Below are 70,458 nucleotides of genomic sequence, written 5' to 3'. Positions count from 1 at the left end.
CATCAATTCCTCAGCATCTTGTTAATGCGGCGCTGACGAAGTGTAGGCTCAAACGCAAAGTTGGAACACATCCAATACCTCTGCCTATACGTGTCCTCTTCATCGGACTTGGCTACCTTGCAAGGATCGCCGCAAAAGCACATGGGCACTGGAACACCACTAGACAGAGGCAAACGGTCGAACGCATTTCCGGTCAACGGAACACCACTCCACCTTTACCATTTTCGTTGTAAGAATAAGAAGCAACTAAGATTAAATCATACGACTACCGGTTAACGTACGGTTGAATAACGTGCACTGAGATTACCTTGCTTTACCAGCTTTTCCACGCCTTGGCATCCTACGTTTGTATAATAAAAATATTAAAAATTCATGAAATTATACTAGCAAATACTTCTAGATCTAAATACTAAACTATGAACTAAAAACCGAATGTAATACTACACTAACGAAGCTACATTTTTAACATCTAAAAATACACAACATATCCGTAGATCTAAATACTAAACTACAAAATAAATACCGAATCTACTATACATACTAAGCTAGATTTTTACCATCTAAAAGCATAATGTATTTTTAGATTTACTATACTAGGACATTGAAAAACTTACCTAAATCCTAGGAGATTTCTTCCCCTTCTTTCCTCTCTTTCTTTCCTCCTTCCCTTCTTACTCTCCCTCTCTGTTTCTCCCCTCAAAAACATCTGAACGAGGAGAGGTGGGTGGCTCGGAGGCCTGGCTGCGCGGGAGGGGAGGGGGGGGGGGGCTGACCACGCTGTACCGTGGCGGAGCAGGGCGACGGGTCCTTACCGCCGGCCCAGGCGGCGGAAGGACGTTACCGCCGGCTACGTCATGGGCCGACGGGGTCGGGCCTTTACCGCCGGCTGAGGCGGCGGTAACGGGCTTCCACCGCCTGGGCCGGCGGCGATAGACCCAAGTTTTCCATCCGACTATATATTTCTGCAAAAATGAAAAAAAAATATAAAAAAAATTCAAGAAATCAACCAGCTCTCAAACAATGTGCGTTCCCTGAATCTTGTAAGCTGGACAGGTGAGAGAGGACAGAGGTTATCCAGATGTGCATCAATCCAAAGAAAGCTTCCACAAATATGTTATTTGAACTGGAACGTAGGGATTCCAGTAATAACCAGTAAAAAGGAAGTAAATTGACCACACTGATGTTCCTCAAACTACCAACTTGCAAGTTAATTACAAACTACATATAGTTTCAATATGTCCATCTAATTTTTATTTTGTGCAGTAGTAGTATGTATGTCCCACCCCCATCCAGCAAGGTGTGTACTACGGAAAACATATGATGCAATGTAATGATCTGTTCATTTAGCAACTCTTGATGGTATCGTTTTGGGTATAAGTTGCCCAAATTTGAACCTTTGAGCTTTTCAAATGGCAAGCAAGTCTCTCGCTTTTGAGTCACTCAAGAAGACAATCTCTTTGTTCCTTAAAAAAGAAGACAATAATCTCTTTGAGCTGATGAGGTCCAAGGATATGTACATGTATCCATTGTAAATTTGTAATTGTAATGTGCATGTGACTTGTATCTTCACCATTAGAGCTCTATTCAGTGTTCTCATCGTCTTAGCCCCCATTGGAATATGTCACCATCTTCCCTACTATATTCATCGCAATGATAGACACAAATATCTTGTAAGGCTAAACCCGAAGAAAATGTTGTCTAATTTTCTGAATATAAGGACACCCACGGTGGAAACCACCTATATCTTTCATGGTTAATGCTACAGTGTATCCTCAGTGATATTATTGTTATCTACTCCTTCGTCCCAAATTACCATTTGTTTTAGCTTTTCTAGATACGTACCTTTTGATGTACACCTAGAAATATACGTATGACTAAAACGAATAGAAATTCTACTTGGACTCATACCCTGTAATTCTAATAGAATGCCTACATTGTAACCGAGAATATAAAGTAGGGCAGGGGTATCTAGATCGGCAGAACCACAGCAGAGGACCAAATCCTCAATACCAAACAACACCCAAGCGCAGAGCGCAATATACTCCACCAAATAGGATGTAGGGTATTACGCTACTCTGGCGGTCCGAACCTGTATAAATCTGTGTCTTGTGTCCTCGCTTTACCTTTGAGTTCCAGGTCCGGCGATCCCCTATCAACCAATCTACTATATCGGGATACCCCTTGGTAAGGTTGCCAGGTATAAAACACCGACACCTGATGCGCCAGGTAGAGGTGATCGTCGAGATCATCGAGCGAGATTGAAGGACCTCATCATCAAGACCAATCTAGTCGAAGCAGTGCGTTCGTTGTCCTATGCTGACTAGCAAGCAAGATCAACGAGTTGATCTGCCTCAAACCAGTGGATTTTGCATCGTGGGCAGCATCAAGTCCAAGATGGAGTTTGATCTGATCAGAGCTCTAAGTACAAATTGTGGTAACCGGCCAACAGTTCAAGGTCGAGCTGATTACCGTGCCGAGTCCAAAAAGGAATAAATCTCATGGAGTATTGTAGCAACTCCGAGTTAGTATCGATCAACATACAAGGATCAGGTGGAATAGCCTCTTCACGTTTCTGCTAGCTCTTGTGCCAGGGAAGGAAACCCGTGGAATTATGCTACACGCACACATGGGAGGCGACCAGAAGACTTCAAGTGCTTCGCGGCAACACCAACAATTGGCAACACCGACTCGTCGACGATAACTTCGACTACTTGTCTCGACTAGAAAATTAGTTGGGCAGACTTCACACCGTCGACAATTAGTTGGAGTCGACTTAGACTAGTCGGCTTCATCAACAACCATCGCGGCTTCACACGACTACCACGGCTTCGTCGACAATCGTTCACGAATCAAGCTAAGTCACTTTTTTAATTATTTTACATAATTTTTCCGACTTATTTTCCGCATGCAGGGCAACGCGCGGACCACTTATTTGTGTATGCCTCTCGACGGAAATTACCCTTCAGAGCTACAGTTTGCCAATTATTCCTGGGGCATGTTAACTGACAGCCATGGGCTTGGTACACCGAATTACGAAGTCTATCGCTATGGATTTGGTGCAGTGAGTTATGGAAGCTTCGCCACATGCTTGGTACACCGAATTAGTAGGCTTTGCCACGAAGTTTGGTGCACTGAGTGCTGGAGGCTCGCAGCGGCTACACCCTAAGGAGGCACAAATCCTATGCGCGGCAACACGCACTCTCGTCGTCAAAAAGGCAGAAAAGTCTCAATGACTACTTTACACGCAATCGCACAGTCTTTTTGTTGCAATGATGACTACTTATTTTAAATATCTTCTTTTAGCAGTTGTTAATCTACTCGAACAGAACACGCCTCAATTCGTGAAAGCCTCGGATCTTTAGTCATGCCTAAATGCTAGGACACGTACACGAGACAAAGATCTCCGACGCGTAGCAGCAGTGCCAGTACGCGTACACGAGACAAAGATCTCCCACGCAGTGGCAATAGCTAAATAGGGACTTAACAGGCTAACTACTCGAGAAAAATATGGCCGAAACAAGAGCATGACACACAACATTTATATTATATTCATCACTGAATAAATTTCAGTAGTTCCGAAATTCTACAATACGCTACATAATGTATGCATCTATTTTTGCAGGTCAAGCTTCGGCGACGATTCTCCAGGATGCTCAGCGTACCTCTAATAGCTCTGTTAGCTCCCAGGCTCGGGGGTTAAGCGCCAATTACTACTCGGAACATCTCCAATGACTCAGCTAGCTTCCAAGCTCGGGGGCTAAACACCAATAACTACTCGACGTGGCTCCTATGGCTCACCTGGCCTATAAGCTCGGGGGTTGGACATCACAAAACTGCTCAGACGATGATTGGCTTGAAGACTAAATCTCGCTACACCCTTGAATTGATTATTTAATCATTCCAAGGCTCGGAGGCTGATAAGTTACATCCAACAGTTGATTTTTTTAAAGATAAAAGAAAAGGATTCAAGATTTTGACCCTTAGCCTGATTTTTGGATTCAACCTAAGGCTCGGGCACTACTCCATATGGAGTGCGACTTCCACCACCCTCCATATCACATTCCAAAGATGAAGATTACAAAATCTAGACGACCAAGGGCTTGAGCACACCATAGCCTCATGGCAGCTTTGAAAAACTTTGAAAATTCAGCCAGACAAAGTACTCGAGGAGCACTAATACTACTCGGCGAGGATCTGAAAAGTACTCAAAGACTGCTACATTCGACTATGAAGCGCTCGGGGGCTTCTTAGGGATAGATCCCCAATACCCGCAAGAAAGGAAGAAGACGGACTCCTACTAGAATTCCCCTATAATCCTACTAGGACTCATACCCTGTAATTCTAATAGGACTCCTACCTTGTAACCGACTAGTGAGAGTATATAAAGGAGGGCAGGGGTACCTAGATCGGCAGAACCACAACAGAGGACCAAATTCTCAATACCAAACAACACTCAAGCGTAGGGCGCAATATACTCCACCAAACAGAACGTAGGATATTACGCTACTCTGGTGGTTTGAACCTGTATAAATCTGTGTCTTGTGTCCTCGCTTTTACCTTCAAGTTCCAGGTTCGACGATCCCCTACCAACCAATCTACTACCTCAGGATCCCCTTGATAGGTTGCCGGGTATAAAACACCAACAACGTGTACAACGGGGAGTGGTGGCGTGCGGCAAAGCAACTCTTCCAATGGCGAGGAACCGCAGCCCGTGGCGAGCATGCCATCAGGCACAACGGGGATCGACAAGCAGCGCTAGCTGAGGCTAGGGCCAGACAGGACGAGCTTGGCTGGCAAAGAGAAACGGAAAGAGAAGGAGATAAGATAGGTTGACCCTACATGTCAGGTGATCAGGTCCATATCAACCTACAATCATCATGCCACGCATGCAGTCTAACGTAGGTTATGGAGATTTGGACGTCACGTGAACTAATTAGCAAATTTAGGGAATGCAATATGCATTTTGAGAGTTCAGAGACCTAGAGTAATAGTGTGGTTGTAAGTGTCTCTAGATGTAGTAAGTCGAGTGTTGGTTGACGATGCTAGAAGCATGAAAACCGTATTAGCATTTGGATACATCATGAAGCTTTTGGCTTAATTTCTTCAGATAAGTCGGTGTCATGCATCGAATGAAACCGCATTCTCGTACTTAGCCAGTAGTGCGCAAGAAACCAACTCTCTTTCATTGTTTTAGCATATGGCTCGCTTATAAACAAACAGAGAAATACGTATTGGTAGGGCTCACGGGACAAAATAGCTCATACAACAAATCACTACTACTTGAAGATTGAAGGTACTTACAACATCACATCACAATTAGAAAAGGAAAGGGGAAAAAATTGTTGTACGGTTGAATCACCTTTTATGCAAAACAACCAACACATATGCTAACTTTTGATATAGCCTTCCCATCCAAATCATTTTTCTCTACTAGGCCCCATGATCCAGGAGGGTGCGTATGGAATGCATTGCTCTATGAACTCCTCATTAAGTAGTTCTCCATCATATCTTGTTGGGTACAAGTTACCCAAATCTTGAACCTTAGTGCCATTTAAATGACATGCTAATCCCCTCCTTGTTTTTTCGTACAAGAAGATAATCTCTTTGCATGGGTGAAATCCTAGGATATTATCCATGGTAATACCTCTGGACTGCATCTTCAATCTTAGCGTAGGATTCAAGATTCTCGTCTTCCGAGTCCCATTGAAAGATTTCTTCTACCGGTGCTTCTACGGCATCATCTTTTTTATAATTCTGTCTCAACGCTCCATTAGAGTCATAGTTAATATCGTGCAAGGTCCATGGCCCATGAACTTGTTGCTCAATGCCGTGCTTCAATACCCATCCAGTGAGATCAGCTTCATGCATCAACACCCACTCCATCCCAGCGCATCATGATTCATCAAGGAACCATACTTTGAGCTTGCATCGTTCATGGACTAATGCAAAATACACCGCTCTTTCTAACTTTCCAAGATGAAGTCCTAAACGTCCATCCTCTTGAATCGGAGGTTTGATCACTTGGAGCTTATTATTTGATATGGATATTCTAGAAAATAAAGTTTTTTTGATGAAAGAAAGATTAGTAAAATGTCAAATTGAATAATCTTGCTATGGAGAGAAAAAATAAATCGAAATTACAAACAACGTTGCTTAAGGAGAGGGAGAATTTACATCATAACGAAATCAGTTTGACAACGCACGTAAAGTGCTTCTCACCAGTAGACTGCATTGCGATCCTGAGGTCCACCTGATCTCATGTTAGCAATGGTCCCTGTAGCTTCCCCCTCTCTGATGAATGACCTCTCTTCCCACTGCCCGATCTTCAAAGAAAAAACACGAAGAACACATGGCGACAGTGGCCATTCAGATTGTTGTACCATGGGATCGTATCCAGCCCAAGGACTTGGAGGGAAGCCCTCGAACTTGGATTGCTCCACTACCATGGGATCGTATTCAGCCCAAGAATGTCGAGGGAAGCTCTCAAAATCGGATTGCTCTACCATTGGATTGTATCTAGGCCAAGGACTTGAAGAGAAGCCATCAAAATCAGATTGCTCTACCATGCGTTCGTCATCCCAATAATTTGTAGAGAAGTTCCCGGATTGGGGTCGTATCTAGCCTAAGAATTTGGAGATAAGCCCTCAGATTGCTCTACCATGGGATCATCTTCAGCCCAATAATAACTTCTTGGAGAGAAGACCTTGGGATCTCTCTTGTAACGAAAACGCGGGAACAAGAACACCTTGAATGTGGGGAGACAACGGGATCATAGACAAGGTGCCGGACGTCAAATGAGTCCACGTCCACAGGCGGCGGCGGGCTCGGGGGCAGGTGAGCGCACAACCGCATGGCAGGGTTGACTACTAGGTGTTAGTGTTGATCTCCACTGACTCAGTCCAACGACCGAGTTGGACCCTGATCCCGCACCCTGATCGAGGGCGCACAACCTACTCATGGTTGTGGGCCCCGTCGTGCAGCACTATAAAGAGAAGGTAGGGCTGAGGGCATGCACGCCAAGGTTCTTCGTGCCCACCAGACCCACCAACAAAACCCTAGACCTGATCATCCTAAGTGCTGTAAGCAGCGGGAAGCACTGCCGCCACCTCGCCGTCAACGCCGCCGTCATCGCCATGGCGAGCTCGTCCTCCAAGCCTGATGGTCGGTGACTCTCTCACTCCTTCTCCTTCTCTCCCCCCCTCGGTTACTCTCGGTCATTCCTGTTTAGACCTAAGACATTGATTTTACCCTAAGAATCAAGTTGTTAATCTGCTAGACGCACACCTAGTGGTCCTAGAAATCTATCAATGGCATCAGAGCCGTGCTTTTGGTGTTCATCTAGTTGGGGTCAGTAGTAGACTTGTGTTCATGTTTTGCACTGAAGCAATTAGAAGGAGGGGATTTTCGATTTTGAGTCAAAAACAAAAGAAAATTTTGTAAGACGGTGGCCTCCGAATCCACCCGACGACCGTCGGTGGCGCTCCGCCGCAAGACCTGAGGTGACGGTCGCTGGATCTCGACCCGACGACCGCTGCAACCCTAAGCAGAAGGGGAAGAGAGAAGAGAAGGGGAATCGAAACCCTAACCCTAACTAAGAAGAATCAGAGAGAAGAAAAGGGATCGGTAACTTACCTTTAGTCCATCCCTCACCGGATCCGCTCCAGGAAGAAGCATTGGGGTCGCCGACGTTTCTCGCTGGCGCAGCCTAGAGCACCTCAAGGGAAGCCCCCCCCCCCCCCCCGCAGTGCTGCTCGATGACGGCGCGCTCACCCTTGGGTGAACATGTGCGCATGCGATGGGGCCTGCGGAGGGGCCACCGAGCGCTGGACTCCGGTCCGCTGCACCGCCGCCTTGCCGCTCCGCTCAGCGCTGGCGCTTGCTCACACTCCGCACCGTCGCTTTTGCTCGGTTGCGGTGGAGGAAGGGAAGAATGAGTCTAGGGTTTGAAGAGGCAGCCGCACGTGACATTTTTGTTATGGCCAAATCGTTGGACAGCCGTCGATCTTGATCGAATGGCGGAGAACCGCTGGACCGCCTTTTGGCCCAGGTGGGCGCGATCTTTGCCAGCCCAGGCCCAGGTTGTGGCCTCAGAGAGCGACGCACACGTCAAGGCAAGCACGACGGGCCGTTTCCTCGTGCGGGCTGGTAGCACAGTGAGTTTTAAGGCCCAGGCAGGCGCTGGATAGCTGGGCCGCTGTTTTCCCCCTCACACGCGGAAGCCAAGCAGGCCATTAGTTGGCCGCTTCCTCGCGTGGGCCAGAAGATAGTGTAGATTGAACCTGTTTCATTTTTCTTTTCCGACGAATTTTGTATTTTTCCAGGAAATTGATTTAAGGCTCAAATAAAATTAGTTTTGAGGAGTTTTTCCTATGGGTAAAATCCACAAATTAAGTTTAAGGCTCAGTAAGCTTCTGCTATGTTAAGTTGAATTTTTGGTATTATTTTGCAAATTTATGCATTAAGTTAAAGTTTTTAGTCTATTTTTCTAATTGAATTGGAACCATTGGGTAAATTTAATTAGAAAATAAGTAATTTTTAAGTATACTAATTTTATCTACGAACCAACGTTGTTGATAAGATTATTATGCTAGCAAGTTTTATTTTATCATTATTGATTATATTTCTGCCCAACGGTGACATATAATTAATATTGAGAAGTTTCATGTTTTAATTTGACCAACGTTGAATTAACTAAATTTTTTTCTGAATTTTTGTTTTCATGGAAATCCTTTGAGTTATATCTCATCCATAGAGCCCCTCAATGGAGGGAATTATAGCTCATGGTGAGAGAAGATTGAGATAGCACTTGTGTCGTCGGATATTGATCTAGCACCGACTGATCCTTGTCCTATTACTCCTGAGGACCCCGTGAAGGGTGAGAATGAGAGCGAAGAAAATTTCAACGCTCAAGTGCGTGATCATGCACCAATTAGAATGAAGTACGATCTTGATCGTGCGCAGTGGGATCAGTCGAACCGAAAGTGCATGTGGTGATTAAGAGCTCCATTGTGAAGGCAATAAAGGGAGCAATCCCAGAGTGTAACACCGCTAGAGAGTACCTCAGGAAGGTGGAGAGTCAGTTTACTGGCTCTTCAAAGGCTTATACAAGCACTCTCATTAAGAGACTTGTTACTGAGAAGTACATTAATGGTGGAATAATGGAGCACATATTGAGGATGAGTAACATGGCATCCAAGCTCAAGCCTATGGACATGGAGCTTAAAGATGAGTTTGTAGTCCATTTGATCTTTGCCTCCCTACCCAAGGAGTTAGAGGCCTTTGTTGTTAACTACAACTCACAGCCAGACAAGTGGGGCATTGAAAAGCTCATTGCCATGTGTGTGCACGAAGAGGAAAGAATTAAAGGCTCATGTGGTGATTCTATCAACTACGTGAGGCAAAATAAGAAGAGGAGTTATCATAACAATAATTCTAAGTCACAAGGGAAACCTTAGTGGGACAACACCTCCTCTTCTAAGGCACATGGAAAGGCTCCACTAAATGATCACCATCAGATATCAAACCATGAAGAGGTGGTAGATAAGGACACTTGCAAGTGGTGCAAAAAGAAGGGACACTACTAGAAGGATTGTGTGGATTTCCTGAAGTATATGTGTAAGAAAGGTGAGGATCTTATTATATTCGTAGATGAGTCCTTGTATTTAAGTTATGCAAAATCTACTTGGTGGATTGATTCAGGTGTAACTGTTCATGTTGCAAATTCATTACAGGGATTCCATACGAAGAGAACCCTGCAAAGAGAAGAAAGAATCATTAAAGTAGCAAATGACATCGAAGCTGAAGTCAAAGCCATTGAAGAACTCCCATTAGAATTAGTTGATGGTTTTGTACTTCATCTAAGAGATGTTCTCTATGTACCCCTTTTGCGTAGAAATTTAATAAGTGTCTCACGCTTAGACAGTGATGGATTTGCTTGTCACTTTGGTGATGGACAATGTAAGATTAAGTTTAATAACAAGTGTGTTGGTCTTGCCTTCAGACAAGACGAGCTTTATTTGTTATCACTTTGTGAGAATGTGAATGTTGTAAACGCTGAGAATGTGAATGCCTCCGCGTCTATGAATGTACGAAATAAGCAGAAAAGAATTGATGATGTATCTTGAAAATTATGGTACTATCATTTATGCCATATTTGAGGGGAGAGAATTGAACGATTAATTAGGGAATCAATTCTTCCTCCCTTAGAATTTTCAGATTTAGAGCAATGCATCGATTGTATTAAGGGAAAGTATGGTAAAAAAATTAAAAAAGACGCCAAACGAAGCATAGAAATTTTAGAAATAATTCACACAGACATCTGTCCGTTTCCTGTGACATATGTGGATGGTTATGATTCATTTAAAACATTCACATCTGATTATTCATGCTATGGCTATATTTATCCAATTAAGGAACGATCAGAAGCATTGGATAAATTTAAGATATGTAAGACTGAAGTACAAAATCAGCATAATTGAAAGATCAAGATAGTAAGATCCGTCTGTGGGTGGGGGGGGTAGTACTACGGTCGACATACCCCATATGATCAAGTTCCTGGACCTTTTGCAAGGTTTCTACAGGAAAATAGCATAGCTGCCCAGTACTCCACACCGGGCGAGCCTCAGCAGAATGGAGTAGCTGAAAGACGCAACTGTACCTTAATATATGTGGTGAGAAGTATGATTAAGTTACTCCACTTTACCGATTAATTTGTGGATGGAGGTGTTAAAAACCGCCATTCACATTCTTAATCGAGTTCCTAGTAAGTCGGTGTCTAAAACACCATATGAGTTATGTACAGGACGACAGCCCTCACTAAATTATTTGCATGTGTGGGGCTGTCCGGCTGAGGCAAAGTATTTAACCCAAATATTTAGAAACTAAATCCTAAGACAGTCAGTTGTCATTTCATTGGCTATCCAGATAAGTCAAAAGGTTATCATTTCTACTGTCTTGACAAACATACTAAGTTTGTAGAAACGAGACACGCTGTCTTTTTGGAGGATGAGATGATCAGGGGGAGCACGGTACCCTGAGAAATTGCATTGAGGAGAAGCGGGTATACGTACCCACTCCGATGATTCAAGAATCATTTTTCTCGATACCTGTTGCTGCTGCACTGACAGTGCAGGACACTGTGATAATAGCACCTGTTGTTAGTTCTCCTGTGGCAACAACGAATGAAGATGAGGAACCTATCCTTTAGGATGCTATAGAACCTGTGGTCACACATGATGAAGAGCTGCAACAGCCCCATATGGAAGATGCGCCAAATGTTGAGGCCCCCAGAAGGTCTCAAAGAGTTAGAAAACTAGCTATTCCTGATGACTACGAAGTCTATGTTAGCGAAGAAGTTCAAATAGAGGGAGATCCCACCTTATTTGAAGAAGCCATGAGAAGTGCTCACTCATCGAAATGGCTTCAAGCTACGGAAGATGAAATAATATCTATAAGTAGCAATAAAGTATGGGATTTAGAAGAAAATTCCTAAAGAAGCCAAGACAGTAGGCTGTAAATGGATCTACAAAACAAAATGTGACTCCAAAGGGAATACGGAAAGATATAAAGCGCGACTTTTAGCAAAAGGCTTCACGCAAAGAGAAGGAATAGATTATAATGAGATATTTTCTCTAGTCTCATGTAAAAATTCTTTTAAATCATAATGGCTTTAGTGGTGCACTATGACTTAGAATTACATTAGATGGATGTAAAGACAACATTTCTTAATGGAGATTTATATGAAGATGTTTACATGGCACAACCCAAAGGTTTTATCGTGGAAGGAAAAGAACGTATGGGATGCTGCCTGAAGAAATCCATTTACGGATTAAAACAAGCCTCTTGAAGTTTGATGAAACAATAAGTTATTTGGGTTTAATGAGAATAAGGAGGACAATTGCGTTTATGCAGAGTTCAAGAATGTCATGTATGTAGATGACACCTTACTCGCTAGTAGTGATGTTAATCTGCTATCAGAGACGAATAAGTTTTTATCCTTGAATTTTGATATGAAAGATCTCGGTGAAGTTTCATTCATTTTAGGAATTGAAATTCACCAAGATAGAAGAAAATGGGTTTTAGGATTATCGCAAAAGGCATACTTGGAAAAGATTCTAAAGAAGTATAGTATGCATGCGAGTAAACCTACGCCTGCTCCCATAGTCAAGGATGATAGATTTGGAAAATTTTAGTATCCCAGGAACCAAGATGAGATCGATCAGATGAAAGCGGTTCCATATACTTCAGCTGTCAAAAGCTTAATGTATGCTCAAGTATGTACACGTCTTGACTTAGCTTTTGTGACCGAGATACTTGGCAGATATCAGGATAATCCAGGAATGGATCACTGGAGAATGATAAAGAAGGCATTGCGTTATACGCAAGGCACGAAAGGCCTCATGTTAACGTATAGAAGAACTTATTCCCTAGAAATAGAAGGGTACTCAGATTCAGATTTTGTGGGAGATGTAGACAATAAAAAGTCCACATCAAGTTATGTATTCACTCTCACAAGTGGAGCCATATCGTGGAAAAGCTCCAAGCAAACCGTCATTGCATCGTCCACGATGTATGCAAAGTTTGTAGCATTTTATGAGGCCATGGGACAGGCAAAATAGCTTAAGAAATTTGTACCCGGGTTGAGAATGGTAGACAACATTCAAAGACCACTCAAGATGTACTGCGACAATGAGCCAGCAGTGTTTTATGCTCACAATAATAAGTCAATTGGTGCTGCCAAACACATTAACATCAAGTTTTATGTTGTGAAAAAAAAATCTAGTATCATACCATCAGTCTAGAGCATTTAAGAACAAAGGAAATGCTTGCGGATCCGCTCATGAAAGGCTTACCGCCTAATGTGTTCAGAGAACACTTAGTTGGCATGGGTTTACGGGAAATCCTATGATCCCTGGATGCTAAGAGCCTAGAATAAGAATCTGTTTCAAAATAGAAAGATGTATTGTAGCTGTTGAATCTGCTAGTACGTAACCGACTATTATGATGAGGCATGCTCTCTACACTAATCTATGATGAAATGGGTGCTAAGTTAAGTATTCCAAGTTTAAGACTAAGCTTAAGTATAAGGTGAGATTAAGGGGGAGAATGTTAGTGTTGATCTCCACCGACTTGGTCCAACAACTGAGTCGGACCCTGATGCGCACAACCAACTCATGGTTGCGGGTCCTGTCGTGCAGTGCTATAAAGAGAAGGTGGGGGCGGGGGCATGCACGCCAAGGTTTGTCATGCCCACCAGACCCACCGACAAAATCCTAAACCCGATCATCCTAAGCGTTGTAAGCGGTAGGAAGCACCGCCACCACCTCGCCGCCCTCGCCGTCGTCACCACTATGGCGAGCTCATCCTTCAAGTGGCTGGTGGTGAGGTCGTCACCAGGTGCTCGTCGATCAGGACTAGGCCGTTGCAATGGTCCTTGACGACGGCGGACGGCGGGTACGGATGTCCGTCGTGGCTGGTGGTGAGGTCGTCATGCTTGACGAAGACGTAGGAGTCCGTCGAGGGGCGGGAGAAGAACTCCGTGACGTACAGGTCGTGGAAGTTGACGAGGACGCCGGCGAGGGAGCACGGGAGGAGCTCCCCGCGCAGCGAGGGGTGGGCGTCGACGAGGGCGCGCCACGCCTTGCAGACGCACCGGGACGTGACGATGCCGCGCGCGGCGGGAGGCGCCGGAGGACGTCAGCGAGCACGTCCGCCGGCAGCTGCGCCGGCAGGTCCGTCGTCTCCTCCATGGCGTCTTGCTGCTTCTCCCTCTTCCTCCTGGGAACAATGGGGCCGTTCTGTTGAGCTGGCTGCTGCTGTTAAGCAGCACAGCTGATCAGCCGGCCATGCAGCTGCTACAGCAGCGCATCAGCTAGGCAGTGGCGCATCAGCTGGGCAGCAGCGGCTGCAGGCAGCTACTTTTGTACCCAGCGATCAAGTCGAGTTTTGAAAACAAACAATGTTGTAAACTCAGTTGGAACTGGATTATATAAAAGGCAAAATTCAATGAGCAAACAAAGGTCACTTTAAACAATCATTGGAAGAGCAAGTACAAATATTTTTTGATTGAGGCTTCAGAATATAATTGCAATAAATTACAGTACATAACCACATTGATAATATTCAGATGACTAACCTATTAAAATAAGATCACAAATGCATACCATATTTCATGATAATGTGACCAGTGAATCATTAATTCATCTAAAAGACACATTTTTTCAGCTCCTTCAGAAAAAAGAAATACCGTGACAAGCATTGCCGTCTCAGCTCCTTGATTGTCTTTAAAAGTAACGTAGGCAAGCAGACAAACAGAGAAATAGGCCCAAGATATTGACTAAATATATGATACAAGCAGAACCACATATCTGCAGATAGTGATATGAACCAAATCACCAGAAGCGCTATCCATAACTCTCAAACACCTAATTTTAGTTTCCAAGACCTGGGCACCCTGATAACAGTCTAGTCTAGCACAAAATAAATGACATGCATATTGAACTCAAGAGTACACAGGGCATACAATTAGAACATTTCAGCCCTACCCTACAATAGTTGATCAGTGCTTTCTCAAGTCACAACAACAACAAATTAGAAAGAAATTGATAGGTTATATTCATAACAACAAAATAGCAAATTGAGAAAATATCTCCATCATGTCAACCCATAAAGTCCCGCTGCAATCCAATCACGAACTTTACTAATATCATCGTTGGCAGTAGCGGCAAACCAATCTGATGCAGGATCATTTTCATCACTTGTCCTATTAAGATAGGTCCCATGAGCAAACATGTCAGCACCAACCATTCCCGGTTCGTTGTTGTCCAATGCAAAATTGTGTAGCGCAAAGCATGCAACAATAATCTTTGATTGCTTCTCCATATTATATAACGGTATACCTCTTAGAATCTGCCACTTATTCTTTAGCACTCCAAAAGATCGTTCCACAACATTCCGAAGGCACGAATGATGGTAGTTAATAATTTCATTCAAATTCTCAGGACCTTTGGCATTAAACTCCGATAAATGGTACCTGCCCTTGCGATATGGCGCCATATAACCCTCACGCAGTGGGTAACCAGAATCCACCAAATAGTACTTTCCTACATATCAACATTGTTATACAAATAGCAATTTAGATTGGCACTCCCATATGTTGCATACTATAAAACTTACAAACAACATAAGATCACCTTGGGGTGGGTGAGGGAAATGCTCAGCTTGGTTTAAAGCCTCCCTCAAAACAGCAGTGTCATGCACAGCACCCTTCTTCCCCGTAGCGACAAATGTGAACCTCATGCCCATGTCACAAACGGCTAAGACATTCTGGCTGGTGAACCCCTTTCTATTGATAAAATTATCATGTGCGTGCTCAGGGACTGACACCGGAATGTGGGTTCCATCTATAGCTCCTATACACCCATCAAAATATGGTGAGAATTGATGCAGCTTAGGATGCACATACCTGAACAGTGGATCCATTGGCCTAATAATAGTACGTGCAAAAGAGACCACGGCATCTAACACTTCACCGAACTTCCGACTCACGGTGTCCAGTGACCTACAAAATCTATCCGACATTTGTCTCTGGCATTGTCTTGTGCCACATGCCCATAGGAACATCCCTAATGCCTCAACTGAATCACATTGTCGTGTGGATTTTAGCCCATGGTTGGACACTAAGATTGAATGCAACAACTGGAATGCAGATGGATGGAGACGAAAATTTTTGTAGCACTTCTTACTGTCAGCAAGGTTAATAGCAACCCATTGCCGCCCAGTCAACTCCTGCAAGTGCAATGGACCATCTTGCACGCCACATGCACTTGAGGTAGACGATGCATACGCAGCTAACACACCAATGGTTGCACCCATGTCCCACCATGTAGACCACTCATCGTTCAACCTTGCTGGTGAGGTGCTGGTGTTGCGCGAATTTTCGAAGCTTGACTTTCCTTTCATTTTCAGACCATAACAGTGATCAGTGGTCCCAGCTTCTGTAATCAGTGATCTGGAACAAATCTGATTCTTTGTTAAGCCTAGATATGCTAGTTTCAAGACGACATATAAAAAGCATGCCATGTTTTCTTATCTAAGAATCTCTAAAACAAAATAATAGCATATTCAGTACCCATCTTTTAACATGTTGTGCCCCTTTTTTTTTCTTTCAAAAATCCTAAGTACTTAAATATGGAAATATGATTTCATTGCATACCTTTACGATCCATTTGACCTTCACTTGTTGATAGCCACCTCATTCATCGTGAAGACCTTCAGGCTGTAAGGTTGTAAACAATAATTTCCAAAATGTTAAAAACAACAGTAGCAGCATCATACTCAAGTGGAACGACACAAATTTATATGGATTAGTAGCATGAATAATCAAGGTCTAACACAACATAATTCACATTACAAACATGATGCCACACCATGTCATAGTCACAGTACAAATACACACATTCCTAGGTAGATGCAAATACATTGTAATCATGGACCGGTATTACTTCCTCTTGACATTATCCCAAGTCCATCGGAGCCATGCAATCCGGTTCTCTGAAGCGGTAATGCTCCTATAAGATGCACGTCGGGCTGGTGATCTAAACAGCTCAGTAGCTATGAAGTACAACTCAGACCCATTCGGTACACCATCTTGTTTGACAAGGTGCAGCATTTCCGTAACCTCCTCTTCCTCACGGCTGATTAGATTTCTTTCATTCATAGTCCTTTGAATCATGCTCTCAGATATACGCTCGACATAGTACTCCATGCTCTTAGTTCTCTTGGGTGGTGGGCTATCAACAACATGCTCCTTTCCTGACCTTTGCGACACACGACCCACACTAGACCGTCCAACTGTGTCCTCCAACCAGTCAACATTTTCATCCGCCATTGGGTCGGGGGTGTCTTCACTTCCACAGCTTGGTGTTCTATCTCCAATTCCACCAACACACAACATTGGACCGCCTTCAGTGTCCGTTGTCTCGAAAAGAGTGGTTAACTCATCATAGAATGGAAACGCCTTGCCATGGAAATGTTTGTTTGCCTCGTTCTCCTAGAAGTCATAAATAGGAAATATGTAAGCATGAGGGCAATCCGAGGTCAAAGCCGAAGGTAAATGATAGAAAGCCATAATTATTAGGACGAAAAGTAGGTACCTCAATTCGGGCTGCCCACCATTCATCATCGCAATCAATGGTGTGGGTACTGTTGTTCCACCCGGTACCACTCTTGTCCTTTAGTTTCCTCCAATCCTTGTATTGCCTCTTAAAGGCATTAAATTTGTTCTGAAGCTGTTTGCAGGAATATTTCCTGCCCGTCTGTTGTTTAAAATTTGTATACAAGTTGTGCCAACCTACCTTGGTTAGGCCCCTTTTGTTGTAGTTGAGCTTGTTCTTCTCATCAATGCAAAGGTCTAGGAATATTTTTGTAGTGTTATCATCCCAGTTGGCACGACCTGCATCCATCTGTGTGCTACTTTGAATTATATGCCTTCCTAAGTACAAGGTGCTACTTTGAATTATATGCCTTCCTAAGTACAAGGTTTGTATGCCACACACGCAGTAGCAATGACAACATGCAAGATACGAATCAACATTTATCACAAAGGGAACAAAAAAGATGGAACTGATGCTTGCCTCGTTGTGCTTACGTCTTGCAGGAGTTGTACGCAGCAAGTACCGAGGGGCTTCATGTGGAGACCATGACGATGTAGAGGAGTTTGCCAGTGCTGCTGCCTGTGGAAGTTTCTTTTTTTGGCACACAAGGAATGCTCTCCTTAGCTAGAGTCGTATTTACTACTGTAAAAAGAATATATAAAGTGAGAAAAAATTAAAAGCCAGCCTAAACATTGTCATATTTTAATGCAGGAAGTAAATAGTAATGAGCAAAAAAAAAGAAGAAGAATATTTACTGTCAAAAGGGAGGAGAGAATTTACAGTCACCTAATTGTTGCAGGCACTTCCCAATTCCCACCCACTGAATGTTACTGAGTGGATTCAGTGGTTTCTATCACTAAAACTAGCCACTAACAAGATGAAAGCAGCAGCAGTGCAGATGCAAAATAGCAATGCCCGTGGTGGTGATGGCCGCATTTGTGGCACTCCAGAGTAGCAGCAGTGCAGGTGCACCGTCCAATTCAGTCAGATAGATGAGCGTCAGTTGATTTCCGAGGGCAAGGCAGATCAAGCAGGCAATGCAACATGCAGGCAGAGGTAGCCAACAATGCAGCCCTTTCAATTAGAGGTACTGGTCAGTGCAGCTGACAAAAGCACACCAGTAGTATGCAAGTTCAGAGGTGGTCACTTGAGTTTCAGATTTGGAACACTTTTGCCTCTTTCTAAAAATGAGCAGTAAGTAAAATTGGTGCAATGGATTGTTTGCCTGGCGTCTTACTGCCTATTCTAGCATAATTGACCTGAACGCCCCTAAGGTTGAGCATAGCTCATGTTTGTTCTGAATACAGGGAGTCAATAAGTCTTATATATTTTGTGTTTGCTAAATAAAAATTATATTACAATACTACCAAATGCATATAAATAGAAAGATAATAAATTAACCAAATGATAGATCGGTCTAGTCCGAAACATCTGTTGGAAACACGCCGGAGTAACTCCGAAACGTCTATTGGAAACACGCCGGAGTAACGACTCCCAGGTCGCCGGCGAGTCCTCTGGCCAAAGCACAGGGACACACACGCACACACAGGTAGACACTGAATTGGTGCTTGCTAACTTGGCCCTCTTCCTTGGCCTTTATGCCTTGTATTTATAGACTATTACAAGGAAAGTAATCAGGGCTTCAATCAGCCCGATGCACACAGCCACACAATTGCTAACTGTCTATTTGCAAGGGCTGTCATGGAACATTACATTTCTGTAGATGATCAACAACCATTACCATGAGTTACCATTACAACAATATGCTCCTGTCGTCCAACATACACAAGATGCACTTACAGTACAGAGCAGAATAATGGGAAGCCTTCACACTTCACACTAGTGTAGCTAACAAAATTGAAGGCACATGAGATCTTACTGCCTAATCTACCAAAATTGACTCAATTACGCACGATATAAGAGGTTACTGCCTAATGTAAGGCAAAAGAGATCTTACCCCCAGGTTCTCTGTTGAGATGCACAAAATCTAGCAGCATACAAATGTAGATCGAGAATGGAGAGGATTGGCGGAGCTGGGTGGGCCGGCGATGGCGGGACGGAGCGGCGGGGCGGAGGTCGGCGGGGGCGTGGCTGGCCGGCGCCGGGTGAGGGGCGGAGCTGGATGGCGCGCGGACGGTGGGGCGGAGAGGAGGGGCCGCGACGGCGGGGCGGCGATGGCAGGGTGGAGCGGCGGGGCGGACGCCGGTAGGGGCGGGGCTGGCCGGCGGCGGGGGAGGGGCGGATGTAGGTGGGGCGTCAACGGCGGGGCAGAGAGGGGCAGCGACGGTGGGGCGGAGTCCGGCGGGGGTGGAGCTGTCCGGCAGCGGGGGAGGGGCGGAGCTGGGTGGGGCTTCGATGGTGGGGCCGCGACGACGGGGGCGGGGGCGGCCGGAGGCGGACTGGGCGGCGGGCGCTGTTCGGGAGACGCAGGACCTGGACAAGGATTAAGTGCAGCTGTTCGGCTGCCTTGTTGGGCTGTTGCTGTTGGGTCGCAGCCGAACGGCTGAGCTGCACAGCAACAGCTGCAGCCGCCCAAGTAGCTTAAGCGAACGGGCTCAATAGCTCGTTTGCAGGTGACGCTCGACATTGGGGACACGGTGATCTGTCGTGGCGGCGCAACGCAACACCTCGATCGATCGGCAGCGTCGGTCATCGTGGATCCCGAATTTGTGACCTCGCTTTGTTTGCGCCGCGCGCGACCCGTGAGGCGGAACGATGGAGGGCCCTCCTCTGAATTTAGCTGACTGTTAGTTAGAAGAACGAATCGGAAGCGGCTAGAGTCGTGGGAAACGAACTCGTTGGCCCATCGTCCATCGATCGCCAAACCCAGCCCGTTGTTTCGTGTTTGTTGGAGTTCGAATCTGAAAGCAATGACCCTGTCCGACTCGACTTCATCGCTCATTATCTATACAGTAAAGCATACGAGAAATTGAATTCTGATTTCTAAAGCATAGCTCATTTTTGTTCATTATGTACAGAATAGCTGGACAGAGAATTCTGTGCCTCATTTTTTGCTCTGCCAGTCAGAGGCCTGATCCTTTAGTATTGGCGGAGAAGCAGTGTTCCACAAGTACCATACTTTCTTGTTTCCATACATAAATGCACACCCTAACAAAAATATAAGTGCTTGGCATGGCTGGATTGCGTAAACAGAGAATCAGAAAGCGATAGATTGAAAAAAAAAAGTGACAGAAGCTTAACATAACCAAAATAAAAACGCGCCAGGTAGGGGTCGAACCTACGGCCTTCTGCTTAGGAAACAGACGCTCTATCCACTGAGCTACAGGCGCTTTGTATTAGTTATCACAGTAAAAAATATATTGAGTATCTATGCACAGTAACTCGCAATCAACTTGCACCGTTGACTTTTTTTTTGTTGCGTGTGACAAATGCCCTGTTGGAGTGGCACTGCTGATTTTTCTCTCTCTCTAAATCTCACTTATCATTTCCATGGTTAGAAAAGCCCGAAAACACATGTCGTGGTCCATGATGGCGCACTGGAACCGGAGCAACTAATCATGTTTTATGCAGCTGCTAAACATTTTTTAAGTTATGTATTGGGCCCACATCTTGAAAATGCACAGTGCACACTTTGGTTCATGCAAAAAACATTGGCCCAGTCCAACCAAGCTCAAGCCCAACGGGCTTGGAGCTAGGGAGGTATGTTTGGCCCACCACTTTAAAACTTTTTGATATGGAAATGACCCGGCAAGGTAATAATAGGTGGCTCCTCTCAAAAAAGAAAAAAAATAAAGGGTAATAGGTAGCTATCGGTGCCAAATGGACGCATGCCTCGGTAGATGTCTTGCTAGAGTGTGATAGGAACAAACGGTGGCTTGCAAAGTGTGACTATGGAAGTAGCGAACACTTGGAGATGAAAGAAGGTAACCATAACGAGAGAGGTGTTGTCCATGGATACATCGTAAATGGGAAGGAGAAGGGGGCACATCTGGTCTCTTTGCCTCACATGGTACCTACCTTTTATGGATGGTGCTTATCGGAAGCTTCTCCATGCTATGAACATGGCTCGATGAATGGATTGCAATTTGCATTGATGATAGCATTGCAACAAACTCAATCTAGACATTTTGGGCCGGAGAATTATACTAGTAGAAGCCAATTTATAGCCCAAAGCTTAGAATCTGGTCTCTCAGAGATATATAATTAATAAATCAAACTCAACTCGACAATGGTCCCATGGTCTAGTGGTCAGGACATTGGACTCTGAATCCAGTAACCCGAGTTCAAATCTCGGTGGACCTTGTTTTGATTTATTTCACGTTATTTATTTTAAGATTGTTTTGTAGCTTAGTGGTCAGGACATTGCACTTTGAATCGAGTAACCCGAGATCAAATCTCCGTGGAATCTTTTCTTTTTCAATTTCATCTTGTTTTCTTCCAAATCATTTTCCAGCTGCCATTTCATAACTTATGTAAATGGGCCTTTGTTTCCATTTCACATGTTTTCTTTCAAATTATTTTTTGTTTCATTTGACCTTGTTTTTTCAAATCATTTTCCAGCTCCCATTTCACCACTTATGTACACGGGGACTTTTTTTTGTTTCATTTCACCTGTTTTCCTTTCAAATCATTTTCCTATTCCCGTTCACTTCTGTACAAAAACAATAAAATTTATAACTATGACTAAATCATGTTACTTTCACCGCATTAGTGTTTCTCCTCTTTATAATCAAGGCTTGAATAAAAAAGGGGGAACGTTTGCCAATGCCAACATTGATAATCTTGGAAACGCCCTACATCTGCTAAGTCCCTGTTGCAATGTTCTTCATTTTAGGTGTCAAATCTTCCGTCAATAAGCAATGTGTGGAGAAACGTTTTTTTTTTCAGTGATCTCCCCCCCAAAGGCAGAAGACTTAGCTGAAGGAGAATATGTATACGATTGAGCATCAGACTTCAAAATGCTATGAACATGGTCGGATCTTCGTTGGCAATTGGTGAATAATTATATTTTGAGAGGAAATTTTCCAGCAAGTCATGCCTAGGATTTTTCCCAATGAGAGACCGATAGCGAAAAGTATGACGTAGTTTGGAGAGAATGCACAATGCAGAAACAATGCAATAATAGTGGTTTTTTAGTGATGAACCCTTGGATAACTACTCCTACTTAACAAGATTACTGATGGAACAATGGCCTTTATTTTTTCTTCTTCTTAGAGCATCTCCAGTATTTTCTCAAAAATAGCTTACAACTAGGATCGTGCCCGTGCGTTGCTACGGGCAATATATATAGAAATACACAGAGTATTCGACGAGACAATAATAATGTGAAAATAAATCCAAATATTAAACAAAATATTTAATCCAAGAACTTAGTTAATGAATTAAATAAAACTATATATGCCAGAGCATTCAAGCCCAAAACCAAATCTATCGCATGCCTGAAGGTCTGAAACCAAAGGATGACATGAAACCTATATTTTCTACAACAAATCATATGCCCTTATTTAAAGAAGGATCCTTTTGCTTTCTTAAATAAATCGTTTTGAACACCCAAAATATGAAATTTTCTGTACTCGGTTTCTTTCCATGGGTTTTCTAGGTCCATGCTAATTCATGAAGATATATCAGTTACCATGCATGAGCAAGTTTCAAACTAACAGGTCATTATAAATGACAAAATAAAGCCAGAATGCAGTACAATTGTTAAATTCATCTTGAAATCCATCCATGTAAATCATAAAACGAGCATCATTCTATTACCATATTTAATTGTACTACCGCACATGTAATGTTTCAGAAAACGCTTGCATAGTTCACACAACATAATGACATTTGACAATCCATCTAGTTGTGGCTTAATCCAGACATTGCTCTAGGAGAATTTCCACGAGCACATTACCTTCACGCGCATGGAGGCCATCATGAACTGATTGAAAGTCTGCACATCATGGCAAGCTACAGGCCAATTGCTCCAACCGGTCATGTGCCGTGGGGGTGTCTCCATGCGTTCATAAAGCCGGAGCTCACATAGACCAAGGTTGGGTAGAACTGCAGAAGACGACCTGCACAAGGCCCTGTGGACGTCGACAGCGTCGTCATAGATACCTGGGAGCCTCTTCATGGCCTTTCTTCTCCACCGTTCCCACGAATGCGGTGCACACACTCCTGGATGCGGAAAATACCTCGGTGCCTATCTGCAGGTGATGACGAAATTGCTACCTTACTACTTGCTAGCAAAAGAATCCCAAGCAACCGATTAACACTGGCTGCCTGAAACACATTTTCTAAGAATCACAGATCAAAGCATTATTAATCGTACCTGATCCGAATGCAAACACCAAACCAATCTGCATCCAACAAGTCGTGGGGGGCAACAGTCACCTTTCTGCTTCTTGAGTGTAGAATGATGAAGTCTCCTAGGCCCATCATGGTTTAACGTACACTAACCCCACTTCAACTACGGGGGTGTTTGGATACCTAGGTGCTAAACTTTAGCAGTATCACATCGGATGTTAATTAGGAGGACTAAACATGAGCTAATTATAAAACTAATTGCAGAACCTGTGCTAATTCGCGAGACGAATCTATTAAGCCTAATTAACCTATTATTAGCAAATGGTTACTGTAGCACCACATTGTCAAATCATGGACTAATTAGGCTTAATAGATTCGTCTCGCGAATTAGATTCCATCTGTGCAATTAGTTTTGTAATTAGCCTATGTTTAATACTTAGTATCTAAACATCCGATGTGACAAGTGCTAAACTTTAGTGGGGTGTATCCAAACATCCCCTACAACACTCATAATGACAAGCTCTGATTTCTTGTAGCATGGTAGCAACCACCATTAACCCTTTCTCATCCAACACCTCAAAACATAAAGAGATCAGGAAAAGATCTGATAATTAGAATCTAAACAAAATGATTCAGTTATTAGAGATCATTGAATAAGTGGTAGTTGCAAGTCACAAGCTCCTTTGGCAAGCAAAAAGCTGACACACACATGAAGTAGCATCTATCCATGGAAGATAAGCAGAATTCCCCAAAGATTCATATAGACAAAGAAACCTATGTAGGTCCTTTTTAACAAGTAAGCCTTCTACTAATAACAGATAAACCTAATTTTGTTCAGATAATGAGATTGCAATGTATCAGCCATATTATTCTGAACCAGATTTATCAATGTGTACATAGCCTTACTTGACAAAACTATAGTCCCACATAGAAAGATGCATTGTAACCTCATCAATCAGTATTGTTTACTCAAAAACTAAGGGTGCAGTGCACAAAAATTTAGAGCTGGTGGTACTTAGGAGTAAAACAATCAAACTGCTATTAAAATTGTCATATATTAAATAAAGTTCTGAAGTCTTAAGCATCGACTCCAACTTATCAAAAATTAAAGTTCTGAAGTTCACAGTTCATTGTAATGTGCCGTAAGGAGTCTGCTGTTGGGGGTCGCCCACGAAAACGGTCACCCTCGCGGTCGCTTGAATCTAAATCTGTTCTGAGGTTACTCAAGGGGTCGGCTTCGCGAGAAGGTACCTGGCTTCAGGAAATGTGCCAAGGACTCCTGCGCCCGAAGTCGGGCCTGAAGCCAAGGAGGTGCTCGTTTTGTTTGCTAACCAAATAACCATGTCTCAAACACTCCAGTATGGGGGTACCGAGCTGTTTGACCATTTTGTGCAGGATGAGAAGGCGAACGCGACCGAAGCCCGAGAAGACCTCGAGGACGAGGCCAAGCCGGCCGAGAGAGCCGAAGCTAAGCAAGTCTCTGGCGCGAGATCATGGAGCGTTGACGGCACGAGCGAAATGAGGAGCGCAATTGACGGGGCCATGTGATAGCGCAAATCACGGCACTATCAGGCGACAGGGAAAACGTGACTCCCAAATGACCTTTGTGTAAAGCATATACCAAGGATGTAGTTGTTGTGAAGGGTAAAGATGTAATGTAAAAATGCCTTCTAAGCACTATAAAAGGGGAATCCTGTCCCATTGTATAGGGACATTCATTATTAGAGTTGAAAGGCCAAGTACCGTGGTTACGTACTGTGTTTTGTTCAATATGCATTGTATCTTGACCTCGTAAAAGACAGGGATGTTATTAAGAGGTTGGTGGCCATCTTTCATGACAAACCCTACTCTGAGCATCATTATTATAATCTGATTTGATCTCAAGCATATCAGTAAGTATAAAAAAATCTTATTCAACAAGAGTGCAACAAAGGGGGAACTAAAAAGATATGCATTGACCACAATATCTTAATATATTTTCAAGGTACCTGAATGTTCAAAAAATAAATAGAAGAAGCTGCAACTTGACCGTGCACAGAAGTATAGGCACACATGAAAAAAAATAATACCCACTATGAAATGGTGAGACCAAATTTAGCAGGATTTGTACGTAGGAATTAAACACAGGGAAATTCCCCACAAGCATCAGGTGATAGATAAGAGGAAGGGGAAGATCCCTCGTTTTCCCCCAAATCAGCTAGCTACATTGTCAGTTCAGGGGAAAAAAATACAATGCTCCCACATGAAACAAGGAGAAGAACACAATACTTTTACAAGAAGCCAGAGGGTAACTAAGCACCAGGAATAACTGTGATATACCGAGCCATCGTTGTCCAAGTGAAGGAAATGTCACACCCAGTTTTAAAATAAAACCAAGTGCTACCTATATGTATGCCAGGATCTAGTTTCATACATATAGTGACATCATAAGAGAATAACAAGAACAGTATCATGTAGAAAGATACAAACAGACTTACAAGACTATCAGAGACACACAGCTTAAACCTTGGAACTTAGCATCATCTTCATCTTCATAGCAACTTCATAGCAGCTTTTTCTGAGCAGCAGTAAGTAAGGGTGAGTACACTTATGGTTGATACTCAGCAAGGCCACAGGAACTAACCAGAATAACGATTTAAGTCCATCTTCAAGTTTAATTAATCATGTGAGGGTCCAGGCCGCTCTTAACCATGAGCACGGCTGATATATCAGTTTACACTCTACAGAGGTTGTACATCTTTACCCACAAGTCGCGTAAAAGTTTAGAGAACGTTGGACCCAACCATGTTGTGCTGATCAGGAACAATACCACACTTCCGAGGTGTGATTGCATAGAGACGCTACGAGGCCTTTACAAAGATTCCCTAGCAAGTGGTAACCCACTAAGGTTTCTGGATTGGTAACATGATATAACAGCCCCCTAGTGGGTATAGTGTCTTAGCTAAGTCCACTTCCAAGAGAGCGGGTGCTATATCCCATCTGCCGCTACCCTTCTTGCCCTTTCGATAAGGTTACCCTAGACTAGAGTCTCTAATTAATTAGCCAAGACCAGAGCCATGATAGATCTTGTGGTTGTACTATTTTCCTGGGTAGTTCTCCATGTTCCAATTAACATTATCATGATATTGTGAATAAAGCATAGGTAGAAGGATGGTTAGGGACACTTGCCTTTCTCCAACGTAAAGTTGCTCTTACTACTCTTCAGATCTTGCTTTCTTGAAATTCATAACCTTCAAAGCTTCCTAGCAGCGATCCTTCTAATCAAAGCAAACACCAGCACAAACAAACAAACAAGTACAACTAAGAACAATACACCAAAATAAAAGAAAGGCTTTAAAAGAGCGTACTAAAGGACAAGGCTTGATCTAAGGTCACGCAAACACAGGAAATGCTGAGATCGGAACTATCGAGAAGTTTGATGTATCAAAGAAATAAAAAGACTATATGCTCGATCCATTTTAATTAAATAAAACATGGAAATAGGCTATTTTAGAGAAATATCCTATTTGGAATTAAGCAAGTTATATTTAATTATTGAAAACGTGATAACTTAATCATATTTTATTTGTAAATATTAAAGTACGAGTTATGTCAATTTAACAATTAACTTTAGAAACTCAGAGCATGTATAAGACATCTAATCGAATAACTTTGTATTTTGTGTTCAACTAAACATATTATTTAATAATGCATTTATGATATCATTAAGCATCTTAACTTTATTTATGAAAACCGATGTATAACCTAGATATCTTTTATTTAGAAAAGCTAGTTATAATTAGGAATTAACCAATTAAACCTTAGTTTATGAAAATCGGGATAGAACCTACTCACTTTTTTTAAAAAACTAATTGAATAATAATTAGTCAAATTAATATTGATTATGAAAAACCGGTGTAAATCCTACTTAAATTCTTATTAGGAGAAGGCATTCCAATAGGTATTAATCAAATTAACAATAAATTTATTTTAAAAGACAAGAAATTATGTTCAACATCACTACTAACGTGTACTTTATGTTGTGAAGAATCTAATGCAACTTGAACGGATTAAAACGGAGCTAAAAGGCGGAATCCACGGACTAAGCAAGGTTCTAAGAACCTGAACAAGATTAACCGTAGACTACAGGGGTTAGCAAGAAATATTACCAAGACTCAGAGAACAGAACCGCGAAAAGCTGAAAATCCGGGGTTAGATCTGCAAAAGATCAAGGCTTGGATTAGATTGCAAGGATCTGAAAGTTCTGGGGGTTTCTGAAGATTGATCAAGGCACAAAGATATTGAAGAAATTACATAGTTTGTCAGGGGCTAAGACGCAAAACGGCGCCTTATCCCTTTCTTCTTCCTTGCGCAGGGGCTTGCGCAGCTCTGGCCGGCGGCGCTAGAACCGGCGGCTCGCCGGCGCTTGGCGCGGCGAGGAGGGAGCCTCACCGGCGGCGAAGGGGAGGAAGCAGAGGCGCACGGCCGGTGAACAGGAGCCGGAGGAGGCGAAGCTTTTGGGCGGCGGTGCTCTGGTGCGAGAGAGTGGCGAGCGAGCGGTGGAATGGAAAGAGGAGCTCCGGGCGAAGGTGATGGGGGATTTATAGGGCGCGGGGAGGAGCGGAGAGGGCGCCCGGGGAAGGCCAACGGTCCGGCCGGCCATTGATGGTCTTAGAGCTGAAACGGGCGCGGTTACTCGCCTTGAAGAGGGGAAAGAGGTGCTGGCGGCGCGGGCGGAGCAAGTGGGGGCGGCAGTTTCGGCGGAGGTGGCGCAGGAGGTGGGGAGACGAACGGGGCGCAGCCGTGCGGCGGATTGCGGCGGCCGTTACTGGCGGCGCCTGCGCTGGAGGTGGAGGAAGGAGCTGACGGGTGGGTCCCGCCCGTCAGTGAGAGGAGGCGTGGGCTCGCTGGGCGAACTGGGCCGGCGAAAGGGTGGTTGCTGGCGGGCCAGAAGAGAGAAGGGAGAGAGGGAATGCGGACTGGGCCGACGGTGCTGGTGGGCCGCTGCAAAGGGGAGAATGCAGGCCGGACGGAAAAGAGAGGAGAGGCGGGCCAGAGTGGATCGGCCTGCTGGCCGGTGTGGGTCGGGCCCAAGGCTCGGCCCAAAGGAAAAAGAAAAGATTATTTTCAGAAATTATTTCACGTGGGAATATAAATCCAGAAAATTCTAGATAAATACTTTAAACCACGAAAAATGTTCTGAAAATCCCAAAAATTCCAGGAAAATTCCTAGAGATAGTTTGGGACACGAGGAACCTAAATAAAATATCTGGAGCTCGTGAAAAAAAGGATTTTATAACCTTCCAAAAAAATTGAATTAAGCTCAAGGAAATAACCTTCCAAAAAAATTGGATTAAGCTCAAGGAAAAGGAGAATAAATTCCAGAAAAACTGGAAAATTCTCAGAAGAACTTGGACAACATCTAAACGCATTTTTAAAACTTTTTCACTCACGAAACACCAAGATACATTAGCATGAATGCACAGACAGAGAACAACAACCTTTTTAAATTCCGAATAACAAATAATTATTTTTTCTATGCTAAATTTCCTATAAAGAAAATAAATGTTGGCAAAAATTTTAAATTATAGAAAATCGTTGTTTAATTATTTCTTTTAATCACATCCTGAAATTTAAAAATTTCAGGGTGTGACAGAAAACCACCGTGGCCTCGGGCGTTTGTGAACTTGTACGACAGAGGTTCAAAGGCTGGAGCGAGAATTTGCATTAGTCATATGAACGATAAACTGGAGATACAGTTTGAGACTTAATTTGTTTTATGAAGGTCAGCAGCTTGAAAGGATCAATCTCCCAACAAGCATAGCAGCTTGAAGACAACTGAGATACATATTTTCCACGACATAAGTAGTTTCCTCAAATGAGAATTGAGATACAGAAGGGTTTGGGTTCAGCAGGCTGAGTCAAGGAAAAAACACATATGACACATCATACAAAAACGAAAGCATTACTGAATCTTTGTGGACCTGAAACCATTACTGGACCTAAAACTGTAGTTTCCCATTTTTAATAAAAGTAGACATGAATGTGGTCGCCATTAGCCACTATCTTTAAAAAGGAACTGCACACATATAAAGAGTTTTATGCAGAGAGTAAGACTACCTTCATAGCCGCCATACACTGGATCTTCCGACAGTAAATGAGGTGTGTACAGATCAACAAAACTGCATCCATATGCTTCAAGAACAATTTTAGCGGCTGATTCAACATATATAAGGTCGTGAACAAAGTAATATTTCTTTCAATTTGCTGGCTGGAGCAACCTAAGCACAATGTAAAAAAATGATTTCATACTTTCAGAACAAACGCACCTGAAACAACCAAGCTCAGCAGCTAGATGACCAGCAAAAATATAGAGCAGAGTATGATGGGATAAAAATATACCATTATGTCCGTGGTCACAGTATCTGATGCCCCTCCAAATAATCACCACAGAGGGATGTGAATGCTGTTAGCAACCGCGTCAATCAGTGCCATCTCCACTCCTGCTGTAGCCTTAATTGGAAAACAATTACAATCAAATACACATGGAATGGGAAATCTTTGTATTTGATGTGTAAACAGCAACCGAACACTTGAGTACACATATGAATATCAGAAACAAACAATAATCCATGCCTGTTTTTCCATTTATTCATCAACGGTCTTTTTTTTATAAATGGAACCTTTCTACATGAGCTAAACAAAATAATCGATTTGTCACACGGAAAGGACCTTTATGCTTATGTAGTTTTTTTTTTGGATACAAAACTGGTTGGTTTAGTGGCTTGTATTCTGAATGAACTGCTCTAAGCTTATAACTAACCAAACATTTTTTTTCAGGTTAAATGGGTTTTCAAGGACGATTTCACCAGGCCAGTTACCATCCAGAGCAAATATTAGCGGATATAACCAAGCTTGGTAATGGTTTTCAGTTACGCTTCCTCTGAAGGCCATCTCACATTCATCCCTCTCACATATTTCATGCCACTCACCTCGTAAGGATGGCAACAAATTAGATCCTCTGAAAGAAACAAAATCTTTCAGTAATTCAGCGCCTGAAAGGCAATTCCCATCTACATCGAAGCCTATACTTCAAAGTGCAGTCACCCCATCAACATTGGGATCACCACGTTCAACAATTTAAGATTTCCACAACATCCTAGACTTTTCAACGCGAATCGCATGTTCTTCATCTCAAGATCAAGCACCTGTCAACCTAACTGCAACAGAATGCAAATTTTACTACCCTGCGAGCCGGGCGAGGGAAGGTGCGGATTCCTCACCGATGCAAAGGCGTGTCCATGGAGGACACCGGCGACCTCATCGAGCAGCGCGCTGAGCGACGCCGCGGGCCTCGAGCGCGGCCGGCTGGTCCTCGTCGACGACGGATGGCAGCACGGGCGCCTCCCGCACCCGATGGCGCCGCTGCGGAGCTCGACGCGCACGGCGACGTTGGAGACGGCGTCGAGGCGCGAGGACGCGATGGTGAAGGGCGCGGCGAGCGGGGCCCCCTCGGTCGCCGCGACGTCCACGGAGAATGTCTTCTTGAACGCGTCGAAGCCGAACGTCTCCGGCGGGGCGCGGGCGCCGGCCGGGACGGGGCTAGCGACGGCGAGATGGCACGGAGGAGGCCGGTTGGCGAGCGACCGCGGCGAGGTTGGGCCGCGTGCTGGCGTTCGTGGTGCCAGCGCTGGTATGGCGATTGGGGCATGGAGAGGACGGGGGACGGCGGCGGCGTGGGGTATGGCGATGGAGGGCGGGCGGCGGTGGCTGCTCGAGAAAGGGGTCGGGGCGCGGAGAGGATGGGGGACGGCGGCGGCGCGGCACGGGCGCCGTCGGCGGCTCGAGAAAGAGATCGTGAGGAGGGTGAACGGGAGGCGAACGAACGGCGGAAAGGAGGGGGAGCGCGGCGGGCGGAGCGAAGTACGGCTCGGAGGGATGCGGGGGATTGATTAATGGGTCCAAATATGGTTGCCAAGCATTTTGGAATTGTTGGAGGTGCGCGAGATTGATTTTAGTGTGGAAGCAGTAGGAATGGGAGGATTGGGTGTGCCGTGCGCGTACACCTTCTTTCTCTCTATCTGAACACCGGCTAGGGATGGAAAATCCAACCCGTGGATGTTGAAAAAAGGAAAATAGAGTTCCGCTCCTGTCACGTTCGCGTCACGCGATAGGCGGATAGGGGAATTGTGCGCGCGCCACACCAACCATTGGATCCGCATCAGATTGGGCCAATATGATTGGGCCCAGTCTGGCACTGACCTAAAGTGCGTAGCCTAGGCCGACAGGCCCGACCCGATCCATGAGCAGCACATTCCCCACCAACAACCCCCAGTCCGCTTGCAGGCCCATCACGGCATCGGCAAAAATATCTTGCCCTCGAGAACCCTCCCGGTGGGCCCACCTCGGGATCCTTATCCTCCGCCGGGACCGCCCATCGCCCGGTCGCCGTCCGATCCGATCACGACGGCGCGCGTCGCGCCTGTCGCGCTATAAAACCGCGGGGTAGGGCACCAATCCTTTCCCGTGCTCTCTCAGAGGTGGGTTGGCTACTCCTCCCACTCTTACCAAGTCTTCGGCTTTAGGGTTTTTCAGTGGGAGAAGAAGGGAGATGGCGGCGGCGGACGTGGAGTACCGTTGCTTCGTCGGCGGCCTCGCATGGGCCACCGACAGCGAGTCCCTCCAGCTTGCCTTCGCCTCCTACGGCGACGTTGTCGACTCCAAGGTCCGTTTGCTCTGAGTTCCGTTCGATTCGCTTGGGTTTTGCGATGGGTTTCTGTTGACGCCAGTCCAGATCTGCGTCGTGTGTCACCAGATCTGCTATGTTTCGGTTTAGATCTGCGTTTCTCTGAATCGAATCAAACACCCACGCTGATGGTGCTGTTGTTCCTTGTGCTTGCAGGTCATCACCGACCGGGAGACTGGGAGGTCCCGCGGGTTCGGCTTCGTCACCTTCTCCACTGAGCAGTCGATGCTCGAAGCCATCGAGAACATGAACGGCAAGGAGCTCGACGGCCGCAACATCACCGTCAACCAGGCCCAGTCCCGCGGCGGCGGCGGCGGTGGCTACGGCGGCGGCGGTCGCCAGGGCGGCTACGGTGGCGGCGGCGGCTACGGCGGCGGCGGTCGCCAGGGCGGCTACGGCGGCGGCGGCGGCGGCGGCTACCGCAGCCGCGACGGCGGCTACGGCGGCGGTGGCGGCTACGGCGGCAGCCGCGGCGAATCTGGTGGCAACTGGAGGAACTGACGGAGTGGGCCCTCCCGTGCAGGCAGCAGCCAAGTTATCCTAGCTATCTATTAGCATCGTGTTACCGTTCGAGATCCCGAGTTTAGTGTCCCGTGTTACCGTTCTATTAGGTGTTGGTTCCCCATGTTTACCGTTCCCAAGTTGTTTCCGCAATGAAAAGAAATGAGAAGAAAAGAGTGAGCAAGGTTTTTGTTCGCATATCTCGGTGTGCACTGAATTCCTTTTGATTTGCGCGCAGTCTGAACGATTAACAAATACATTTCTGCACGCCAACAAACGCAAGATACAATTACCTAACCTTGCATCCTCAGTACAGAACAACTTTCCACGGCAGAAATTAGATCACTTGTTTGACAGTAATCCAACCTGAACGCGAACACGGCAAGTCGGTAACGATGACAGATTGTACGCTCAAATCACTTCCAAAACGTCAATTTTGGACAGCATAAACAAAACTAGACGCCAGCTCAAAACTTTATACATTCCGACTGTGCAATGACTAAACTGGCAGCAGATGGCATGCCAGATCAGTCTAGGACGTAGATCCGAGAGGCAATGTCCTGCACCAGCCAGTCGAATCCGTCGAGAAGCCCCTCGCCGGTGTAGGCGCTGCAGCCGACGATCTTCCAGTGCCTGCTCCCGTCCATCACTTCAAGATTCAGAACCTGAAAGGAAGGCAAGCGAGTCAGTCGGCCAACGGTGCAACTGTGTAGAACTGGAGTTTTGCCTTTCAGAGCCTTTGTGGACACATCTACGAGCCTACGACCTACTGCACTTGACCGATCCTTCTTTACTGGCACTAGGATGCACGAGCCAATGGTTCTACCAGGCTCTCTGTAGATGGATGAGACCAACAGTGCAAACTTTGTAGTCCCTGATGGTGTTACAAGTCACCAGTGAAACTTTGATTCAAGCTACCTGTTTCCTACGGCGACAAGACTGGGAAGCTCAGTCACTCGATGCCATGCCAATTACTGGAAAACACCATCACTTCTGAGTCAACATTAGCTAAATGCAGAATAAAGCAATTGTTGCTTAAACGTAACACTGAAAATGGCGCGAGCCTTATTTTGTACATAGCATAAATATTACTCCCCCTATTATGCTATATTTCTAGCAACCCTACATTTCATCAGACATCTGCTGCTTCTACAGCAATTTGCACACAAAATATGCCTTTTGACATGAGTGCTTCAACACTATCCTAGAACTCCACAGCAATTTCCATCTAGTCAATTGAAAATGATGGGGTGGCAGAGTCCTGGTTCCCAAAGAGAACTACATACCGTTGACCAAATCTAGTTTACCGATTGAGAGAACAAAATGCAGAACAGAATAACAGATCACAAATGACTGGATAGTGGATATACAACTACAGCAGAACACACTGAAAATGGACGCTGACATGTTTTATAACTATTCGAGAGAACAGCTGGTGATAACTACATTCAATTTAGCATATCCTTTTGGGTCCACATGAGTGTGGCGCATGGTAACAATGACACCACTGACAGTAAATGAGCATAGGAAATCAATATAGCTAAACATAACTGGTCTATGAAATCCTTTGATGTCTGCAGCCTTTGTGTAACAAAAGCGTACAAGAGGCAGCCAAATAAACATAAGTCTCTAATGCATATGTAGGAACTGAAGTTTGCTTACCTTGGCAATTTCAGCTGGCTTTAGAGCTCCTTGTATGTCTTGTTTATTTGCAAAAACTAACAACGAAGCTCCGGCTAGTCTCTGTTAAAATCAACATTTCAAGGATTATTCAGTTAGAATACTGTCTGGCAAAGAGACATTATTATGTACTGCCAAACACGTATCATAGTTCTTCAGTGGTATGATTCTCAATGTTTGAAATGATATTTCAGTACCATTTCAAGCTATAAACTAAGGGATCCAAGGATAGAAGCTCAATAGTCCATTAAAATATGATGCTGTATGGGAGGGGGGGGGGGGGGGGGGGGGGGGGGGGGGGGGAGATCCAGTTTCCAGTTCATTAACCAGGAGAACACTATCAATAAATAAACAGGCAATGGTACTAATCCAATAGCGCTATTCAATTATAGGTGGGCCATTTCAGACAAAATATATTTCAGAGCAAACATTACAGTAATCATAGCATTGAAGGACAATAATGTTTTTATGTAGCAAATTTATAGAACTAGAACTAAATATTCAATTTCATCACCATCACTTAGAGGTCTGGTAATAGTATTAGTATACCTCTTCTTTCAAGAGATTGTGGAGTTCAGCACGGCAATCATCAAGCCTCCGTACATCAGAACTATCAACCACCCAAACTAGTCCATCAGTCTGCTCAAAGTAATTTCTCCAATAAGACCGGATAGTCTTCTGTCCTCCAACATCCCATATGTTCAACGAGTATCTGAGACAATCACCAAATTAAAGTAATTAATCATACCCACCTGCAGCACCATGAATCTGCAATCCATATTGTTCTAAAATTGTGTTTATTCTTCTGAGGAACTGAATGTCCCTAAAGTTCAACACTGCACTAAAATCTTTTTTTCTACACTTCTAATGAACTTAAGTTTCCAAAAGTTCTTGCACTAAACTTATAGTAGTTGAGAACTTAGGATAACAAAAATGCATCACCAGCAAAAATTTAGGTAGCTTGATCAGAAGCCTCAAAATGCAAATCAGTATCCATTTCCTATGAACCAATATGCAACATTGGACTATCAAACTGCCTATGCAATTTTCCGAAATTCACAATTCTACAAACACGGAAGTAAAATGCTTAAATGTTTGATGGGAGTAATCCCTGTCCCTGTGCTCAGTATCTGTTAGCTGTTAGTGTCCAGTCTGTGTCTGTGTGTTTTCCTTCTTTTAAGTTCAGAATTTCAGGGTCAGTCAGTGCTAGCAGTCGGCTGGACAAGTCAAGGTTGTTAGCAGGTCCTAGTCTTTAGGAAGTGGACTTAGTAGAGTGACTTGTTCTCCTCAGGACGTGTCCTGAGATTTAGAACCATCATGGCCATTAACTTCAGCCACTAAGGCATCTGTTTACTGGATTATAAATAAGAGAACAAGATAAACTAAAAGCTGCCTTTGCAGCACAAAACTCCTGCACGTGTTCCTGAGTTTGGTGAAATGAGAGCTTACAATGTTTGATGGAAGAACATGTGAGGGCTACAAAGAAGGACTGTTGAATTCTGTCCTCACATCTTCAAAGACCCTTTTACCACATAATTTACTTTACAGAGTGGTCTACTGTAATATTCTATTTAAGAAATTAACAGCAATCTAATCAGTAGAACAAGAGAAGAAAGATTTGTGTGTGTTCTCACTGCATTGTATCAGATGAACATGCTCCCAGTAAATAAATTCGAGGGGGTGTTTGTTTCTTTAGTCCCTCCTAAAATTTCTATCACATCGAATATTTAGATACTAATTAGCAGTATTGAATATAGACTAATTACAAAACCAATTGCACAGATGGAGACTAATTTGCGAGACGAATCTATTAAGCCTAATTAGTTCATGATTTGACAATGTGATGCTACAGTAAACATGTACTAATGATGGATTAATTAGGCTTAATAGATTCGTCTCGTGAATTAGCCTCCATCTGTGTAATTAGTTTTATAATTAGTTCATATTTAGTCCTCCTAATTAGCCTCCGAATATTCGATGTGACATAAATTTTAGGAGGTCCTAGAGATCCAAACACCCCCTCAATAGGTAATCTCAAGTAAGGTGACAAAAAACCAGAGGTCCTCAATTCCAAGAGACAACTGATGGCACTAAACTATATCAATTAATTCAGTGAATCAGATGAACATTTTGGTAACTTGGCATTTTGTACGAATAAACATGCAAAACTAGACTGTCAAATTGCTGGCCTATGCAATTTTTATTTCACAGTTATACAAATGTGAAAGTAAAAGAATTCAACTGTTTGTCTGATGGTAGAACATGTGAGGGCTATACATATGCGCTGTTGAATTTTGTGCTTAACATCTTCCATAGACCCTACTACAGTATAATTTACTCTGCAGAGAGGCCTACTTGAATATACTCCAATCCAATCGTCTGGCGGAACATGATAGTACTACTTAAGAAATTAACCACAATCCAATCATCTGGGTTAGGAAAAAAATGATTTGGTAGGGTTCTCACCTCACAGTATCAGACGAATGTGCACCCCATAATTGAGTCCACTAGTCCACTAAATATTCGCTACTAAGGTGAGAACTTCTTAATGCTCTAAATTGCAACAGGCAACCAATGACACTAGGCCATATCAATTGGATTAATGTATCACCTTTTCAATTTAAAAGCAAGGAATTCCATTTGGGACTTTGGCCAAACGTAACACTCCACTCTAAAGCAAGCAACCTTACGTCAAAAATGAGAAATGCATATGCACAGGAGCAGTAGTGGACTAGAAGAGGAAGGAAGGGGCACAGACTTGTGGTACTTGATGGTCTTGATGTTGAAGCCGAGGGTGGGGCTGATGACGCTGGTGTCCTCCCCGTTGATCTTGAGCACGATGGTCGTCTTCCCCGAGTTGTCCAGACCCCTGAGGCGAACCCACAGAACATCACATCAGCCGCCATGAACCAATGCAGAAGCACTAGATCCGAGCGAATCTAAGAACCGTGGAGAACGGGCGCCTACGGGTTCGTACGGAAATGGAGGGCGGAGGGAACCTACACCATGAGGATGCGCATCTCCTTCTCCTTGCGCTTGATCTTCCTGATGATGCTGAGTAGACCCATGATCTCGGAGGGAAAGCGGACGAACAGAGCGCGGAGGCGGCTGGGGAGAGCCGGAGAGGAACGGCCAAACAGGGGAGTTCGAGGCCGCCGCAAGCAGAGCAGTGATGCAGATTTCTCTCACTCCAGCAGTTTTGGACTTTTGGTCCGTGTTTTGCATCATCCGGACCAGACTGGGCCTAGCCTGCAATATTTGTCCAAGAAGAGCGCAAACTTTACTGGATCAGGCCCAGATGAAACCGAGATGAGCCCAAACATACAATTACCAGCAGGCCAGGCGAATTCAATGTAATATATGAAATTATCCAAAATACAAACGGGACAACTCAAATATAGTTCTTGCCTAGACCGCGTGGAAGGCGTGGTTAGCAAACTCAAACTCATATAAATATAGTTCTTGACTTTTTATGTAAGCTCACTATATGTTTTGGTAGTCATAAAAAAAGATAAGTAACGCATTAATAACATGAGAAATTTTAGAATGATTGAAAAAATAAGAGCCTCGTTGGTCATATTTTCTAATGAGATCATTTGAACATTGAACTGAAACCATATTGCACATGGTTAGTTTAACTTATCATCAACTTACGTTCACTAGTAGAGAACTGACCTTTCATCCTGGTACTTTTGTCCCGGTTAACATTGGACCCATGACTAAAGTGTCTTTAGTTCCGGGTAAAAAATATGCCACTGAAGGTCACCGTGTGGGTGGGGGGATGGGGGGGGGGTTTAGTCCCGGTTGTAAAGACCAACTAGGACTAAAGTTAGTCCCGGTTGTAAAGACCAACTAGGACTAAAGTTAGTCCCGGTTGTAACGGCTAAAAAAAATCCCACCGACGCTCCCCCTTTTGTCCCAGTTGAAAATTCCAACCGGGACAAAAGATCCCCAGTCCCGGTTGGAATTACCACCTGCTCCCTACTCCACCAGCTGACCCGGACGCTTCTTCGTTATCCATCCCACCTGCTTCCTGGGCCCACACCGAGCGGGTGTCCTCGGTCAGTTGTCCCAGTTGGCCCTGACCGAGTCGGTCAGGGGAGCGGTACGGGTGGTACGGTGCATCCCCGGTCGGGAGAACTCAATCGGGAGAACTCGGTCGGGGTCGGACTGTGACCCCACCCCCAACTGACTCCTTCCGGACGGGGTGCCAACTAGGCTTCCTAGTCGGAGAAATCGACTGGTGGCCGGATTGGGCCTCGGCCTGGCTACGCGTAGCCGGGCTGGCCCAAGTGCACGTTGTTGCGGTGCCCTTCGTTGGGCCAAGTGTTGTGGGAATGCTGTTCCGTTGAGGACCTCGGGTCTATGGACCGTCACAAATAAACCACTATTGCAATTTTATTTTGGCCTCATTTATGTTTATTTTGAGAAGTTGTCCTGATTTATGTTACATCAGCATCGTATCATCATTAGAAAAAGGCATCAACATCATATATGACATGTCCCTGACAATAATACCCCTCTCCTCTCAAAAACTGTTGCGTAAAAATGTCACTATATGCAACGAACCCTAAGCTCCACTAACTGCTTTCACCAACGGGTCATTACCGCCAATTTGGAAGTAGGTGGGCGTGGTAGACGTTGGAACCAACGGTAAAAATATATATTGCCGCTAGTTCTATTTACGACCTAGCTAAAAAATCCATCCGCGTGAAAAATATTCATTTCCATACGAAGTTAGATGAAGATAAACTTTATATCAAAATCATAAAGCTCGATGTGATATAAAACTTTATAGTTCTCGATGAGAACTATAAATTTGCGGTTGACAACTTTTTTATTTGGAATCATTTTTCATCCAAAAATATAATATAAGATTCAAAAAAATGAATATAAAACAATAATATCTTTTCAATAGTGTAACACCTGCCATTTTAGTCATCAAAGTGACTTTGAAGAATTGAAAGCAATTTGAGAAGAAAAGAAAAAGAAATGGGCCAAAAATCAAATTCGGGACAAATTTGGCCGAAATTCGAATTTTGAATTTGAAATTCAGAAAAATTCGGCAAAAATATGGAATAAAAGTGTAAGAGTGACTAGAACTTAAGGATCAAGAATTTGGAACAGAACTGGTCCAAAATATCTCAAAAGAATCAAAGAAAGAAAATGAAAAACTGAACTTACTGTTCATCGTCTGAAAATAGGAATTCAGAAAAACAGCAGCAGTGTCTATTTTCAAAATTTAATTCTGCTAAAATTTTCAAGTAAGTGGATCAGGACAACTATACCATGTTGAAGTATGAACTTTGGACTCCTAGAATTGGGTGTTGTTGGCCAGGAACAGTGAAGGGAACGAATTCAAATCCAAGCTCAAAGTCAGCACATTATCACAGGTGACTGTCTTGCCGAAATGGCTAAGTCTGAAAATGACAGTATATGGCTGACTTTGGATTTGATTTCAGAGAAGTGTAGATCAAAAGAAGTAGGTGTTCTTGAGCAAAATGGAAACTTTGGAGATGGTAGAACACGAATGGGAAGAAGTTGGACTGGAAAAGGAGGGTTTGGATCACCAAAATTGTTTCCAAAGTAAGGCAAATGACACTGTGGTGTTACTGACGAACTGAACTTTGAGTTCAGTGAAATTCAGTTGAAGTAGAGAAAGAAATTCAAATTACACTGTGCTCGGATGTTTATCTCGGGGTAGAGCCAAAATAAAAGTTGAAGAGTTCAAGTTTATCTGCAACTTCGGTTAAGACACTTGGGGACCGTTGGATTGAAAATCAACCGCAATTTGAGTCTGAAGTCACGGGCGCCAGAGGTAAGAAAGAGGAGCGATGACAGAGCGAGCTCGACGTGTCGCCGCCGCCGTCGTCGGTCGCTCGCCAGCGCAACCAGCTACGCCACCTCTTCACCACGCAAGCCTATGGGTAGACCACGGTGGCAACCATGCGCGCGGTAAGTCGTTTGTATATTTACCGCTCCCGCGCCGCCGTTTCTACCGCCGTCTTTTTACCGCCGCCGCTTCCTCTGTCCGAGCTGCCGCCGCCGAGCAAAATACTCCCACCACACCGCACCTCCCGTCGATTCCTTCCGTCCACACCTCCGCCCACACCCCACCAGCAACCCTAGCAGCTTGTTGCCCAGCCTCTCCGCCGGCGTGCCCGAGCCCGCCGAAGTTTCTGTCCGCCGTCGCCGCGCCTTCCGCTCATGGTGAGCACCCCCTTGCGCTTGTTCTCTTCCTTCTTGGGTAGTCTTAGGCAGGTCCTTAGGATACTAGGATGGTGTAGTAGCAGTCGTTGGAGTAGTTTACGCCGTCTTTGTGCGTAGCCACGACCGGCCGTAGGTGCCGCCGCCCGCCGCCGTGGAGGGAATGGCTCCGGCCATCTCCCGAGGAGCTGTTGCCGCGCGCGGGTGCGTGAAGGTATAGAGGTGCTGTCCTGACCAAGTCCCGCCGCCGGTAGGGCGCCGGCCGGCGTGTCGCGCCGCCCCCTGTCGCGCGCGCGCGTTTTGGCGGGAGGAGGAAGAAGCGCCTGGAGCCTTGGGACCGCGCGTCAGTGGGAAAGGAGAGGAGGATAAGAAGGCCGGGGGCGCGGGCGTCTGATTGGGCCGGCACTTCGGAGGCCCAAGAAGCCGGGGGCGGATGGCCGTGTGAGAAAAGAGGCCGGAGGCCCAGAGGGAAAGGCAGGCCGTGCTGCGGAAAAAAGAGAAAAGGAAAAGAGGGCCGTTGGGCTGGTAGCAGGCCGAGGAAAAAGAAAACGACCCAAGAGGCCCGTCCGGGGAAGAGAGAGGCCGGCGGGTAAGTGGAACAGGAGAAAAGGTGGGTCCGCGCCGCGGGCCCAGTGCAAGTGAGAGAGGGTAGGGTCGAGCCGCGTGAGAAAAGTTACCCGGGGGTGTTTTTCGGGAAAATTAGATTTCCTTTATAGAATAATTAGTTTAAATCCGAATTTCACCATTTAAATCACAGAAATTTCTAGGAGTGTCCAAAATTAGTGAAACCAATTTTGTTAGGCTTGTTTTATTTTCCTTTATGCATTAAAATTTTTACACCCTAGAAAAATAATAAAAATTTGGGTATTTATTTAATGCCTTTCTTTTAAGGTAATTAAATAAATACTTAATCTTTATAAAATGCATAAAATATGAAATAACATTTTCATAATTACAAATTATTCTCAACTCATAGGAAATTAGGTTTTTAAGTTAGAAAATAATTATAACCTTTTCCAAAAATAAAAGAAAAGCCTTAAGTAAGGTTAAGTAAGAAAATAAAAATTGTGGGCTAATCTTTTTGGGTTTTTGTGTGTTGGCTTGCAACTTTATCATGATAAATTGTATAGTCCTTGTTGGCTTGCAACTTTATCATGAAGGAAAGTTGTATAGTCTTTTATTCAAAATTCTGCATTCCTAACCCCTGCATGTGTTGTGCTATAGATCCCGAAGCACCAGAAGAAGATTACCTGGAATTTTCAGAAGGACCTTCGGAGTTCGAAGAAGTCTTTGAATTGGTCCCCTGCGAGGCCAACCCGTCGGACAATACTAACTTTTTAAGCGAACAAGGCAAGCCCCGGTGCATTTATACCTATCTATTTTTGAGTTATTATTTCATGTGTCAAATTATCGGTTATTTGCTATATGTATGCACTAAGTCTAGGAGTTGCTTGAAACCTATTCTTGTGTATGATCATGCCTTGCTTTAAGGACATCTTTGCCACTTGTTCAAAACTTTAGTAGATAACCCAAGTCTAGAATTGCTTAGTTGCTTACATACTTGGTTTACCAACCTTAAGGAAAACTTTTGAGTCATACATGTTGCTTATGGAAAGGTAACTTGGAATTGAGAAGCGGACAGAAGCTAGAGATGTAGTTCTGTCTGCTAGATTAATTTGGTTAAGGCCCGATTCGTTGTCTTAACCTTTGATCAAGTGATAAGCATCTGATCACTTACTGGGTATGGGACCAGTAAAGCCCAGTAGGTTAGTAAACTCTCTGATCGGGAATACTTCGTACCCGCGCTTGACGTGCTGGAGATTGGCAGGGGCGTAGCCTGAAACTCACATGGTGATCGGGCCAGACGTGGGGTCCCATGTGGGGGTGCGTCCCTGGGTCCGGGTAGTCTTATTCCCAATCATTGATTTTGCTAATCGAAAGGTCGTTACGTACGACCTGGACAGTCGTATAAAACTGGTGATCAGGGTACTCTCCTGCAGGATGTAAATTGATCCGGATCGCCGCAATTCTCGGTTATGAAGGCACTTGATCACTGTTGAGCATCGTAGTATAAATTCATGAATGACATATCTTTCTGATAATGTTTGGATGTATGACTTAATATCTATTGTTGCTTTTACTTTCTTCTCATCATTTAGAATGGTTAGGTAATGACTTAACCCAAATAAAAGATAAAACTAAGGCATCACTTGTAGTAAGCTTTTTCAGCAAAAATGAAACAGCCAAGTACACCAAAAGCTAGCATATACTTCCAAAAGAAAGCTATTATATTGGTTAGTCGGGTAAGACTTGCTGAGTACCCCGTACTCAGGGTTATCCCTTGTGGCTATCTTTCAGAAGCACCGCAGGAGTCTACCGAGGAGGAAGCCCCGAAGCCCTAGGGTATTGTTATGAGTCTCACAATACCCTTAAGAAGAAGTTTTTAAATGTTCATCTCCTCCTGAACCGTTTATGTTTTAAAGTCTTAGAACTCTGTCTAACACTGCACTATTAAGTTTGTTTCAATCTATGTTCTGTAATAACTCGTACCTTTTATATATATGTAAAAATGTAATATTTGATGATGCTATCCCATCGCGGATACTATCCTGATGTATGGCTATGAGACACAACGTGGATCTTTCGAGGAGTCCTAGGGACACTCAACGGACGACCGGACTTATACTATTTTAAGTGCGTTTCGGATAATCGCTGTGTCGGCAGCAATTAGGCGCATTTAAACCAGTTTAAGTTGGGCGGTTCCGCCACAAATAGTAACAACTGTTCGTGTAGCATAGTGATATGAAGGGCTTGCGGCATCCATACGATCACGAGCGAATCTCTAAGGATGCACTCTTCGCATATAATGTGTGAAATTCATGGCCGTTGTATGTTGTGATGGCTGATAGTGCATTGTCACCGCTGATCCAAGTCCAACTACCCTCAAAGTGACAGTGGAGGGAGGTTCGAACCCGTCGGTGATAATGCTGTGGGGAGTAGTGATACGCAGGTTGGTTTGGACCCTGTTTGGATCCATCTAACTAAAATTTAATTAGCTAAACTTTAGTGCTTCTTTTTTACCTATCTAAAGGTTAGCTAGCTAAATTTTAGCTAGGAGTATTTGGATCTACCAGCTAAATGATTGCCGAGGAGATATTTACCTATCCTACCCATATCCCTCCTACTTCTCATCAATCTTCTCTCCCTTAGTGGTTTCCCAAGGAAGGTGGAGGAGCAATTCCGTTTTTTAACCAGCTGGGTTGAATCAACTAAAAGGTAACAACACCAGCTAAGATCATGGCAGCTAAATTTAACTAGCTTAGCTATGGATGCAAACATGACCCTATTAATATGTTTGTCCAATTCCCCGCAAAACAAGGGATAATGCTTATTTATTGCCAACCTAATCTAGCCTCTGTATCCGTACATATTAACTTTACGCAAATGCTAGAATGTCTACATGCCATAGAGCAGTAGTTGTCACTGTGTAATGTACGCATCGAAGAAAACCATTTAAAAAGGAGATCTATCGTCTATGTGCCGAAAAGTGTCACGATCAGCTCAGCCCGCGTGATTTAATTTTATATTTAGCAGATCAAACAAATATATGTATTTTGTCGGAGGATGTTTTTTGCGAAAAAAAATGTCAGAGGATATTGGCGGTTGGCGCTCAATGCAAGGCCCCCGGGTCCATCCACCAACCAATCCTACCTTAGTACCTTGTAATCAACTGACTAATCATCAATTCGGCCAATCAAAATGTGTCATATGGATGGCATCAGCTCGAGCTCGATTGAGTGAATTTTAATAGGCAAGTTACCTCTTTAGCTGTATTTTAATGGCCTCAATCACAAGGACGCTGCAATGCACAGGCAAGGTCTCGCAAGGAGTAGGATATGTGGGATTTACTTGAAGATCTCTGAGTAACCGGGGTGTCACATATCAAACGCTTCAAAATATACAAATAAACTCATCTATTATATAAGCAAACACACATGTTAGCGTCTGCAAACACACGCTAGACTCTCCACAAAATACTCACCAATCGCAGGGATCAGCTTCTTGTGAGGGTAGGTCTCAATGGAGATATAGCAAAATTTTGTGCGTGGAGAACATTTCTTGTGTGCGTCCCTGAATATGGGTTTGCAATTTCGATGAAGTATCGGTGAAAAATCTAAAATTTCGTTCTTTTCGGCGGGGATAGAAAAAATGACATACTAATAAAAATTTCAGCGGAATTTGGTTCCTACCCCCGACCTGCGCCAAACTGGCCCAAGTTAGCCTTTCCTGCCGGCCCGGCCCATTTATACACCCACCAAACCCTAAAAAATAGCCCCAGTTCATCCATTCCCTTCAAATTGGTGATTTTTCGGTCCAAAACTTAAGTAGCACATAGCATCATAGCGCCATAAAAATTGGTATCGATGTACCCAATAGCACACCTAGGATAATCACCAAGCCATATCACCATCCTATTTTGCTGGGAATCGTGGAATGAATGCAATAGTTCTTTTTCCGGTTGAAACAAATAAGCGTTCCTTTTTTTATAAGCTCGTTTGTGTTTAGGCTTCTGCCTCTTTTTTCCTTGATATATCAATACAAACATCCACATGGTTAATGTCAGCGTTTCAAAGAAAACTTCAAACCCCCATTCTAAGGTAATCAAGCTATATAACTAGCTAGTCTTTTTAAATTGAACACAATACTAGTGGTCCATTGGTGGCACTGATGTTAAAGACAATTGAGTAGTGCAATGTGGCCATGTGGGGACATCTAGCTTGCTATATGTGCTAGCTTTTTTAGTATTTTTTATTTGTATCTCTGCGTTGGCGTTGCTATCTATAAATCTTAGGAGTATACTCCATAAGAAACAATTATCTTCCAACTAGAAAACGGACATGTGCATTGGGATTCTTACATAAATGTGACGACAAAAAGCTATTTAGAGACCACCGAAAGCTAACACAAAATACTTTGCTAGGCATAAGGCAGGTTCAATATAGAGCAACCTGCTCGCTCCAAGGTTATCTCCAACAATTACTAGGTCTTATTTGCCATGTCATTGTCAATTCATATAATAGATAGTATAAAAGTCGCCTTCTCCAACAACCTCACTTTAGCGCACTACTCAAAACTTGTCATATTTTCTCTTCAAATGCTCTGTAGAAATAGGTACGCGCGCGCGAGTGTAGTTAAGTTTCAGTTGGATTCTCCTATTGATCAGAGCGCTGCGCTTTGTATCCGTTCACTACCGAAAAACGCTCCTTTAGTCTCGATTGTTGTTAAAGGTCATAGATCCCGAACATCCAACCAAAACTAATTATTTGAGACGGGAGGGGAGGGGGGTCCATTAGTCCCGGGAAGCCCCTTTTAGTCCCGGTTGAAGTTTCAAAAAAATAAAAAAAAAACACCCGCGCCGCCCGCCGACCTCTCGCCCTCGCCGGCTGCCCGCGCCTACCCCGCCGCCTGCCCATGCCATCCCCGTGCCTGCACCGCCCGCCCACGGCTCGCCTCGCCGCCGTCACCACCGCGCCGCTCGGCCCCGCATCCCGCCGGCCACCGCTCGTACCTGTGAGAGGGAGGGAGAGGAAGGAGGTGAGCATACTTGTACCCCGCGCTGCCACGTCCGGCATGCCGCCACTTCCCCGCGCGCCACTACCCTACACCTCGCCCCGTTGCCACTCCTCACTGCTAGTAAGGGGCGAGCAGAGGGGGAAGGGGAGGGACAACAGAGGGGGCGGCGCGCGGGAGGGAAGGGGCAGGGGCGGGCTGTGAGAGGGAGGGGGAGGCGGTGGTGGCGGTGGGAGGCAGGGGGACGGGGTGGCAGCGGCGGGAGGGAAGGGAGGGGGCGAGCCGGGAGAGGTTAAGGGAGGAGGCGGCGGGAGGGAAGGGAGAAAGGATAAGGGGGCGGGCTGGGAGGAGAAAGATAAGGTGAAGAGAGGGGGGAGGAGTCACGTGGAAAGGGGCGTATTGTCTCGGTAGGTGTTTCCAACCAGGACAAAACGCTAACCAGGACTAAAGAGGGAGCCTTTAGTCCCGGTTGGTATTTCCAACCGGGATAAATGTGCTCTCATCCCACTAGCAGTTACAACCAGGACTAAAGGGGGAGCTTTCGTTCCGGTTGGTCTTTCCAACCGGGACTATAGCTCCCCCATCGGTGGTTCATTTTTTATCCGGGACTAAAATCCTTTATTTCCGGGTTTAAAGTCAAACGGGACAAAAAGTGTTGGATAAAAGGGTAAGGTGAGTTATCTGGTAGTGGTTCGTCGAGAAAAAGATTCTTACGTCTTACGGGACGGCCGCATTTTGCACAGTTCGCTGTGTGGCACAAGGAAACAACGCGCACGTGATTTTGTAACTGCATCATGCTGTCATGCTCATGCATCCATCGATGGCATCAAAATTGTCAAGTGACACCAGCAGTAAATTAAGGTACCGACACGCGCACCAGCACCAGCAACTATCAGTGCTGCCTATGTTTGGGAAATTTTACTTCTTTTTTCAGTTGTTGACAAAACGGCCATCGCTTTAGATCAAAAGGTAATTAACAATATCTCAGAAAAGCCAAAGTGAGATGTTTATGGTTATCTTGATGTAATAATAATAATGGTGTTCTTGGCATGTAAGTAATTAAACTCCCCATCTGTGGCTAAAGTAATAAGTATTTATATGCAAGTAAAATTTTCCGTCCTGTAACTAGCTCGTTAAGGTTTTTGTTCAAGTGATTTGAGAGTAAAGGATCAGGTACTTATGACCCGGACTAAGTCCGTATCATGTTTTGTCTATATAAATGTAGATAATATGCCATAAAATGCAAAAGACCTAGGTCCCATATTGGTCATAAAATGAAAGACTTTAATCTCCAAATTGATCTTCCTTTACTCACTTTATTGTTTGATCTCCTCAGCTCGAACATGATCGCTGTTACACACTAGAGAGCACATATTCTGGTTTATTTGATAACTGAACACTACAAACCAGTCAAAACATAGATCATGATTTTGGTAGGAGGTTATCAAATATGAATGGTTATACTCCCTACATTTTTAAATCTATGACATTTAGGTTAAACCTATTAGCTTATCGTAACTGTTATGTATTTAAAATAGAGGAAGTATTTTATGTTGCCTTATGTATCACCTTCCCGTACGTGGCATCGCCTGCCGTGAGGTGCCAAAATATCATTTTCACTAGATATAGGCCACAACACCAGAATCTCAGGAAATTATAACTTATTCAATTCCTTGGATTTTGGCTGGTAAGAAAGAGTGGCCACCGAGGCACTGAGTGACCTCAATTGAGCAAGCAGTATAGAGACAGTTTGCATAGCGTGTGATGGCGCTAGCTATAAAAATGAGGAACTTTCTCCCATGGCTATTAGAACATTACTAATTTTCCAAATCATTTGCAAGGTAACTGAGTTTATGAATTAAAGTACACATTTGTAATCCTTGGCTACCTTTTATGATGCATGTTCCTTCTCTCTTCTGAATGACAAGCTATATCTTGGGTGATCTTGTTCTATAATTTTCTGCACTCTGATTGAGTTTCTAATATAATCAGGATGTCGTCATTTGCTGCAGTTAATTACCAAGGCATCTGCCGACATGGAGGACACTGGCCTATTCATGGAGTGGGCGACGAATACGCTGCAGCACGAGCACCCTGGAGCTGCCGCCGACCATGACTTCAGCGAGGCTACCTTCCCCTCGCTCCAAGCGCTCCGCGAGGCGTCGCACGCAGCCGAAATGGTGCAGGATCTGGTCGCGGGCGTTCATGCCCCAAACAGCTGGAGCTCCGGCGACGGCGTCGGCGACACCGCGGCGAACCACCTGCCAGCGAGCTGGAGCTTCGGTGCCACGTCTGCACAGCCTGGCAGTGGCAGCAACGGCATGATGGAGGCCCCGGCCGCACGCGGCCAGCCGGATCTGGTGCACGGGCCGCCGCCAACGAGGAGAGCCGGCTTGAGGGGCCTGGGATCCATGTCGGCATCGTACGCGCAGGATCACATCATCGCAGAGCGGAAGCGGCGAGAGAAGATCAACCAGCGCTTCATCGAGCTCTCCACAGTCATCCCCGGCCTCAAGAAGGTGATTCTGATCCAGATGAAATTCCCTGCACTTCTTCGACGCCAATATAATTCCTGATCGATACAGATTATAGCATAATGCAACGGGTAATTTATGGTCAGATGGACAAGGCGACGATCCTCTCCGACGCGACAAGATACGTGAAGGAGCTCCAAGAGAAGGTCAAAGACCTCGAGGCCAGCGGGAGCAGCGGCAGGAGCATCGAGACTCGCCTGGTGCTCGTCAAGAGGCCATGCCTCCATGCCGCGGCGGCGGCGGACGACGATGGCTCCCCGTTCTCTCCGTCGCCTGGCACACCGACGGCGAGGAAAGAGCTGCCGGAGATCGAGGTCCGGTTCTCGGAGAAGAGCGTGATGGTGAGGGTTCACTGCGAGAACAGCGAGGGGGTGGCCGTGAAGGTTCTTACCGAGATGGAGGAGCTCCAACTCGCCATCATCCACGCCAATGTTATGCTCTTCTCGGCTTGTACTCTGATCATAGCCATCACGGCGAAGGCAAGTCTTTTATCTCCTTTTTGAGTCAGCAGTCTGATCATAACTGTACTATGCTGCATTTTTTTTTCTGAAGAACATTTTCTGGTCTGTTGGTGCCACATTAAATGCATGAAAAGGTTATGCTGGTTAGGAATTTCTATAATTGAACGACACATAACCATCAAAACCCAAATGTTAATTAGTACAATATGTCAGGAAGCATATTCCATCCATTTCTCAATATTCCATATGTTATCAGGGTTACATTTGTAATGCATATCAAAGGAAAATCACATGGTTCAACTATAACATGTATCTAATGAAAGGTTTGGGAGAGAGAAACTTAGAGTTGTCAATTGCTATAGCAGCACTTGGTTTAACAAGAGAGCAGAAGGGTCCAACCTTAACAGCTGTTCTTGATTTCGTTTCAAAGAATAAATTACATTTTCCTGGATATGTTATTTACTATAAACATCAAGACATACAACTCTCTCCGTGGGAGGGTGTGATGATGAGTCCATCTAAACAAGTCTTCGCCTAATAAGTTCATCACCTACTACAAACAGTTCCATTGATTTTTTGAGTTTTCCATCCTCCTTCCATTTAGAATTTATAATTGCATATACTGACCTACACCTGTGCAAGTGAGCGATGCTGTCTTTATGTGTAATAGAATTGAAGATATGTTACAACGAAATCAAACATAACTATATTCTATAGTTACAAAGAAAAAATGTAGAAATTCTTATGGTTATGGAAACCATAAAAATGGGTTTATGTGGTTTATTTTGGCGGGGTGTCATGTCATAATGGCATTTATTATTATTAACATAAAATTGTATGATGTTTATTCTCTCATCCATAGTAAAAAGGAAAATAACTTATTTTTTGTGATACCCAGCTAGTTATGAAGATTTAGAATAGTAAGACAAAACTGTTTAACCAATACAATTAAGCCTTCAATAATAAGCATATATGAATCATACTGCAATACATTATGGTTAGAATTGTATACAGCAATATCATTCTAGATGTTGTTTTATAGGAAACACATCTTTATTTGAAAAGGAGGAATCTACCCAATTTAAAAGTTTTAAAACAGGTTATTGTTTATTGTTGTGTATATGTTGCAAGCCACTTCAAACTTGTGTTGAACTTTCCTTAAAGAACTTGTGTCGAACTTTTTCTCTTGGTTCTTTGGAAAACTTGTCCATTTTAATTAGATGATTGCACTATAGCTTTTGTTGTTCTCTGGTTATGTACTAATATAGTGCCTTTTAATTCTCTTATGAAGCTTTGGGACATGTAGCAAAGTGTCCCTCTATAAAAAAAAAGACAATAATAATGCATGTAGTGGCACCTCTATGAAAATAAAAAAGGGTATTTAACGAAATATATTGTAAATAAATGTGTCTTCAATACTTTAGAGAAAACACAAAGCACCCAAAAAGGGAGGGAGCTAGCGGCTATATTTTTGTTTCTGGCACTGTGGAGATACGATCTTGCTACTTAAGATGCTAGATTAGAAGATTATTCTGACCAATTGATTTATAGTTGTTCGCTTGACCAGGTTGAGGAGGGTTTCACCATAACAAAAGAGGAGATTGTTGACAGACTCGACTCTGCATTACTGAACCAGCATAGCAGCTGCAACAGCACTGAACAAGCAGAAACCTGTTGAAGAAGCTAGCTTGCGGAATACATAATTAAATAAACACATGCAACGGTATGAAACGTCCGACGGCGAGGTGTGTGTCGTAGTATATTAATGACACATGGGTGTTTTCTCTTTTTTGTTTTAGGATTTATGCGGCTTTTTTGTTTCGTCGCTTCACGTAGCGTGTGCATGCATGCGATTAACGATAACATCTCACGCATGGCCATGCATTATTCACACTAGTGGATGCTTGCGACGAGAATTTCTGCACCACATGTTTGCAGTTTGGCCGGAAGCATCAATACTTAATTGCTTTACCACGCACGACGAAAAGTTCTGCACCGCATGTTCTCAACTAAACGCGAAACATCAACAACCAAGCAACTGGATGCTATATATTATTGTCGCAGAAAAGCACTCAAGAAAGATCAAGGAAGTGTTCCTGCAAGTTGCTTTTTATTTGCATCAAACCTTTTCATGCCTGTAAAATATATATAAGATCATGTACTATAGTACTACCAACTGTTCATGATGCTAGCTGTGTCCACCCATCTATTTTCATGCATGTGTATTGTGTACAACTATATACTGCTGCATATATTTTTTTATCAGAAAACAAGCCATACAGTAACATTTAATATGTGTGTGTGTGTGTGTGTGTGTGTGTGTGTGTAATGAGCTGGAGTTGTACCTTTTATCAATAAACAAATCTTGTATGGTATGGCCCAAGTCTAACACTCTTTTTGCAAGAATTCTAGAAGGAGAAAAACTGTAACTAGGGAAGCAATAGTCTATACAGCAAGCACATACAGTAAATAATGCAACTGCACCCGCCCTGATTTATCTCGTCTATATCGTCATGGAATACGTAAGTATGATTACGACTGAGAGATGAGCAGGAACTTGATTAAGGTATGATCTCGCGATCAATAAAGGTTGACACAACGAGAGGTTAATTAAGGAAAGCATTATTGGTGTGTTTGGATACATTTGTTTAACCGGAGACATAGATTGGTTGAGTGAGCACAACATCTTTGGCAAACCTAGCCTGGATCCATTCTGAAAGTGCTCTACTGCTACGTACTATAATTGACATATACTAATCGCGATGAATGGTGGACGACATTTATTATTGAAACCCCATGGCATCAGTAGACAGCTCAATCTCCATATGATGGGAACAGACTCGATCTAATATTATTTATTCTGTAAGTGTACGTAGAATATAGATTACAGTTAGTGCTACAGGCAGACACCACAAATCAGCCTTGGACGTAGATCCAAGAAACAATGTGGAGAAGCCCCTCCTCGTGCAACTGATGTAAGTGCCTGCTTCCATATGCTTGTGTCCATCACTTCCAGATTCAGAACCTGAACAGGCACGTGAGTCAGTCGGACATCTGCCGTGGAAGAACTACAAACCAATTCAGATGGGGAACTGCTCTATCTGCATTCATCACAGAAGCTGGCCAGATGACCTAATAAACCAATTAATTGCCATCAATACTGCTAGTAACCAAAGGATAACGGAATCGGCCGCTCGCCAGAGGAGGAGAGGAGCATACTCTCTTGCGACAAAGAAAGGGGATCGGAGTCCAAGGATGAAGCAGCTATGACGCTGATTCCACACTCCAACTTTTCATTTCAGCAGGGTTTCGGTCTCTCCTGGAGTCCTGGTCCGCGTCAACTCTCCACCCGTCCATCTTTGTGCTTGTCCCGATTTTTTCCGAGGGTTCAAAATCTAGATCTAGGCTTAGCTTCCAGCTTGCTCATGAACATATAATCGTTTATTCTAACCTTTTTAAAGAGTAAAGTGATCTTTTTTTTTTCATGAATGTTTCCTGGACACGTGTTTCATTAGGAGGAAAAGAAAAGAGAGATCCACATCGACCTGAGAGGGACTAATCCCAATCTGACCGTAGTTCATAAGGTTGTAATTACATAAAACACTTTGCGACCAAAACGCCGAGCAAAAAGCAAGAAAGGCCTACTCATAACAGACGTGCTAGCAATGCGAGATGGTTCATCCACCTGTTCCCTTCCTCGATAATCTTGTTCACTAACAACATCGGTTGAACTACCTCCCTGTTGAAAACCCGTTGGTTAAGTTCTTTCCAAACCATCTTATTAGGAGCACCAGCGCGTCAAATCCCCTCCGAAGATTCTTCTAGACTTTCTTCCTCGTCGGCCGCCACCACTCCACAATACCATGATCCGATGTAGGCGTCAGGTCAATCAGCCCCAACCCAACGGACGAAGTAGGCCAGACCATACCTCCCTGCTGTACATGCACGTTGCAAGAGGATGGTCAATTGTTTCATCTTCCTGAGCATGCACAATGCACAACCTGCATTGTCCTGGAGGTTGTGATGCCGATGACGATCAGCGCAGCCCAACATCGACCATGGATTGCTCTCGTTTTCTAGAGCTCTCCGCACCTGCCAACATGGATTGGATGCTCCTTGGAAGAACGCCCGACACGCAGAGGAAGAGTATTGCTGAGACTCTGACCATGTCCCGGACCAAACGAACCTGTATTCCAAGTTCAGGTGGGGCTCAATGCATGCCATCGACCATGTCCCAGATTTTCAAAATAATCCAGCAGCACCTGAACAGTCAAGGCGCCCCTAAAGCCACTGTCGATCAGTCAATGCATCTCGAACCTTATGCGGCCTAAAGCGTTTTGGCACCGCTGAGAAGAGACAGGGTGCCAATGCCCCAAATGATGCACCCTCCAACCATCTATCCGTCCATCCGTGCGTCGTCAGATAACTCGCGTGGTGGATTCTCCACTCTTTTCTTGACCAAAACGACATTCAAATCACCTCTAAAATTATAAAACTTTTTTAGTGATACAACAGATATTTTGTAAAAGTATATATGTAGCATTTAAAATATTAAAATTGAAATTTACCAAAATAGGCTACTTTTGAATATTATATGAATTTTTGGAGAACAACTTTACTTTCAAAAATTGTTGAAAATTCCTCCTATCATGGGGTGAAGTAATTGATAAAATTATTTTCTATCATAAGTTACATAGAGAATTTTGAAGTTATTTCATAAATTCATTTTTGTCTACTTGCTGGAAGATCAAGCACCCTTGTCACATTTTTGTCCTTTGGTAGAACCCGGATCATCACCAAATCCAGAGTTATCTCCACTTGATGGAAGATCGAGCACCCTTATCACATTATTATATAGCCTTAAAAATATAGGAACGTTCCTTGTACGGAAAGTTGAGTACTAGCTATATATATCAATGGAAATGCTTTCATCATAGTGTAACACATAGTATTTTCTATGTATTCATACAAGGCCATTAAAAAATAGCGATTAAGATAGGGATGCAAATGTATAAGAGGCAAAGTCAATGGATAACATCAGACAGGCCAGAACTGAGGGCGTAATATTTGCGAACAAATTAATACCTAAATTACTAGTATAGCATGGGGCCAGTTAGATAGCTTGCTACTTTTATGTCAGCTGTGTTTTTAATTCCAAAGTCCAACCTGCTGCGTTGGCATTGTTTAGATATGTTTTTCTTTAGCTACTCCCTCCGTTCCAAATTGGAACTGTTGGTTGTTTTAACTTTTCTAGGTTCATATATACCTAGACATATATTATATCTAGATGCATAATGATATCTATCTATGAAAAAAAAAGCTAAAACGACCTACAATTTGGAACGGAGGCAGTACTATAGAAGGGAACTAACTCTAAAGTAATATATAACAGAAAACGCTACTTATTACGGCCTTACATATGGCCGGATAGGGCTTGGCTCATATAAATAATTCTGAATAAATCTCAAAGGGCCCATTAGTGTAAGAGGGGGTACACCACCTATTAGTCCCGTATTGCTAATAGACAAGGGTGTTGGGGGGGGGGGGTTTCCTCCTATTAAATACGGACCACCCCCCTCATGGAAAAGACGCACCATAGACTACTATACGGGAAGGTCCCTAGGTTGGGGTATCCCTAAGGTGCTCTATACGAGTTAGGTTTTGCCTCTTCTATACTGCTGCGCCGCCACCGTAGTCTTCTCCATTCCGTTGCGTCACTGTGCACCGGCGAGCGGGAGAGCAGGTCTCCAGAACCACTCATCCTTGTGATCCTACACCGGGAGAGTGCGAATAAGGTTTTTGGGAAGCGCTCCGCGCGATTGATCAAGTTCGTCATCACGGCTCGTCCTCTGTCCAAATCAAGCACTGCAGCGTACCGTCATCTTCAACGACAGCTGCTACGATCCGTCCACAACACCATCGTCGTCCTGTCAGCACCGCTTGTCATCACAACTTCCCAGTACGTGCCTCGTGATTTGATCTAGTTGTTAATCATGTTTTCTGAGATCATAATTATGCTGTTCCGTTTGCCTAGTATGTTAGAGTTTTGCATGCTAGGATTGTCTCTTGTCATGATTTATTTATTTCGGAAATTAATACAACAATTGCCTAATTATCCAACAATCCAAAAACCTTAAAATAGGAAATCTGTTGATTTTTCAATGGCTGGTTTTGCTGAGTCACTGAGGTCAGAAAAGTTTTCTAGTGTGAACTTTAAGAGATGGCAATCAAAGATCCGTTTGTGGCTTAATGCGATTCACACCTGGGACACGAGAAAAGGCAAATAAGAAGGTGAACAGACTAATGAGCAGTAGCAGAAGTTCGCGGATGCCAATAATATTTTCGTGGGATGTATCATCAGCGTGCTCTCTAACCGTCTGGTCGATGTCTATGTGGACTCGACAGATGCGAAGGAGTTGTGGGATGCTTTGGTTACAAAGTATGGTGCAATAGATGCAGACAGTGAACTGTACCTCATGGAGAGCTTCCATGATTATAGGATTATGAACAACCATTCTATAGAAGAGTAAGCGCATGAGGTGCAGTGCATTGTGAAGGACCTTTAGCAGCTCAAGTGTGAGATACACAACAAGTTTGTGGCTGTATGCATTATTGTAAAATTGCCTTCCACGTGGAGGAATTTTGCCACAACTCTAAAACATAGGAGACAGGAGATATCAGTTGAAAACCTGATAGCATCTCTTGATGTTGAGAAGAAGGCTCGGATGAAAGATGTTGCTGATAAAGGAGACCAAGGCTAGTCTAGCGCCAAAATGGTGCAGAAGTTCCCACACAATAAGAATAAAGGGAAAAACAAGATCGTTAAGACTACTACCTTGAAGAAGAAGATGATGAACAAAGCCGAGTTGTCTTGCTATACCCGCAGCGAGTTGGGACATTTCTCAAAGGATTGTCCAGATCACGTAGATCGCAAGGATAAAAGGGCTACTCATGGATCTAGATCCAAGGATGTTAACACGGTGACCATAGGCAACACTGAAGATGGGTATGGTAATTTATTACCTACTATTCTTTCAGTTTTTCAATGTACCAGTTGGTGGCTTGATACGGGTGCCAATGTTCATGTGTGTGGTGCCATATCTGTGTTCTCTTCTTACCAGGTTGCTCATGATTCCTCCGTCCTGATGGGGAATGGGTCACATGCTCTGTTCATGGTGTTGGCATGGTAGATCTGAAGTTTACTTCGGGAAAAATCGTGCAGTTGAGGAACGTGCAACATGCCCCTACTATCAACAAGAATCTTGTGAGCGGCTCAGTACTGTGCAAGAACGGGTTTAAGGTAGTGTTAGAGTCCAATAAATTAGTCGTGTCGAAATATGGATAATTTGTTGGTAAAGGCTATGATTGAGGAGGCTTGTTCCACTTTTCCCTTGCAGATTTTTGTAATAAATCAGTGAACCATATTTGTGGCAATGTTAGTGATGACGCGAGTACTTGGCATTCACGTTTATGTCATGTTAATTTTGGTTTGATGTCTTGGCTTTCCGGCATGTGTTTAATTCCGAACTTCACCATTGCCAAAGGTTCTAAGTGCCATAGCTGTGTGCAATCGAAGCAACCTCGGAAGCCTCACAAGGCAGCTGAGGAGAGAAACTTGGCACTTCTAGAACTCATACATTCTGATCTCTGTGAGATGAATGGTGTGTTGATAAAAGGTGGAAAGAGATAGTTCATGACATTGATTGATGATGCGACTAGATTTTGATATGTTTATTTGTTGCAAACTAAGGTTGAAGCGTTAGACTATAAAATTTATAAAGATGAAGTTGAGAATCAACTAGAGAGAAAGATCAAGCATCTAAGGTCAGATCACGGTGGTGAATATTTTTCTAAAATCTTTGATGAATTTAGTGAGGAACATTTTATTATTCATGAGAGGAAGTCTCCCTATTCGCCCAAATCAAACGGGGTTGCTGAGAGGAAAAACCGCACGCTAACTGATCTGGTTAACACCATGTTAGACACTGCTGGTTTATCTAAGGCATGGTGGGGGGGGGAGGATTTATTGACTTCATGTCATGTCCTGAGCAGAGTTCCTAACAAGAATAAAGAGCAAACTCCATATGAGATGTGGGTTGGGAGAAAACCATCACTTTCTTATTTGCGCACTTCGGGGTGCTTGGCGAAAGTCAATGTACCAATTTCTAAGAAGCGCAAGTTAGGACCTAAGACAGTGGATTGTGTCTTTCTAGGATATGCTCAGAGGAGCATTGCTTATGTATTTTTAGTAGTTAAATAAGAGGTACCGGATATGCATGTTGATACCATTATGGAATCTCGTGATGCAACATTTTTTGAGAATATTTTTCCTATGAAAGATATGCATAGCACTTCCAGATTTTACTTTGAGATAATTCCTGAACCAATTGCATCTATTGAGTCTTCTTAACAATCTGATGAGCATGAGGAGGTCATTGAGAAGGATAACAGTGAAGCTCCTAGAAGGAGTAATCCTTTGGTGAGGATTTCACTGTATACCTTGTGGATGACACACCCACATCCACTACTAAGGCATTTTCATCTCCAGATGTAGATGATTGGAAAGAAGCTGTCCATAATGAGATGCACTTGATTCTTTCTAATGGAACCCAGGAGCTCACTAAACAACCCTATAGCTGCAAACTAGTGGGTTGTAAATGGGTGTTCAAGAAGAAGTTTAGGCCTGATGGTACTATTGAGAAGTACAAGGCACGGCTTGTGGCCAAAGGCTACACACAAAAAGAAGGTGAATATTTCTTTGATACTTACTCACCTGTCGCTAGACTGACCACAATTCGAGCACTACTTTCTTTGACTACCTCATATGGTCTTATTGTCCATCATATGGACGTAAAGATAGCTTTTCTAAATGGAGAGTTGGATGAGGAGATTTATATGGATCAACCTGATGGATTTGTAGTGAATGGTCAAGAAAGTAAGGTGTGTAAGTTATTGAAGTCTTTGTATGGCCTGACACAGGCGCCTAAGCAATGGCATGAGATGTTTGACAGAACTTTAACTTCTGCGGGCTTTGTCATAAATGAGGCTGATAGATATGTGTACTATCGCCATGGTGGGGGTGAAGCAGTTATATTATGTTTGTATGTGGACAACATACTAATCTTTGGCACCAATATTGATTTGATCAATGAGGTCAAGTGTTTTCTATCAAAGAGTTTTGATATGAAAGATCTAGGAGAAGCTGATATTATTCTAAACATTAAACTGATTAAGGATGAGAATGGGATTACTCTTTCGCAATTCCATTATGTGTAGAAGATCTTGAGCCGCTTTGGCTACATGGATAGCAAGCCTTCTCCAACTCCTTATGATCCTAGTGTGATACTTCGAAAGAATAAGAAATTGCGAAAGATCAATTGAGATACTCTCAGATTATCAGTTCACTCATGTACTTAGCTAGCACAATGAGACCCGACATATCTTTTGCTGTGAGAAAATTGAGCAGGTTCATGTCAAACCCGGGTTCTGATCATTTGCATGCACTGGAAAGGGTTATGCGCTACTTGGTGCGTACTATGAGTTACGGGATTTACTATTCTAGGCACCCTGCTATGCTTGAGGGATATAGTGACTCAAACTGGATTTCAGATGCTGATGAGCTTCAAGTATGTTTTTACCCTTGGAGGTGGTGCACAGTGAACAGTGCTAGAAATAATGTGAAGTCATCAAGACATGTAAAGAGACGACTGAAGTCAGTCAGGAAATTGAGAAACTCTGGAGTAATAAGTGTGACTTATATTTAAAAAGATAAAAACCTGACAGATCCCTTTACTAAAGGGCTATCATGGAATGTGATAGAAAGTGCATCGAGGGAGATGGGTATGAGACCCGTTTGAGTTTCCATAGTGGTAATCCAACCTATGTGATCGGAGATCCCATGAATTAGGATATGGGAAAAACAAGCTTTTGGTTAACTGAGGAGAGTAATTATTTAACCCTCTCTAAGTGAAGATGCAATACTCTCAAATGTTTAAGGTAGGGATGCTGGAAGGCAGGTTGGCTATATGCCTTAATGTGATTCTATTAGCTTTGATAAGCGAAGATGCTATCCTACATAGCATTTTTGAAAGAACACACCTATATGAGTCCAGCTGTTAAACGTCGCAGTCTATGAGATTTGGGTGATCTCTAGTAAGCTCATGAAAGAGATTAGGGAGTACGACGTATATGCTCCACCCGCGGGGTAGGCTACTGGGAGCCAGGTACTGGTTATGACTTTAAGTGAAACTTGTCCGCGCAAAACTAGCAATTCAAGGCATAGTCTATTGTCAAATTGTGGATGAGTGTAGCTTGAAGCTCTAGGCAAGAGTTCAACTTAACAGTCCTTACTGAAATACTGGTATATCAATCAGTAGTGAGAAAAATGCAAAACACCTAAATGGGTATTTGAGATATGGTGGGGGATTGTTAGATATATGAGCTTGGCCCATATAGATAATTCTGAATAAATCTCAAATGCCCATTAGCGTAAGAGGGGGTACACCACCTATTAGTCTCGTATTGCTAATAGACGAGGGTGTTGGGGGTTTTCCTCCCAATAAATACGGACCACCCCCTCATGAAAAAGACGCACCATAGACTACTATACAGGAAGGCCCCTAGGTTCGGGTATCCCTAAGGTGCTCTATACGAGTTAGGTTTTGCCTCTTCTACACTGTTGCGCCGCCACCATAGTCTTCTCCATTTTGTTGCATCGGCGTGCACCAGCGAGCGGGAGAGCAGGTCTCCGGAACCACTCGTCCTTATGATCCTGCACCGGGAGAGGGCGAATAAGGTTTTTGGGAAGTGTTTCGCGCGACTGCTCAAGTTCGTCATCACGGCTCGTCCTCCGTCCAAGTCAGGCACTGTAGCATACCGTTGTCTTCAATGCCGGCTTCTGCGATCCGTCTGCAACACCGTCGTCGTCCCGTCAGCACTGCTCGTCATCACGGCTTCCCGGTAGGTGTGTCGTGATCTGATGTCATCACGGCTTCCCGGTACGTGCGTTGTGATCTGATCTGGTTGTTAATCATGTTTTCTAATATCATAATTATGCTATTACTGTTGCTTAGTATGTTAGTGTTTTGCATACTAAGATTGTCTCATGATTTATTTATTTTGAAAATTAATACAGCAATTGCCTAAACTCCAAACTCTCGGTCATATGATCTCCATGAGATTTGGACATGGTGACAGCCACACCAACTCTAGAAAATAAAGGGATAAGCTTAAACAGACAGACATAGGTACAGGTAGCATATTTTTTTTTTCGAAAATGAAAAAAGTTTCCGGCTTCTGTGACCGCCCACAACCAAATTTTTACAGTATTCTTAGCTTAACGTACGGGGTAGCATATAGTTGAGCAGCCTTTATAAATCCCTCTCTGGAGAGTGTTTTCTGCACGTTCTGCATGCGTCTGTCATGAAGGTTCTTTCTTGACGGCCGCATTTTGCACAGAGCACTCACGCTGCTGCACAATCTAGGTGTACATCACGTGATTTTACACCTGGCCTACACACATAGATCCATCAAAAATCTGCCCTGCTGATGGAAACCAATCGGGCCCTGTGCCTGTGCGTGACTTTGGTTAAAAAATTTGCCAGCCGGTAGTAGATTAATACATCCACACGCACCCAGCGCCTGCAAGATTGGAGGCACAATCAGCTAGTAAAGCGATGTTGCTTGCCTCAGGGGGGGTTTAATTTGCATTTGCTAGCTTGTTGACAAAAGGGCCGTCGTTCTCCATGGAAAAGATGGCCAGATTTCTGAATGGCCAGTATGATGTTCATAGTGGCCTTGCCCCAATAATGGAGTTCTTGATGTGGAAGTAATGCTTTTTCATTTGAAGATAAACCGTACGATACATGTAGGTCAAGCTTTCCATAGTGTAAACAACTTAAGCCTATACATACCCTAAGATCTAGGCTTTTTTTTTAACGAACCAGTTGTCTGTCTAAATAGCTTCGGACGGTAAACCAAGAAGGTTGTGTTTTTAGGAAGAGAAACCAAATTGTTCTCCAATCAACTAATGCCAATCGATAAGAACAACTCCAATTCAGTCAAGGGGAACCAGGGCATTTCGGAGGGATTTCTATGTCTTGGGGTGGGGCCATAATCCACGTGACGCATTATTGTTTCTTCTTGTTTGCTCTCTTCTGAAAACTCCAAAATGATGCATCAGAGAAGTATCAGTTGCAAGCCTCAAAGAGACAAGCGTAACTTTGTAGTTGTGCACATTGTGTAATTTATGTTGGTTCTAATTAACTCTAAAACATGTCCAAAAGATCAGGAGAACAATTAACTGATCAGCTATTCATTTGGATTTTTTTTTCTTGTGAAGTTGTTGCTACTTCATCAGATTGAGGTCAATTTGGTGCAAAATTTGTGTTTGCATATAGGAATCAAACTTTTTCTGGCAATTACTTCCAACTATAGCTGGTAGCGTGCTCAAAAAACCTACTCTGTCAAACTCGATCAGTAGTGCAAGTAGGTAGATAAGTTAGGGTTTTAGCTTTTTAGGCCTTATTATTAGGGCTGTGGGTTGGGTCAGGCTAGGATTGTCACGCCAAAATTATTATACACTTTCTTTACAAATTTGGAAGCCATATAGCTTTTATTTTAGAGATACATAGCCTCATTGCAAAGTTGCAAGAAGGCCTAGGGGCTAGTATTTTTCTACATGTATCCGCAACATAACCATATCGTTACCGAACAAGAATTAATCCTATGTGTTATTGGTCGATCAGTCACTATAAACCTCTCCCGATGTAGCTTGCTCACTGACCTTGATTTGGATAGGAGGCCAAATCGACATATCATGACTTTTGTACTTTTACCTCACATGCGTGTATCACCTTTTCAGTGATGGTGTGTGCAAACTATCATTTTCAGTGGATTTAGGTCACGAAACGAGAATCCCAAGAAATGACTTTGATATTCTTTTGCTTGAGAAATTAAAGGCGACTGATGATAGGCCTCCGGTCATTTAGGAAAAAAAAAAAGAGAGCAGGCTAACATTATAGTGACATGGTCAAAGGGGGTGTATATTGCGGCGGCACTACCTATAAAAGGGGACTCTCTCTTGCATGATCCTTTGGGCATTATTTAGTGGATTGGATACCAGGCCACTTGCTAGCTAGTAGTACTATCAAGCAGTATTTTGTCAAATCATTCGCAAGGATTTGAGGTGATTGTCTCAGTTTCTTAATTAGCAATAGTACATTTGTACGTGCAGGCATCCTCTTATTTCTTTTTTCGGAGTGACGTCACGGTTTTAGTGCGTTTGGTCTTGTCTAATTCCTTGAACTTTTCTAGCTACCAAGATCTGGTCACGCAGTGATTTTCTGAGAAGAAGACTTGACATCGTGATTATATATGGTTCTTGCTGCTGGTCGAATTAATAAGGATATCATCATCTGCGCTGCAGATAGTACACCACTAAGGACTGGCCAGAGTAATGGAGGACGACTCGAGCCTGTTTATGCAGTGGGCGATGGACACGCTGCAGCACGAGCGACCGATGGCCGCCGTCGTCAACGACGACTGCGGCAGCGAGGCGACCTTGTTCCCGTCGCTCCGGGCGCTCCGGGAGGCCTCGCACGCGGCCGAAATGGTCCAGGAGCTGATCGCGGCGGCCCCGGCGAGCAGCTGGAGCTCCGGCTCCGGCGACACCACCGAAGGCAGCAGCGGAGGCAACAACTCGGCCGGCGGCGCGGCCATGGATCACGACGCCTGGCCTCCGACGCCCAACTCGGCCAGCAGGCGCGCCGCCCCGAGCAGAAGCAGCGGCGGCACCAACCCTCCGGTGAGCTGGAACTTCGGCGCCGCCTCGGCGCTGCCAGGCAGCGACGGCGTGCTGGCGGAGGCCGCCCGCACGCGCCGCCTGCTGGAGATAGTGTGCGTGTCACCGCTGACGAGGAGAACCGGCGTAAAGGGCACCGGATCCATGTCCGCGCCGTACGCTCAGGACCACATCATCGCGGAGCGGAAGCGGCGGGAGAAGATCAACCAACGCTTCATCGAGCTCTCCACCGTGATCCCCGGCCTCAAGAAGGTCCTGACCTGATCCAAATCAGATCCCTTCACCCCCTTCGACATGCAATTTCTGAATTCTGACACAGATCGCACGATGCGACGATAAATTATTTCTGATCAGATGGACAAGGCGACGATCCTCTCTGACGCGACCAAGTACGTGAAGGAGCTCCAAGAAAAGCTCAAAGACCTGGAGGCTGGCGGCAGCAACGGCCACAGGAGCATCGAGACCGTGGTGGTCGTCAAGAGGCCATGCCTCCATGCTCCAGCAGTGCCCGACGACGATGGCTCCCCGCTGTCAGCGTCATCAGGCACGCCGGCGGAGAGGAAACAGCTGCCGGAGATCGAGGCCCGGTTCTCGGAGAAGAGCGTGATGGTGAGGATCACCTGCGAGAACGGCAAGGGGGTGGCCGTGAAGGTGCTCACCGAGGTCGAGGAGCTCCGCCTCAGTATCATCCACGCCAATGTCATGCCATTCCCGGCGGGCACGCTGATCATAACCATCACAGCAAAGGCAAGTTTTGACGACTAACCAGTCTAATCAACACTGATCATATAATTGTAGTACTGTGCTCCATTATTTCTTAATTAACAACACTTTGATTGTCTTGTGATGCGCCAAAAAGAAAAATCTACTCCTAATAAGGGCAAAACATATGCTAAAATACAAATGCTAGTACTATCGATAGGATATTAAAATCCATCAATTTCACTTTGTTCCATGTTTTAGGATCCTCTTGCAATGCAATCAATAATGACAATGGTTCAACTTTAACTTTATTTTTTTCTCACAAAAAAAGAAACTAAACTTTTATTTCATGATAAGGTTGTGAGTGAGAAAATCAGTAGCACATGTTTTAGCAAGGCTAGCTTGATTCAACTTTAATTTTCAATGCTTGATTTCATTTTGAAGACTGAAATTGCATTCATTGGTCTGTCCTTGACATACATCAAACCCTGTAGTGAGCTGAGTTACTGCTCTTATATTAGAAAGTGAGGTGTTATGCAATTTACGATATGTTACATTGCATCCAAATAAATTGTCTTTTACTTTTCTCTGCCTACAATTCTACAATTTATTTGGATTTAAAGCACCTTTTTCTAGTTGCAGCCCCCAAGGCTCATATGAATGATAACACAGAGTCCTATATGTTCTTATTAATCATGAGGCCTATAAGATTTTGGGTTGGTGGTGCCAGTATTAACTAACTAGATACACTCTGTATGATGACTCACTCTTTAATTTATCAAGAGAGAAGGGAAACAGGAAAAGATCTAAATAACCTAATTTTCTAAGATCTGGTCACAAAGGTTGAGACTGTACAGATGGAATTGTAAATAACCATTGCATTATGTATTTAGGTCATAATTTAAGCATTGGACTCGTATCGTATAGCAATTAAATAGTGTTATGATTTACAGAAAAATAGTTTCATATGGTTAAGTTTGTAATTAAGAAATGCTTATGTAAAGTCGAAAACTAAAATACAAACAACGAATAGTTGAAACATTAGTTCAAAGAAATTGAAATGTTAAATAGAGGTATGTTGCAAATCACTTCAAACCTTGTGTGGAAAATGTTTCCCTTTTCTTGTGGAAAAAGGTGGCAATTTAATTAATGGATGGATGGTTGTACTTTTGTGCAAAACAAAAACATCAATTCTGCAAAAGGCATCATCAGGACGAAAACAGATTTGAAATCCTTGTATAGTGATGTAATTCATTAATTTCAGTTTTTCTATTTTCGCACACCTCAAAATATCTTATATATCCTTCAATGATCTAGATTACGACTTCGTAACTTGCAATTGTTGGATGATGATTTTTTGAACTATGAGGAGAACTTGCTAATAACTGAGACGTTAATAATAAATTATAGATATACAGATCAATAGTATAGTATAATAACAATCTTTTCGTTTGATCATCAGGTGGAGGAGGGGTTCACCGTAACTGCAGAGGAGATCGTTGGCAGACTCAATTCTGCGCTACTGATGAGGAAACAGAAAACTAGTTAAAGACTTGAGCCTGCATATACATAAATATCTACGGCTCTGCGAAAAGTATAGTCCGATGGCAAAAAGTATATGTATATGATATGCTTGCTGAGTGTTTCTCTGTTTTTTTTTGTAACAATTTACGGCTTGAGCTTATTCTTTTTTCCATTGGCGCGATGTCCCTTCACGTAGCGTGCATGCGACAGAGACGACGATTTCTGCACCACGTATGTTTGCAGTTTGGCGCCACGTATGCATCAACATCCATGCAGATGGGTCAGATTGGTCGCTTCAATTCAGAAGAAATAAGGTGGGCATGTACCAGCAAGTGCTTTACAAGTTGTCAAGTTGATTTGAACCAAGCTTAGCTCAATGCTGTGTGTATGTGTGTATATATATGTGCGCGCGCTACTATCACTGTTCATGATTCTAGCTGTCTCCATTGATCTGTTTCTGTGCATTTACAATTAGGCCTTGTTTGGATCCTTCATTTTGAATGAGTAGGCTATTTATCTTGGAACGTGGCATTCCACAACTTTTCAAAATTTAGATATAAGTCTACCTTAAATTTCATGGGGGTGGGAGATGGAAATTGATTCTATAGATCTTCATGATATGTTTCCAACTTATAGCACACTCTTCGACTCGCTTCCCTGTGGCAGAAGTGCAGCACATAAGTATATATCTCTTATATGGCCAACAATAATATACAAATATATTCCACATACGACTATATTAGCTTAATTTTTGTGTCTAATTTATGATTATTAGAGTGGAATTCAATTTCAAGGATCCAAACGGGACCTTAGTGATGTACATTTCAGTTCAGAAAAACATATTAAGTGGGTACACCTATTATTATTAGCATGTACTATATATATTGTTATGAGATATTATGCCTTTGAGCAATGTTAAACTGACTACAGTGAAATTTGTAGATACTACGTTTGTTCCTACATCAAATATTAAGGGATGTAGGGAATATATTTTGCTTTTGTCTTATTCATATGGACAAAATTTAAAATTCATATATGCTTGCACATCATTCTTCCGAAAGGAATAAATTTGGAAACTCTCATGAAGTTAATTATCTGGGAGGAATTTGATGAATTCAGAAAGTTTTTTTTTGGTATGGTGAAGCATCTGCTCCAAGAATAACTAAGGCAAACTCCTTCAACATCACTCGAGGAGTCGACACCCTAGACCGTTAGTGGGGCCGGATGCCCCGGAAAATGAGATCAGCTCAGATAGCATCCATGAAAAAACGGACTCGTAGTTGGTTCTTGATGGACATCAGGTTGTCAAAAGGCCCAGCAAGTTGATCAACTTGAAGATTTTGAATCATCCAGCAAGTCTGGACAGCAGGGCTATAAAGGAAAGAGGTGCTCAACTGTTTCCTCTGTTGGGGTATGGCACAGCACACAATCATAGGACACGGCAGGATCATAGTTGTCCTTCTCAGAAGCCATCCGGTGCTTAGGCGACGTTGCAGCAAAAGCCAGAAAAAAAAAACTTTATGTTCACGCTAACACTTAATTTGACTTCCACAACCAGCAGTGAAAACAAGAGTGAACTCCGGCTGTTCCAATCAGGCATTTGTAAGCCTTTGAACAAGAGAAAATGGGTGATCCCAGAATGTAGGTCCACTGGTCAGGGTCAGCTGTTCGGCAGGTTCTCGATACTGTATATACAAGAGGTCTTGTAACTGTTGTAATGATGAGGCTGCCTTGATTAGTTTTTGCAAGGAGATGCTCTTGTTTCCGGAAAATAAAGGAAAGAGTTTAGGGTAAGTATGGCATGGAACTTTTCCTCCCCACAGATCTAACCATATTAAACAAGAGCCGGTGTTGATGTCCTACATGTATTTTGAATCAGTGGGAGTGCAACACCTACTTAATTAACTGTGTTTTAGGGTACTGTAAAATTTTGTAAAAGCACGTATATCTACTTTGATAAGTCAACACAATACGCAGCCGTGCACACGTAGTGCGCCCTGATTTTCTCGACCGTCATGGAATATGCAAGCACGATTAAGCTAGAGTGATCGAGTTGACCAGGACCTCGATAAGCTATGTAGTCTCGCTCGCAATCAACGAAATGGTAGCACAAAATTAAGGGAGAAATAATGGTCGTTTGGATATACTAGTTTAACAAGTATAAGTTAGTTGAGTGTCCTACGGCAAATCCTGCAGGGCCCATTCTGATACTGCCGTGTATATATATAGTATTCTTGGTGAATTGTGAGCGTTCCTGACCGAAACCTTGACATCATCAGTATAGACAGCTCAGTGACAATCTCCATGATGTGAACGACCTTTAATTTAATAATATTTTTTATTTCCATTATTGCTAAGCAAACCGAAGCATAAATGGCTAGCAACTAGCCGTAGTGTGTGTAGTATTTAATTGACACTCAAAAGATTTTGGATTACGTTAAGTAAACTTTAGGGTTTCCATATTGTTTTCTTTTTCTTTTGGGTGCCTCTTCTTCTAGAAGCATTTGTACTGTCTTTTGGGTGATGGCAAAGGAGAGGCTACATATAATAAGAAAAACATCCGCACGCTAACTTTCAAATGTTTTCTGCTGTAGCTAGCAAGCTTGACAGGAAGAAAGCTCGATTATTTTGCATCTCGATATGCGTGTTCTCCATGCAAGACCGGATTTTGTTGCTCCCCTTGTAGTACGCTGTTTTGGAGTCTGGGAAATATGCTTTGAGATTTTTTTCCCAACTTTAACTACTAATAAGTGTTGATGCCGGTTTTTGAACAAAGCCAACCGCTGTGGATAAGATTCTGATAGCCCCTGAAGTTGGTGCCGCGTTGACCAAGACCAGCCACTGTTGACCACGATTCCAGAAACCGACGGAAGACCAAGCGAGACCAGTCCAAAGCGAAATCGACTCCACCAAATAAGGGAAAGCGTGGAGATTTATCTTTAGTAGTTTTAGAAATAGCTGTAATAGTTCATGACGTATCTGACTAGAATTTTAGCTTGCTCTAGGGTATAAATATAAACTTATGAGTCTTGTAATAATCAATCAATACAACCTTTCGGCGTAATGCCGCCAAAACCCTAGGAGTAGGAGTAGAGTAGATTTGATGAGTTCTTTCTAGCGCGCAAGGCTGCATCAGCTTTGATCTCGGGCGACCTTGTAAGTACCGTCACCCGGTTATTATGACCTCTATCAGAACTTTCTAAGTTAAGTCTTATATTTTGATATTGTCGTGTGACTAGTTATCGAGTTATCTTAGATTGCAAGTAGAACTTTCTAGACTTTGTCCAGTATTCTGCTTGTTTTCAACGTTGCCCAAGTTATCGAACGACTTAGATATGGTTAGGTTATCTTCATCGGCTCCCTTGCCTTGTTTAAATGTTCACAGTTATCAGATCGTATCGGCTAGTAGATCTTGCATGCTCTTACTGTTTACACATGTTAGGTCCGATAGATCTTTACCCCTGACCCTCATATTGCTAACCGTTTGACCTCTGATGTTAGTATGCTACCGTTAAGAGCCGATGCCTCGCTCGGGTCTTATTCGTATCTTGCAGAAGTGTGATGATGTCATTGAGCCGATAGGGACGCATACGAGGCTTTGCTGCTGCGAGCTTGTCTATTAAGACTAATGGGTCGAAGTTAATGCCCTCTCACTGTGTTACCTTGTCTAATTTCAATACACGGTCATAACACTGATTAGATTTGTTACCTTAATCGGCTTGTAAGCGGTAGGTAAGAGGCCTTTGGTGATTATGCTCTAGTCTTTTATATTGGCAGATTGAAGTACCTTCAATACACTTATCAAGACATTAATTAAGATCCATTAATATATCTGGCTTGTGTATGGTCAACATCGGCTGGTCCTTATCTGATAAGTACGTAGTTAACAAGGGCTCCCTGTCGTACATACATCCATGGGCCCACCAGAAGGTTTGAACAGATCTGCATGTGGGGCTGTACACCGAGACGTATCAGATATGAAGACTACGGTGCAAGAAGGCGTAGTCCACATGGAGTACAAGGAAACTACTCGTAGCAGTTAGAGTAGGACTCTCTAGTCGAAACCGACTAGTACTCTTGTAAGATAACCGACCTGTAACACTGCTCCCCCAGTATATAAGGGCGGACAGGGACCCCCTTCAATCCAATATAAGCAAACAACACACAGGACGTAGGGTATTACACGATCTAGCGACCCGAACGTGTCTAAATTGCATACATACGTACACCATCGAGTTCCTGATTTCGGCGACATTCACCAACCAAAACTCTACCTTGGGTACTCCCTTGGTAGGTTGCCGGGTTTAAACACCGACACTTCCTTTTATGGCTATTGTGTTACAATGCTTTATTTTAGCTCGTCGGCTGACATAGCCGATGGCACATGCCATTAATGTTTTATCTACACCACGTGCTTATATTAAATATCGATCTGTCACGGTATTTATTCCAAGAACGGCTACCCATGAGTTCAAAAGGCTTCACCGCCGATCGACTCAGGAATTTAATGTTTACCTTGTCAATTTTCAGGTTAAATTGATTGGCACACCTTGCACCACTCGCGAGCCGATTTGGAATTTGCACTGGAGTTAAACAGATCTCCCAGGTCCTCCGTGTTGTTCAACGTAGAAGTATGAGGTTTAGTAAGCTTTATATTTGGGCATATTCCAGTTCACTTCAGATTCACCAAAACTTCTCGTACACTTTGAACGCTATCAAGAACGCTGTTGTGAGTTGTTACAATCAAGCGAACATAAACAAAACACATAAATGCTGCTCACACTTGGGCCCTGCTTGGCACGTATGGGCCATCGACCCACACGAGCACGTCCCCTGCTATCCAGCACGTGGACGTCGACGGCCTGTCCTGGATCGACCAGTAAAACTACGACGCCATTTATAGTCGTAATTGTAGAAGGAATTTAGAGTTTACTAAGGGGGTGTTTAGTTCCCTTTGCTTATTTTTAGCACGTGTCACATCGAATGTTTAGAGATTAATTAGGAGTATTAAATGTAGACTATTTATAAAACCCATTACATAAGTGGAGGCTAAACGGCGAGACGAATCTATTAAGCCTAATTAATCCATCATTAGCAAATGGTTACTGTAGCAACACATTGTCAAATCATGGACTGATTAGGCTTAATAGATTCGTCTCGCCGTTTAGCCTCCACTTATGTAATGGGTTTTGTAAATAGTCTGCGTTTAATACTCCTAATTAGTATCTAAACATTCGATGTGACAGGTGCTAAAAATAAGTCAGAGGAACAAACACCCCCCTAATTAAAATGTAAATGCATATTATATTAGGAGGAGATCTACCATCTGAGAGTTGAATCCATG

At 43.6% G+C, this 70,458-nt stretch overlaps 5 protein-coding genes, 1 long non-coding RNA gene, 2 other non-coding genes and 1 pseudogene across 9 annotated transcripts; 5 read left to right on the top strand and 4 right to left on the bottom strand.

Annotated features, from left to right (window-relative positions):
- Nucleotides 1-6,956: 6,956 nt before the first annotated feature.
- LOC140221076 (uncharacterized) lies at nt 6,957-9,778 on the top strand (annotated as a pseudogene).
- A 6,720-nt stretch (nt 9,779-16,498) lies between these two features.
- Nucleotides 16,499-17,462, bottom strand: LOC117835216 (uncharacterized). Its single transcript, XM_072290399.1, has 3 exons — nt 17,355-17,462; nt 17,154-17,261; nt 16,499-17,050 (listed from the first exon to the last, which is right to left on the bottom strand). Exons 1-3 carry the CDS (start codon nt 17,460-17,462, stop codon nt 16,499-16,501), a joined length of 768 nt encoding a protein of 255 aa, XP_072146500.1.
- A 2,908-nt stretch (nt 17,463-20,370) lies between these two features.
- TRNAR-CCU (transfer RNA arginine (anticodon CCU)) lies at nt 20,371-20,443 on the bottom strand. The gene has a single exon. It is a non-coding gene; the product is annotated as a tRNA-Arg (tRNA).
- A 901-nt stretch (nt 20,444-21,344) lies between these two features.
- Nucleotides 21,345-21,415, top strand: TRNAQ-CUG (transfer RNA glutamine (anticodon CUG)). Its single transcript has one exon. It is a non-coding gene; the product is annotated as a tRNA-Gln (tRNA).
- Nucleotides 21,416-28,734: 7,319 nt separating this feature from the next.
- LOC117837360 (uncharacterized) lies at nt 28,735-30,815 on the bottom strand. The gene is made up of 4 exons (XR_004636324.2): nt 30,671-30,815; nt 29,790-29,900; nt 29,508-29,668; nt 28,735-29,096 (listed from the first exon to the last, which is right to left on the bottom strand). It is a non-coding gene; the product is annotated as an uncharacterized lncRNA (long non-coding RNA).
- Nucleotides 30,816-31,906: 1,091 nt separating this feature from the next.
- LOC117839263 (glycine-rich RNA-binding protein 2) lies at nt 31,907-32,832 on the top strand. The gene is made up of 2 exons (XM_034719560.1): nt 31,907-32,112; nt 32,290-32,832. Exons 1-2 carry the CDS (start codon nt 31,999-32,001, stop codon nt 32,632-32,634), a joined length of 459 nt encoding a protein of 152 aa, XP_034575451.1. The 5' UTR covers nt 31,907-31,998; the 3' UTR covers nt 32,635-32,832.
- A 42-nt stretch (nt 32,833-32,874) lies between these two features.
- LOC117839262 (ADP-ribosylation factor-like protein 2) lies at nt 32,875-37,504 on the bottom strand. Its single transcript, XM_034719559.2, has 5 exons — nt 37,318-37,504; nt 37,073-37,183; nt 34,864-35,026; nt 34,297-34,377; nt 32,875-33,299 (listed from the first exon to the last, which is right to left on the bottom strand). Exons 1-5 carry the CDS (start codon nt 37,380-37,382, stop codon nt 33,162-33,164), a joined length of 558 nt encoding a protein of 185 aa, XP_034575450.1. The 5' UTR covers nt 37,383-37,504; the 3' UTR covers nt 32,875-33,161.
- A 10,308-nt stretch (nt 37,505-47,812) lies between these two features.
- LOC117837254 (transcription factor bHLH25) lies at nt 47,813-51,462 on the top strand. Its single transcript, XM_034716846.1, has 4 exons — nt 47,813-47,933; nt 48,105-48,611; nt 48,713-49,105; nt 50,655-51,462. Exons 1-4 carry the CDS (start codon nt 47,892-47,894, stop codon nt 50,763-50,765), a joined length of 1,053 nt encoding a protein of 350 aa, XP_034572737.1. The 5' UTR covers nt 47,813-47,891; the 3' UTR covers nt 50,766-51,462.
- A 10,727-nt stretch (nt 51,463-62,189) lies between these two features.
- LOC117837036 (transcription factor NAI1) lies at nt 62,190-65,564 on the top strand. Of its 2 annotated transcripts, XM_034716587.2 has the most exons (4): nt 62,190-62,273; nt 62,514-63,140; nt 63,243-63,635; nt 65,053-65,564. In XM_034716587.2, exons 2-4 carry the CDS (start codon nt 62,544-62,546, stop codon nt 65,137-65,139), a joined length of 1,077 nt encoding a protein of 358 aa, XP_034572478.1. In that variant the 5' UTR covers nt 62,190-62,273; nt 62,514-62,543; the 3' UTR covers nt 65,140-65,564. The 2 variants fall into 2 exon arrangements, with proteins under 2 accessions (XP_034572478.1, XP_034572479.1); XM_034716588.2 differs by lacking the exon at nt 62,190-62,273 and having other exon boundaries at nt 62,308-63,140.
- The last annotated feature ends 4,894 nt before the right edge of the window (nt 65,565-70,458 follow it).

Source organism: Setaria viridis, chromosome 9, assembly GCF_005286985.2.
Source record: "Setaria viridis chromosome 9, Setaria_viridis_v4.0, whole genome shotgun sequence".
In the NCBI taxonomy this organism is placed as follows: Eukaryota; Viridiplantae; Streptophyta; class Magnoliopsida; order Poales; family Poaceae; genus Setaria; species Setaria viridis.
Note: the sequence above shows the minus strand (reverse complement) of the source record. Positions and strands in the feature narration are given on the sequence as shown.

Bases quoted from the DNA above. Each gene is read 5' to 3' on its own strand.
- LOC117835216 (XM_072290399.1), bottom strand. From the start codon at position 17,462: ATGGATGCAGGTCGTGCCAACTGGGATGATAACACTACAAAAATATTC. The intron at 17,262-17,354 runs GTAGGTTGGCAC...AATGCCTTTAAG, and splicing joins ACAAAAGGGGCCTAACCAAG to AGGCAATACAAGGATTGGAG. The intron at 17,051-17,153 runs GTACCTACTTTT...TATGACTTCTAG, and splicing joins GGTGGGCAGCCCGAATTGAG to GAGAACGAGGCAAACAAACA.
- LOC117839263 (XM_034719560.1), top strand. From the start codon at position 31,999: ATGGCGGCGGCGGACGTGGAGTACCGTTGCTTCGTCGGCGGCCTCGCA. The intron at 32,113-32,289 runs GTCCGTTTGCTC...TTGTGCTTGCAG, and splicing joins GCGACGTTGTCGACTCCAAG to GTCATCACCGACCGGGAGAC.
- LOC117837036 (XM_034716587.2), top strand. From the start codon at position 62,544: ATGGAGGACGACTCGAGCCTGTTTATGCAGTGGGCGATGGACACGCTG. The intron at 63,141-63,242 runs GTCCTGACCTGA...ATTTCTGATCAG, and splicing joins TGATCCCCGGCCTCAAGAAG to ATGGACAAGGCGACGATCCT. The intron at 63,636-65,052 runs GCAAGTTTTGAC...TTTGATCATCAG, and splicing joins TCATAACCATCACAGCAAAG to GTGGAGGAGGGGTTCACCGT.
- LOC117837254 (XM_034716846.1), top strand. From the start codon at position 47,892: ATGGCTATTAGAACATTACTAATTTTCCAAATCATTTGCAAG. The intron at 47,934-48,104 runs GTAACTGAGTTT...CATTTGCTGCAG, and splicing joins TTTTCCAAATCATTTGCAAG to TTAATTACCAAGGCATCTGC. The intron at 48,612-48,712 runs GTGATTCTGATC...ATTTATGGTCAG, and splicing joins TCATCCCCGGCCTCAAGAAG to ATGGACAAGGCGACGATCCT.
- LOC117839262 (XM_034719559.2), bottom strand. From the start codon at position 37,382: ATGGGTCTACTCAGCATCATCAGGAAGATCAAGCGCAAGGAGAAGGAG. The intron at 35,027-37,072 runs GTCTGTGCCCCT...TGATTGTCTCAG, and splicing joins AAGACCATCAAGTACCACAA to ATACTCGTTGAACATATGGG. The intron at 33,300-34,296 runs GTAAGCAAACTT...CCTTCCTTTCAG, and splicing joins AGCCAGCTGAAATTGCCAAG to GTTCTGAATCTTGAAGTGAT.